This window comes from Electrona antarctica (genome assembly GCF_951216825.1).
Source record: "Electrona antarctica genome assembly, chromosome: 12".
NCBI lineage: Eukaryota > Metazoa > Chordata > Actinopteri > Myctophiformes > Myctophidae > Electrona > Electrona antarctica.
Window position 1 is genome coordinate 44,247,635 of NC_136793.1, and position 72,089 is coordinate 44,319,723.

The window sequence follows — 72,089 nt, forward strand, 5'->3', positions numbered from 1 at the left end:
TTTTTTCTAATTTAATAAAGTGGAGTACATCTCTAATCCAGTGAAGATGGGTTGGGGGAGCAGAGGACTTCCATTTCATCAGAATTAGACGCCTAGCTATAAGAGAGTGGTAAAGGCTACCAAATTAGCTTTGTATTTTGGTAGTAATAGAGTAGGGGGAGAAATTCCAAAAATAGCCGTCATTACATTTGGTTCTAACGGTATCCTAACACTCCTTGACATAGTGTCAAAGATCTCAGTCCAATATCTACGTAAAGAAGGGCATGACCAAAACATATGTATATACGTGGCAGGGGCCGAACGACACCTATCACACAGGGGATCCACATCACCATATATTTTGGATAACCTAACTTTAGTGAAATGTACACGATGGATAATTTTGCATTGGATTAGCCCATGCCTTCTCATCTGAGATTTCTTCTGGATCAGATTAATCTTGAAAATTAAAACATCACCTGCTGGAGGTCATCAATGTTGGTGTAACACTGATACTAGCTGTCACAGAAATAAAATAAATGGATTATATTATATATTTATAATGAGAGTCTCTGAACCTTATAGTGTTTTTTCCCTACATGATCATTGTCCTATTAAATCTAATGGCTTTTTAAGGTTTCCAATTATTTTTGCACAAGCAGCAATTGATAGGCATGATATTGCACAATTTTATAGGCTATAAAGTTTGTTCATATTTTGCTACTTTTTTGTGGCAAAACAGGCTACAATTTAAATTCTCAGGTTGATTCTATGCATGCTGGGTCTGCCTTCTAATTTCGTCTCCTTGGCCACTTTTCCAATATTGTAGGCTACACATGACTAAAATAGTTCCACACTTGTTGGGAAGGGAGACAAAAAACTATATAGCCTGGCTAATACACAGGTTTAGCCATATCATTGAGATTTTGGCCACCTTCTATACCCAATGCATTTTTGTTGCCATTTTGGTATGTTGTGTAATATGGCATTATACAGTACCTTCATATCATCATATGGGATATATATGTAAATTTGATTTAATGGTTTTGGTTAATGTTTTTGTTTTGTTTTAAAACCATGAAATTAAAATGGTTAAATCTATGTCCACTCAAATAATGAATATGCTATCATGGAATTCAGTGCCCAATACCGTTGGCTGACGTAGGCTACTATACTGCAAGCTAAATTGTTTCAAATCACTCCGTTTCCCCCGTTGTGCCGACGATGCCATGCGGATGTGCATGTGCATGTGCGCGAGCGCGTGTCAAGCGAAGCCAAGTCAATTGGCTATTATGTAATGCGTTTTCATTTACATCCCTTCTTGTCCGCTTAAGGTATCAGGTCGCTTTAAGAGGAATCTCAGACTGTATCGTTTGAATTTGATCTCGCAGGACACCTCCTACGTTCTCCTTGCAAAAACTCTGTTATGTCTGCACTGGATCATCACAGCATTGTTCGAAGTTCAAAGAGAGAGGAGAAGATTGATTCTGGTAAGTACAAATAAAATTACTATAGTGTGACAACTAACTAAAAGACATTTTTAAATAACTCGGGAATTTTCAGTGTGTGGAGACTGCCCACCTGCCACTGCCAGGGTGTTTTCTGTAGCCCCAGGTTTATTCATTTATTTCCATCACATTGAACCGTTCAGACAGCATATGCACGCCACGCAATGGTGCTCTTTTTTATGAAACGGACGGCAAAGATAACCTGCTAGAAATGTTAAGTGTTATTGTCGGGTGGGCTGTAGCCTATAGTATAGGACTATAGGAGCGCTCGCTTATAAGACCAAAAGAGCGTCTATTGGGTGCGAACCCACCTGTCAAGAAACTAGTCGCCAGTCGGGCATATTAAGTCAGGCTCGTTGTATGCAGAGAACAGCCCACTGATCATCATCACCGCACTGGCAGTTTGTCGAAGGATAACACTTTCCCACTTTATATACAGTCTCAGGTAGGCTGCGTGAATCTCTTGTGCCTTTTCCCCTGCAGTGCATGAGCGAATTTTGTGACGACTCTGTAGGATTGTTTCGTCAATGCTTATTTCCAATACCCATCTGATATTAAATGAAAACTAGCCTGCTCGCTTTTCCCCTCGGTGACTTTACAGTTGTTCTTGTCCTCTCAACTAACCTATAGGCTACAGACCTATTTGATGCACAGCCTATATTTCGGACAAATGCATATACTTATCCCTATGACGGATTGAGTTTGATCACGACCATAACTTAATAGCCTACATTTTTTAGCAGATGGCCAGAGAGGAGATTCTGCATGTGGTCATGTTGTATTTACCTCAAGTTCACAAGCTCAGCCGTAAATAATCATTAAGACTGCAGAATGATTGGCCAAAGTCTATAAAATCTTAAATTCACATCCTGAATGGTTCTGTTGTTGAGAAGTCTAGAGTAGGGCCTACACACTATTTGAGATTCATATCATATAAACATCAATAATGTAAAAAAAAAAAAAAAAAAAAAAAAAAGAAATCTACAAGCTCACAGCAGTTAGATGTGAAGTTTTGGATAGGCAAGATAGGCACGCCACCTTCGTAAGATGAAGTGTAAAATAGGGCATTAGTTAATTTGTAAAGCTTACAGTACATGCAATACATTAGATTATAGCATACATGAGCAATGAGCATAATGTGACAGTTGATGTCATGATGGTACATTTATGATGAGAAGCCTCATTTCAATGTGATGAATGCTTTCAATCATACGCAATGTTAGTGAACATTGTCTTTTAAACACAAACCTAATATAGTGTGAAGCCGCAGTGTAACACACAAGACCTGTCTTTTAAAGACAAACCTAATATAGTGTGAAGCCGCAGTGTAACACACAAGCATGTGTGGGTGAGAACGCTCATTGCTCACAGACTCGACTCATGCTTGCACCATCTTGGTTACTGTTCATGGTGTTATAGTGTAATGAAATGCCAATTATTTTTCCCAGCACATGCAGTACGCTAATAGGTGTTAATTGAACTCAACCCAGCACATGCAGTACGCTAATAGGTGTTAATTGAACTCAACCCAGCACATGCAGTACACCGCTACATAATATGGTGTTCATTGAACTCAATGTGAAATAGACCCCTAAAGGTCCATATAATTATGGGTCAATTTTTGTGTGACCCGTAAATGTCCATTTGGCAAAATCTTCGTGTCCTCTAAAGTTCTATTTGGATTCGGTTTACATTCTCAGACTCTAAATAAACATGCAGGTGCTTACTTTCACTTACTGTCTGAAGTGAAAATCATGAATATGCCACAGGAAAATCATTTTCACAGAGAAAGAAACCGTTAAATTGCCACTGTCGCATGACAGAAAACAATGAGGAAGAATAATTGGGAAGTATAGCAGTCATTAACACAGTTATTGTGATGGAAATACGAATGATCTCAGCTTTATAATGATAATGTCTTCATCTGGGTTGGCTTCTTGATGAAATGCCATAAACGCATCATTTGCTCTTATAGCTATAGCATTTATGGAGAGAGAGAGAGTTTCTCTTTTTCTGTCAGACTCATCATATTTGCATACTAGCACAATTATGGATTCATCATTCTGGGGTTTGCAATGTTAAATCTGTCTCCTGTGTTTACACAGCTGTAAATGTAACTTTCAAGGCCAAACAGATAATAATAGAATGCTATAGTCACAAGCTTTGTAAACTTGAAACTTGTCCTGTGGCAAGCAAACAGTTGTAAAACCTTCATATATTGTATGTCTCATTTAAAAGAATCACAGGACAATTTATCAAATTACTTTATATATTAAAAGGTTATAAGTTGACTGTTTCTTTCCCCACTCACTACAGTTGTCAGGGATCTTCTTTTAATGTTCTCCCTTTCTTTTCTGCTTTCAGGCAGCAAATGAAGACTGCAGTAAAAATGGCAAAAGTAAATGATGATGGACACCTGTGAGAAAATCCATTATTACTAGCCTTTTAAATAATTACATTAGGTGTGAAACATTAACAAAACAATTAGTAATTAATCTGACCATGGAGTTGCACCACAACACCAACCACAGCCAAACCTCATGGAGAGAGATGCCATGGTCTTTAACAGAGGAGTGTCCACCTTCAGTTATTGGCACTACTTTCCTGATCATCGCGTACAGCGTGGTAATAGCAGTGGGCCTCGTCGGTAACTCCTGCCTTGTGATCGTCATTACACGGCAGAAGGAGCTGCACAACGTCACCAACATCTTCATTGCCAACCTGTCCTGCTCTGATATCCTCATGTGCATTGTGTGCCTGCCCGTCACCATTATCTATACATTGATGGACCACTGGATTCTGGGGGAGGCCCTGTGTAAGCTCACCCCTTTTGTCCAGTGTATATCCGTTACCGTTTCCATTGCTTCCCTTGTCCTTATCGCCATGGAACGCTACCAACTTATCATCCACCCAACTGGATGGAAACCTGTGGTGGCCCAATCCTATGTGGCCGTAGTCATTACCTGGATGGTGGCCTGCTTCATTTCATCACCTTTTTTGAGATTCACTGTTCTCAAATCGCCTTTCCAAAACCTGAGCATCCCCTTTCCAGTCAACGACCACCTTGTTTGTATGGAACAATGGCCCTCGATTAACAACCGGCTGGTCTACACCACTTTCCTGCTGGTCTTTCAATACGTCCTACCTCTTGTTCTCATTATGTTCTTCTACTCACACATCTTCCTACGCCTCAGGAGGAGGAAGAATATGGTTGACCGTGCCAGGGACTCCAACCAAAAAAAGTCCAAGGAATCTAAGAGGATAACCGCCATGTTAGTCTCCATTGTGGTGGTGTTTGCCATCTGCTGGCTCCCCCTCACTGTCTTCAACACAGTGTTCGACTGGCACTACGAGGCCATCCCGTCCTGCCAGCATGACATCATCTTCTCAGCCTGCCACCTCTTGGCTATGGCCTCCACGTGCGTGAACCCCATAATCTACGGCTTCCTCAACAGCAACTTCCAGAAGCAACTCAAGTTGACCCTGCTGCGATGCCGCTGCTGGGGGTCGACAGAGAGGTACGAGAGCTTTCCCCTCTCGGTTGTCAGCACAGAGGTCACCAAGGGTTCAATTTTGAGCAAAGAATCCATTAGCCTGAACAACTAACCTTTAAATGTGAGACAAAAAAAAGGATTGGGCCTTTAATCCTCCATTGTTGTGGTCATCCATTGAGGCTTCTATCCCTGCTTTGTGTTGTGCCAAACAAGGCTGATATTGCTGGAGTTATAAATGTGGTTAGACTGTCCAGTTGGAGCAGAATGTAAACACTTAACTGCCATGATGGCACAGCACCCTCCATTCAGTTTGACTTCATCTGTAGGAGGAGGAAGTAGATAACCAAATGATGGTGCAAAGGTTGTACGTGTGTAAGTATTGTAGGACTATTGAAGCAGTCTTTCAATTACAATCTATTGTGCATTTCCCAGTGTTGTAATGTAACTGCCAACAATCTTCTAATCTGAAGATGCTGTACTGCATATCTGCAATGTTACTTTTCGTGTGTATTTTTCTGAATTTCGGAGATTAGACTGAATACTAACCATTATAATGTACTTTTTACATAAGCTGACAAGCAATGGAACCACATGGATTGTATTGACAAGTAGAAGTGGAGAGTGGAAATGTACTGTACCTTAAGGGAGCTGTAGAATTCACTGTGCTGTGTTAATAGTATTGATTAAAACTAACATAAGAAATTAAGGGATTGTTAACCAAAATGGGTTAATGATTATCCAGAGACACTAGCTTATTACACAACTGATGGAGAGCACATACAATGGCTCCTTAAAAGTTGCCCTAGGCGGTTTCTTTTAATATTTTCAAATTATTTACTTGCATCATGTTAATGCAGTTTTTAACAACTAAAATACGTGACCTATTTCAGAAAACTTTCAAATTGAATGAGTTTGAGAACTACATACATTTTATGCTGTCCACCAAGGTCTATGTCCAATATTATATTGCTGTATGAGGGAAGGTTTTTGAAATAAAATGTCACACAACAACCATAAATCCAGTGCCATAAAATAAAATATAAGAGGCAGAAAGGACTATGTCAATGCAGCGTTGCTCCACTCACTGTATATATCCATGATATGTTGATATATGTATGCACTGTAATAGATCTGACACAGTTATACGTCATGTTGTGATTGGCAATAAACAGCACTGTAGCACTGCTGGTATCTCTGCTATAAAACGTGTAGTTGGAAAGTAAACTTCTCGTTGTTATATTTAATTGAATTAAAACATGTAAAGTGTATGTAACCATTCAGTGTCTGTTGTAAAACACATTTGTATTGATACACAATCCTGCTCTTTGAAGGTCCATACTTTGTGTGTCCTTCACACAGGAAAGCAGTATACTGTATTTATTCATAACGGTACATAGAAAACGTGCCAAGATGAATCATGCTATGGCTACACCAATATGTCAAACTTCCTGTCTCATCTGAGTATACCCTATATTTCAAAATGGAAGTAGTCATAAGTCCTCCCTAGCCAACCAATCTGGTTGTTGACAAAAATATGATATATAATATTTTAGCTCACGGAAATTCACGTATAGGCCTACATGTAACACGATTACAGTATGAGAAATGCCCTCTCAGATGTTTGTCGCAAATATATCCAGAGCAGAATCACTATAATTGCCACATGCTGTAATAAACATATTGGAAGTATGTGGAAATCACCCACCAAAAGAAAAATAATGCATTTTTGTGCAGGTTTCATCTGTACTACATTGTTCATAGGAAATGAACTATGGCATATCACCTTCTCTTCCTCTCTGCATAGTCATTCCCCTGAGCCTGAGGCGAAAGCTTTTGATATGTTTAAACATGAGCTCTTCTAGTCTGCCTGAACAATTGCTCGACTGACACTAGTGGTCTCTGGTGTACAGTGGGGCAAATTTCAAAGTGATATGTGGGTGAGATCCAAGTGTGAAAAAAATAAATGTTAATTTAAGTGTCAAATATTTCTAAAATATTAACAAACAGGCGAGAGAAGTCGGACAGGTGGCAGGTTAAACAACTGAAATTTAAAGTGATGAGCCCAAAAATTTGAAATGGAACACTATCAAATTTGATAAATAGGTTGATACATCTGTGGGGTGCTCTTCTGATTGGATGAAATTGACATCTTAATCTTAAAATGTGATTACTATCAAAATATAGAGCTTTTTTACAAACATACAAACAAACTCTCTCTATTCTCTATTCTTGGTGTGCCTGGTCCTTTTGGTATTAAACTTCGAGAGGAAATGTGGACATTGGAAACTAGTCAGGCATGCAGAGGAAAATGCATGTTATATCCAGTAATTCTTTTTAACGTTATTTGCATTGTGATCCAGCCTGCTAATAAGGGTGATATGAACTAACAAAACAATAGTTGTCCTATTTCACTGTCCATTAAGCTTGATGATAACCCCATGAATGAATGTGTTCTCATCTTCCACGCAAACCCACATAGTTTGTCTGTGCATTTAGCTTCAACAAAATAATACAGCCCATAAAGTATGTCATTATGTATGGAGCCCCTAAGGGGACCGGTAACGCAGAACCTTCTATAACCTGGAACTTCTAGAATCTCCATTAACCAGAAAATCTGTGAAGAGAGAGTTATATGTCATTAAGGAAATTCAATAAAAACTCATCACGCACTCAGTGTCAGGTTATGTAGATCGGCTATTTTAATTGAAATCAAGTTGTAGTGTATGGAACCCAGATCCCAGGAAATGTTTCGGTTCGTGCAGTCAAAAAGAGCCAATCAATACTGCATTAGGGATTATGGCCTGGTCCTATAGATATTTCCTCTCTCTCTCTGTATAAACACTATTGTTTGTTGATAAAGATATACACAAAATTCTCATACATTTCAGACAAAAAGGTCCATCTAGAATTAGATTTTTTTTGTCACATACTGTTTGTCACATACTGTACAGTCAACAGGAAAAGCTATTGAACCTGATGCAGAACACTAACAGAATGCTTGGTCAAGAACTAGGCCCCTATTACTACATGAACAAGTTGGTCCAAAAGGTAGGAACAATATAACCAGGTGACATCACCTCACAACACAAAGTCAAGGTGAATTTTATGGATGTTGTGATAGGATATGGATATATTTATTTTATTGGCTTAGAGTTGTTAGTGCTTCTAAGAAATTAAACTCATTTGAGGGCAAAGGTAAATGCTAGATGCACCATGATCACAGGGATAGTGAGAGTTATGTTGTAGGGTGGAGAATAACTTTGATGAAGCTGTTGTTTGTGGTTATGGTTATATAGACGGTATGCAAGTATCACGAACCGAGCACCTCTCAATATATGAATAATAATAACAATTGACATTTAGAGCTGCATGAAACATGTACAGTATATTAAAAATGTTAACAAAATTCCACTTTATCATCCCCTGGTAGGCTAAATGACCCCAAGTCTCAATGGCCCTTTGCTACTTCATGCAAGTGAACTAATCTTTTCTGTCTTGGCAGATGAAAAGGTCGCAGGGAGTTACTATGCTGCCTCTACAATTCCAATTATTGTATTAGAAATGCAAACATCTATAGAGATTGAACATGCAATTAACTCACCTTGGGGTTAAACACGTTTATCGGCTCAATCAATATTGGCTGGCTCCCCCACCTTTTGCCCGAATTGTCTCCACCAGGCCGAAGGCATGGGGAGAGAGTATGTTTTGCACTCCGTCCGTCCGTCCGTGTGTGTGTCCGTCCGTCCGTCCGTCCGTCCTTCCATCTGTGAACAGCTAATCTCCGGCACCGTTAACCCGGTCGATGCCAAATTTTGCACACACACTCCCTGGATGTCAACGATGAACCTCTGCCCCAAAATTTTCAGAACGGTCTGTTATAGCGCCACCAGGAGGCCACTTTGTGCAAAACAAGTTTTTGGACAGTACACCTACAGATTTTGTCCAAACATCACGCAAATTGGTACACAGTCTCTCTAGAGCCATGCAACGAAACAGATCTTTCAGATTTCTCAGACTCCATCCTGATTGGCTAAGATTGGCTTCCAAAGTTCGCAGGAGTGCTCGGTTTCAAACAAAATACTGCAAATCATGAACACATCGTGTGATATCCATGAAATTGTGCACGCACATTCCCACTAGGCCGAGGAAGAAATGCCACATGAACATTTTCAACTCAGCCTCATGGTGGCGCTATAACTGGCCGAAAAGTGTTTTTACCTCTAACTGCACGGATCTGTGGATAACTTTGTATGTCAACTCCCTAGAGGCCAAGGAAAAACCTTTGCCTGGAATTTTTCACATCGGCTCTTTATAGCGCCACCAGGAGGCCGACATATGTAAAACAAATTTTCTAATATTACTCCTTGAGATTTTATCCAAATTTCACGTAAATCGGTACACATGCTCCCCATAGTCATATGATCAAGACGGGTTTGTTTGATTTCTCATAATCCACCCTCATTGGCTACAATTGGCTTCTAAACCTTTCAGGAGTAGCCCGCTTTGTACCCGTTTTGTACAAATTGCCACAACTACTCAACGCAGCGTCCGATTGTGGTGAAACTGTGCATGCATATTCCCACTAGGCTTTGGAAGAAATGCCACTTGACAGTTTTCAAATCAGCCTCATGGTTGCGCTACAACAGGCCAAGCCACGTCACACACACACACACACACACACACACACACACACACACACACACACACACACACACACACACACACACACACACACACGCATTTATATTGCTCATAAACATTTTGCCAAACATCACACACACACACTCCTATCCTCCTGGTGGAGACCTGTGCCCAGAAGGGCACTTTTTCTAGTTTACTGTGGAATCAACCACATCCCTGATATGATTCCTTTTTTTTCTAGCTGAGAGTATTTTGTGTAATCAATCTACTTTGACTTCATTAGGATATGGCTTGGTTGCTCCATTGGCCATCCTGGATAATGCACGTTATCTTTCAAAATTAAATGTAGAAGTATCTGTTCCACTGCTTTTTTTTTTTTTAAACAATATATTTATTGCATTTTTCTTTTTTTTGTACAAACAGACAATACAACAGAACAATACATAATACATCAGACAATACAATTACTTAAAAAACAAAAACAAAAAAACAAAACAAACATACAGTACATACATATAAATACAGTATATTAAAATAAAATAAGGGCACTTAGACTGGTAACAACAACAGAGTCCTTATGGCCACAAGACCAAATAGCTGCAGAGAATACAATTAAACATTTTCAGTTTCCACCATTAAATAAGATAAATCATTAACCGTAATATACTGGATAAACCGTCCCCATATCTTATCAAACATCTCTTGTTTATTTTTCAATGTATAAGTGATTCTTTCCAGAGGAAGACACAATGACAACTCCCTAAACCACTGAGCAATACTGGGTTTGCCTATCTTTTTCTGTTCCTGTTCCACTGCTTTTGAAATAAATCTAACTATCATCCTTTAATGTATGATGCATGTGTGGTATTGCATTCACACATGCACGCACGCACACACGTAAACATACACACACTTTTTTGGTCTTGCATGACACAAGTAGACTCGACAGCAGGGAGTAACAGAACCTGATTGGTGTCAGACAGTTTTCCCCCAGGATTGTATTAGGCAGCACAGCATGTTTGTGCTTTCATTTATGCTTCTGTTGTAGCAAAAATACATTTGGCACCAACATCTCAACCATACATGACTAATTAAACACACTGTATTAGATATATTGATATAATAGATAGATAGATTAGATTAGATAGATACCGTAGATGAAGAAGAAATCAAAGAATGTGAGATATAATTGTAATAGCGATAGTGTGTGCGTGGGGGGGGGGCACTAACATACAGTACTGCTGTGGACTCGTTACTCTATTACCATTATTTTGGACTATCATCGTGCAGAAATTGCATAATACATGCTACATTATACAATGTATAATCAACTATTGCGTACTTACTGTACCAATATTTTCACACCTCAGTTCACAAAAATACTAATGGATGTTAGGGGAAAGATGAATTGATCAGTATGGATCCAAAGAGGGTATAGGAATTAGATCAATGAGAAGAAGTGATTGGTATGCTAGGCATGAAGATCTTTCATGTCAGGCTCCCTGATTTAAAATACTGAAAATCTGTTTTAGATTCATTCCCACAAGTTCAAGCACACGCGTCTGCACGCGCTGCACATGTCATATTAATGTGGGAGGACTTAGACTCAATTGCTGGCCTGGGTCATCTCAGCAGGAGGTGGTGTTGTGGTTCCTATCTTCAACTACAGTTGGGTGCCACCGATATTGTCCTTTTCTTTTTGCTGAGGTTTGCGTGATCTGCGCAAAAGGACAGTTAACCCATTTTGGGCGGGAACCCCTTTTGGTGTTTTAAACATTATGTTATAATTTAGCTATTGAAAAATAGCAGATCTACAAGCTCATAGCGCGCCACCGAGTGGCGCGCTACGAGCTTGTAGGTCTGCTATTTTTGAAAAATCGTGAAAATATTTATTTCAGAAAACTGGAGGATTTAGAAGGATTTTTTTAAACTTTGAGGTCAGGCCTAAATGGGTCAAATGATAAGGGACAATATCGGTGGCACCCAACTGTACAGCATTGCATATGGGCTTTATTTCCCTCCCTGGTGTTCACTTCACTTCACCTGCTTCAAGAACATCTTGTGGAGACCAGTTTAGTTCTACTAAAGTATTTAGTACAGTTACCAACATGACCCATGCCTGGACCTCCAACAAGTGTTTTCTGGGTACAGTGTTAATTGATTTGTCATTATTTGATTTAAAATATAGTATTATTAAATATTTACTACAACACACACACTGAATGAGAATCACTGACTAAACGCTCTACTGTGAAATATGCCATACGTGTTTTAATTGCTATTAATATTGTTTTAAATCCAGGGAGTAACATCATCATTTCATTGTGATATTACTTTTCACATCATCAATGATAAGTTGTCTGATAAGGAAGTGGGGCAACTACACATTATTATAAGAGATGAGACAACTTTATTATCATCTTGCCACACTAATTGAAAGCCCTGCGCCCAAACGTTCGCCTTTGTTCGCCTTCTCCTACCAAACCACTCCATTTGCACACATGTCTCCATGCACAATACCTACTGCATGCCTGTCCACACATAAAGCACTATGTTGCATCCATGCAACTGTCATAATTACTGTACAGTTTGCATTTGACCTAACTCCCAGGCACAAGATATCCATGGTCTTCCGAGACTGCGATGCCGATGAGTACAGCACAGTATGGTACAGTACAGTATGGCACATTATGGTACAGTACGGTACAGTATTGTACGGTACAGTATGGTACAGTACAGTGCTGTACAGTACAGTACAGCACAGCACAATACAGTACAGTACAGTACAGTACAGTACAGTACAGTACAGTACAGTACAGTACAGTACAGTACAGTACAGTACAGTCTGGTACGGTCATAGTGTATGTGGTAGAATTGCTGCTCCTAACAAAATCAAGCTTGTGTAAATGTTTTTCTTCATTCACCTGTGATACTGTAGCTCACAGTATGTGTTATGTTTATTCCTTATCAACTTCAGGGCAATACTTCTTCCATATGTGAGTGAGTGTGAGTGTCCTCACTGGCAATGTTTGCGATTTCATAAACAAGATGCCTGTGGAAGTGATTATCTGTCTTGTGTGTTTGCTGAGTAGCAGAGCAGAGTGGCAGACAGATTGAAATACTTTGAAAATCACAGTCCATTTGAGATTTTATTTTAAGTCTGACCTATTCACTAATCAGCAGGATATTGCACATTGTGCTTTCACAGTCGAATGGTCATGATGAATGCCATTTTCAATGTTTGTTTAAATTCCATATGTGTACATGTTCCAACAATTTTTATGTTACTGGTCGAATGAATTGTCAGCTGGTCTTTTGTTATCCAGAAGAGATTGTGGTGTATATTTGGAGTAAGCCAGGCAAACAATGAGAATTGTCATTATCCTATCTGGTGCAGTGATGCACTATAATTGCAGGACTGCGTTTATCTTTAGATGCATGCATGTCTGAACCCAAAACGAATTCAATTAAATTAATATAAATTATAGTATTGACAAGATCAGATCCAAATTCTGGTTACACTTTTTATGTGTTGTGCACTAGAGGTGCCCAGCCCACATGGACTTATAGGACACAACATTTAAATCATTGCATCAATATTGCACTCTGTTTTTCAAACTCTTCAAGCAAACAGAACATTCTGCCTTTTTTCCCAAGCCTTGCATAAGAAATCTGCTAAAACAAAAATGCCTTAAACACAAAAGTTGTGTTATAACATAACATAACACAACTCAAGTTTTTCATAATCATCTAATAGCAAAAATTGTCATAAGCTTATGGACTAGGCATTATGATCAGGCATTTTACATCTGTCTCCCAGTAGAGAAATAGCCTCTGAACCTAAACTCTCCAATAACCAATTTGGGGTCCAGAAATCACACTTATTACAGTTATTTAACCCTTCACGGGGGACAATAATGTAGTCTACTACAGCTCTCCCTCTAGTGGAGACTGGGGTAAAATGATCAGTACCTGATATTCTCCCATTAACTACACAGCATTTTGCATCTCTCAAAAAAATCAATTAAAACCTCTCCATGTTTATTAACAGAAGTGTCTAGATTGTTTCTGGGGGATACATTATCAATGTCTGGTATATAATCATTAGGATTGCCAATACGTCCATTATAACCCCCACAAATATACATCATATATATATAATATACATCATCTACATCAGACAAACTATATATCTGAGCCAATAGATGGCTAAAAGATTAGAAGATATTGTTCTAGATCTAAAAGAACCCTCAGGTGGCAAGTAACAAGTAAAAAACATAACAATTCATATAAAACCTATTCTTAAAACGCATTCCCAATATTCCCTTCACGGTTTTATCAATTACACCAACTTCATGATGATTCCCCCCCCCCCGACCCCCCGTCAGCTGGGTTATCTTTTTTCCTCCCCCCACGCAGCTCATCCCACTGGAAGGTATGCGTAGGAGTAGAGCTTTTTTATGCCCAGGACCAAGCCCCCACCACCCACCCCCAGAAACGTGCCTGCACAGCCAATTAAGGAATACCATTCTTACTTGAAGTGTGACGTGGATGTCTTCTTACCCCCCCCCCCCCCCCCTCTATGCATCCCCCCCCTATCTCCCCACCTCTTCTTTGTTTTCTTTTTTCTGATGCAATGAAGCTGAGGGCAGCGCCGAAATATGGCTGCAGCTGTGTAGTTCTAATTGTTGTCTCTATCCCCCGTTACTGCAATGAATGTCACTGAAACAAATTCCAATCAACTCTGTTGACATGGCAATAAAGTATTGAATCTTGAATCTTGAAAATTAAAAAATAGGCTCCTCCCACCAACTTTGGAACACAATTATAGGCAAGCAGCATGTACAAATCTGTACATGCTCATCACATGACTCCAGAGATGTGTGGTATTGAGTTTTTGACAAAATCTGTAGGAGTAGTAGCAAAAAGTGTTTTGAAGAAAATGCTAAGTGACAGAAAATGTAGTTAGGCACAAATGGTCTATAATATGTTTGAGTAATATCATGATCCAAAAAGTACATTTTGATTGTATGACATACTGTTCAACAGTTATAGGTCAAAACATAAAGCGGGCTGTTAAAGCATCACCATGAGGCCAACTTGAAACATTTGGGGTCAAGTTGTAGTATTAGTAGCTACTGGTAGTCTGCACAAGAAGGCACAGATTGTGCAGGGCCTTTGGCTGACAGTGATAGCAACCACAAGATTATGCACGTACTGGTAGTTCTTACACTGTCCTGTGTGGGTTCTATCTGAAAGGTTCTCTGAATTCCTTTCCCTCTGGGCTCAGAGACCATATGGTCTATCTATGCTAAAATGAGCAGCACAGTACCAGGTTATTGCTTTCCATTCTAAAAAATGAGGCACTTTCACATTACAAATGGAAAATAGGTTAGCTTTGTTCTTTCAAATAAAATGGATCTTGTTCCAACACACAATGAAATATCTCAGTTCTGATCAATACAGAGCGGCATTGCTTATTTTGTCCAGCACAGGACTTCCTCTTACCTTTCCAGGCACATGCAGGACTGCCTCTCTCTTTGATTAGCTGTTATCTGTAGTTCTACATGAATGGAGCTGCACACTATTTTCTGAAGCTTTTATAGGTAGTTAACATCTAACCCTTCACTGGTGGGGGTCACAAAGTGGAATTTCATATCTTTAAAAGAACATCTACTGAAGCCCTGCCTGGCCTTTTAAAAGATTACACTTTGTGATATTTGCTCTTATATGGTCTGGGGAAAACAAATGACACACACGAGGCAAGCTGAGCATGGCTATAAAATGAATCATAGGTCAACTTACTTGCTTCTCATTTCAAATAATTACATTGTCATACATTGTCTGCAGTTAAGACAAACGTAATCTCTTGCAACTGATACATGCAGCTGATTATGTTGCAAAACACATGACAAACAGCACTTTATCATCTTTATAAGTTTATTTATAACAGTCATTTATGGAAAATATATTTCCACGGTCAAGTGCAATAATTATAGACAGGTGGGACTCTGCTACACTGTCTTTCAAAACGAATCAGTATTATGTATCAAAATAAATAACCATAACTCTTACACTGATCTTCACTCAAGGTGAAATTAATATACACATGATTGCCTTCATTGGTCATTCTCACAGGCAGGGTACCTATATATTGAGCTGGGTTAAACAGCACATTGCACATTCCATAAAGCTTAAGCTACTACACCTACAGTAACTTCGCCAAAGAGGAGTATAGCTCTTCAAACATGCAGGCGGACAGTTAAGAGTCCAGTAAAAACACAAGATTGTTCCTTGACAGACATAGTGCAGGACATGGTAACATTTGACTACTCTATGAACTTTGGGATGTTTTGGAAGTATTGGATTTGACTTTACATTTAGATTACAAGCACCATACATTTCTTTAGGTTAAAAGATACAACGCAAAAGGTTTTACATTTACAACATTGTGCAAAGCAGAAGAATGTTTACATAATAAGCTGCTGTTGATCACCTTTACGGTTAGCTGGCCTGTGTCCAGATCGACAACCACACTTCTCCTGATTAGGTGATACAACAGTGACGATTGGACATCAGAACATCATACACATTAACAATGACTTTCATTGAAGCACAAAATTGGACATTGTTCTCTCGTATTTGGCGATAGATATAATGAATAAGCAACGCCACAGTGAAACACATGCGATTACGGCACATTCATTCACAATGTAATAAAACAAACAGAGGTAGATCGACAGAGCACAAAACAAACGACAGCTTTTGTTGCAAAAGCCAATTTCTACTTCTTAAAAATCAATGTATTGAGTTTCTTAAGATATCATTTTGGCTTGGTTGAGAGTTGGGATGACATGCAGTAAAGAGCCTCAGGTTGCATTTTAACCTGGGCCAGCTGCACAAAGGACCTTACTTAGCCTTACTTATGTGGTATGCACTTACTCAGTGGGATACTGGAGCACTCCAAAAAAGTCACATTTTTGGAATATCATCCAATGAAGTATAAATTAGCTTTAAGCAATACTCAAAAGTAGGACGGGACAGGAACACTCACAGCTGTAAATGATGTATTGCATACTGAAGTTGGGTTGAAAAACAAATCCTGGCATAGTTTTATGTTGCAGTAACAGTACATTTAGTCAGTGCTACTGTATGGCTTTGGCTTGCATCAGCTCCTTTTATCATGCTGTGTCCAGCAAAGTAAACTATATACTTTGAGAAGACCGTACCGTTACACAGTCATAACTCAGCCCCATCGACTCCACCACTGCAGTAGATGAGGCTCTTTTTTTTTCTTTTGGACATGAAATCCTACTGTACACAGTCTGATACATTTCAACTTCCAGAACTGTGTCAAATTATACAAATAAAAATGATGTAAATCATAAACCTTAAAATTTAAACAGTTGAATCCAAATACAAGAAGAAATGCCTTTCTTTTGTTTTGGTGACAAAAGACGAGATAGTTGAACATCTAGATTTATCTAGAAGTATTCTGCCACAAAACAGAAATGAATAACCCTGGATAAACTCTAGTGCAAGGCATTTAAAGCTAACATAATATTCAGTGGAATGCCATAGATGTGCATATACTGTAACTACCTGCATTTCAAGCGCCCCTCTCCTGCATTACAAGTTTGATAACAGGAGAGGGGCAGGCTGACCAGGGAAAAGAGAGACAAAGCAATAACAGCCTAAGTGGAACTTGCAGACCATAAGTTGCTGCTAGAGTTATCTGACGCTCTGGGACATGTGCAGTGGAGTTAGCATCTCCTCAAAAATGGCTCCTTTCACATTAGACCCTCTCAGGTTGGCTTCTTGTAAATCACATCCGGACAGGTCACAGTTCTAAGAGAAGGAAATTAGACACAATAACAATAAGCCAGGACTCCCAAGTACTTACAACAACAAGGCAATCCTGTAGGCAATCCTGCAATCCTGTAGGCAATCCTGCATACTAAGACACTGATAATGTATGCATACATTACAGTGATACATATCATTGTCTATGCCTGGACTGTGGAAGTTTTAAATATGGAAAAAAGAAGACGAAAGAAAACACGTGTCATGTATCCCATTAATGCATGCAAGCAACAAGGCTTGATTGTATTATCCTTGAGAGGCATTACCCCAGGTGAAGGAGTTCAAGTATCTCGGTGTCTTGTTCACGAGTGAGGGGAGGACGGAGAAGGAGATCAGCCGGAGAATCGGAGCGGCACGGGCGGTATTGCAATCGATGTACCGCATTGTTGTGACGAAAAGAGAGTTGAGCCAGAAGGCAAAGCTCTCCGTCTACCGAGCAATCTTCGTTCCTACTCTCACCTATGGTCATGAAGTGTGGGTCATGACCGAAAGAATAAGGTCGCGAATACAAGCGGCCGAAATGAGTTTTCTTCGACGGACAGACCAAGGCGCAGTTGGAGGAAACACATCGACTCACTGGCCTTGGAACGTCTCGGAATCCCCCAGGAGGAAGTCACTAATGTTGCTCTGGAGAGGGAAGTCTGGAGCACTCTGGTGGAGCTGTTGCCCCCGCGACCCGACTACGGATAAGCGGTTGAAGTTGAAGATGTTCCACTCCAGATTAGCACACAAATTTACAAATAACACTATATAAATACTATACTAATAATGCTGTGTACTGTACTACTCATACTGTACTACTGGTACTGTGCTGTAGTGTACTGTACTACTCATACTGTGCTGTGTGTGTAGTGAAAAGGGGAGGGGCCGAATATGTGATGGCATTTGCATCACAGTAAAATGTTGTGCAAATAACATAGTATTTAATTGTGTGGTTTCCTATGGCATGTATTAGTGTTTGAGATTTGTGCAAACAGAGTGGTTTGGAAGAAGAACGGACAGATAAATGGGCATACTCTTTGCACCCCTTTTCAATTAGGGTAGTAGGATATTACGCAATATCCAACTTTGCAAATGTATACAAAATAAATCATAAAGGAGAATGTGTAAATTATTAAAAAAATATCACATAATATAAGAAACAGGAGAAAATTGTGAAAATAGCTGAACTACAAGCTCACCACATCTCGCGTTGTGAGCTTGTAGATCGGCTATATTCACAATATTTATCTGTGGAACCACTAGAATAGAGGGAGAGAAAAAGAGAGAGCAAACAGGAGAGTGAAATTACATTATGAAGTGAGTTTTGTAACTTTAGTTTAGTGTAATTTGTTTTGACTCACAACTTGAGCATACTCTACTTATTTGGAAAAATTAGTGATGGGAAATGCATCAGTACAGGAGCTTCTGTGACTGTAGTTTGCTACGTGAGTCCATCTTGTATTTTGTGAATTACACTATAAAACAGCATAGTGGAATGTGACTAGACCCAGTTGTCGTTGCAACACGCCACACACTGATTATGCAATGCAGGCAAGCTACTGTATGTAAATGCACACAATAGAGGCATTAATGACAGCTCTTCACTTCATTATTGTATGATCTCTGTATTCAAGTATACAGAGAGTCACCATCCACTTTTTTCACTTGAAAATAAAGAATGTCACAAGAGCGTAATGCACACAGAAGTAGAGGCACTGCAGCCAGGAATTGAACCCTGAGTGGTGGGCAGCTCTTTCAACTTTACTTACTTCGAGATCAGTCCCTGCTAAAGTGGCACCTCGCAGGTTACAGTTCTTCAGTTTCGCATTTTTGAGAGTGGCCACACGCAGATTTATTCCAGTCATCTGGCTTCCCTCAAAGTCAACTCCTTTGAGATTAGCACCTAAATACAATCATATTTTAGTTCAAGACAAGGTTATGGGCCATTCCTTTTACGATTATTATGTGGATTAAGAAATATGATGGATTACCCTCCAAATTGGCCTTCAGTCCAGATGGATCATCAAAATTGCATCCTTTCAGAGAAGCCCCTTCTGCATTGGAACAGAGCATCTTCACCCCTTGTAAGTTAGCACCCTTCAATAGATACACCAGACACCATGAGTATTTACAGTACATTTCAGTAGTAAAATATTAGAACTGATTCATGCTTCCCACTCCCAGCCAAGTACCCCCCAAAAAATAGCATTGTTCTGTAGTTCATCATTTTGTCCACTCTCTGGGGGATGAATTCATGTGCAGTTTGCAAAATGTGGACCTTGGGTAATCAAAATATACAATACCTGGAAAATGTGTACTGTATATATAAATGTGCATCTCATCTGTTATAGTTTTTTACTAAATTTGAAACTAATCCCTTGTGCTTTTTGGGGTTGCTGGCTTTCTGCCAGAAAAATATGTATATATGTCATTGTGGTGAACAAGAGGACACTTTATCTCACATACATTTTATTGAACTGGGTCCACAACATCTTCAGAAAGCAAAAAAAAATAAAAACATTTCTGGTGACCCAAAACCACTGCTCTGACGTGGAATTGATGTATTGTCAATTTAACTGAACAGAAAGGTTCACAGAGAGGAAGATGAGATATGAAGAAAAATACTGTCAAACAGATGACTGCACTGCCCAGACAGAGGACGTAGTGGTTGTGATTTGTGAACAAGGATTTTGTTTTTAGGCTTACATCCAGGTTGGCTCCAGAGAGATCAGCCCGTTCCAGATTTGCGCAGCATAAATTGGCATGTGTCAGGTTGCAGCGGCTGAGGTTAGCCATCTTAAAGTTGATGTAACGTAGGTCAAGCCGAGAGAGGTCAGCCCCACTGAAATTAAGACCCTAAAGGGGAAATAAAGGTTAAATATTAACTTGCTGTGATTTGATCATTGAATTGTTTAAATATACCATGTATTCAGTGTTAAAGTACAAATTTGGTTGTACCTGACAGCGGAGCTCTGATTTGGTGGGCGTGGCAAGCAGAAAACGAACAAATTCTTTACGAGAGATTGGAGAGTGGTCCTCTGGTGGCTGGGAATTCTGTTTAAAAGCAGAAATAGTATGTAAGTATACTCTCAAAAGAGTACATTTATCAAGTATGCATAATGTGCAAAATAGCATATATTATATGCTATTTTCCAGGCTTCTGGTGACCTTTATTGCTACTTCCAACTGCTCAGCAAGCTGCTCAATTCCAAAGAAGCGAGCCTCCTCTAGGACACCTTAAAAGACAATTTGGATAATACAACTAATAAAATAAATTACAGTTCTTCATGCATGTGTACAGTAAGCTTATTATGGGTCCATTTGAGTTCAATTAGCACCCATTTTACAGTGAATTCCCAGATGATTTCTATGAATCTATTCAGAAGGATCATGTAAACGTTTTACATCTTGAAAAACGGTAAGACTTACCCCGTATATTGATGCCTTCATTGATTATAAGCTGACCATGTCTCAGGTAATTAAGAATAGGCTCAAAGTATTCAGGGCTGCGGTCGATCAGATATGCCCCGTGTCCATCCTGTCTGTTCCCCCACACATCTAAAGCAAACACAGAGGTTCACAACACCCAGTCTGACAGATGACTCCTATTAAGGACATAAGGCCTTAATAGGAGCCAATAGGAGATCAGTTTTGGTGATAAGGTGGCCACCGAAAACTACAACATGACATCACGCTGTGGTGATAAACGACTCACCTTATACCTATAACTGGAGTATGAATAGGCCTTTAAGGATCCCTGTGGATCTCTGACCTCATATGGCCAGTCTATGGCATCAGTATATATCTCAGTCATATCTATGACTCCAAATTTGGACACGGTTTCAGACCGATCTAACCGCCATTGACTTCCATTATAAAATTCAAGTTAAATATTTCAAATGGAGGCAATTCTTTTGCCCAGTGGCGATCAGATAGCACATGAAAATTGGCACTGATCTGTCCAGTACAGACTCAAAGACAGACAGACACACCCATCTCTAGACAAATAGCCTCCTACAGAGCCACACCGTAAAAATATGTTCCATACTGTTACTGTTAACTTACCCTTCTCTCGAAACATGTGTGCAAGCATACTCTCTGGCTCCTTACTGACCAAAGTGCTCCTTTGTGCAAGACAGAAATGATCCAAATTGATGACAATTAAACTATCACTTTGTTGATTTGAGATTTTGCAATCCGTTTACTAAGCATATATGCGAACACTGCACAGCACAATAATATATTCTGCACCTACCGGGTAGTGGTAAAGAGACGCCCACCAATATTGAGGGTTAACCAATCAGTTTGCGCTCCTGGTAGCTCAGATGGAACTTTGACTTCATTCTGAGGATCTGAAAAGCATACAAGTAGACAGTAAAGTAATAAGGCAGGACATTTCCAAGGAGTCTGGAAAAAGACACATTGGTAAATATACTCACCAATAAATGGATCATCTCCCTCTGAGACATACAGAACATCATCATCCCTACAACAGTAAAAGTATGCAGCAACTTGATTATCACACATTCAGGCAGAACATATTTTGGTGTACAAGATATAGGCTTACTTTATTGATCCCTTAACAGGGGTCAGCCACTGGGGCAGCACCCTGCAGGGACTAGCAGTCTAGCACCAATTTAGGCCAGTGCCACTGTGGGATTATGTCCATATATAGGCACATATTTTATTTTTACCTTTCCAAAGTACATGAAAAAGGCAGGACAGCAATATTACCTGATCAGCGCAATGTCATCTATGAGACCACCTTTCCCATTGTATAAATTGGTGGCTTTGATTCCCAACTTATTGCTTGCTACAGATAAGAGGTCGGCCAAGGTTCCATAAACTGCTACAACCTATAGAAATGAAAGGGGAGGAAGCGTCGGCATTATTTTCTTCTGTCTGAATCTGACGAACTTGAGATATTATATGGTAGGCTATACTATATAAATCGCATGATTTCTCATAGTTGGAGCGAAATCTATGTGATCTTTAACATAGCCTAACACCCTGGACCAGAGAAGAGAAGAACATTTACAGCTGAACTTGTAACCTGCTGCCTAACGGGTAACATGTAACATTGTAATAAACAATGTATACGAAAATAAACAATGAAACACCTTAAGCTAAGGCCAGTCATTCTGCGGCCCGGCCATGGCTCGTTGAGTTGACTAGGAAGCTATACGCACCTTGCCATCTTTAGATGTCCCGTTAACAAATAAGTTGACTCTTCTCATTATTTTGGACGCTTTGGCTTGAGGGTATAGCTTGTACAGTTGCAAAGAAAACGTAATGTTTGCTTTCTAACTCTGTCTGGCTTTGCTATTAGCTGGTTATAACAAGACAACACGAGACTCACACGCATAGGGCAGAGCAGTAAGCAGTGAGCACAGCGTCAAGTGCGTCACCAAGGAAAAATATAAAGGCAAGACTTCCGATTTCAAAATACAAGCAGCGTTGACGAATAAATATTGTTTCCTTCTGACACCTATCCCTTTATTTATTTTACTAGGAAAAATTAACAACAATGAGTCCCTTCTGTATTTTAAATATACAGTTTATTTTTACAGAGGTACTGTAAATCCCTCGTGGATTTGACGATTTGTTTAATCGTAGCCCCCCCCTGTATAACTTAACATAAAATGTTTGGTATGATGAGCAGACAATATTTTAGACATTTATTTTGAAGGCAAAGCCGACCCACTTCCGACTCCGAGATTCAGTTGTGTGGAGTGGAATTTGCGGAACCCGAGTACTTACTGCAGTGCAGAGACCACGGAGGGGATGCTCGATTAATGCGACGGGCTGGGGCCTGCGAGGATTTGCTTTGAATACCTTGAATATTTGAATGTCGCCTCGAACATTAAAATAAAATTCCGGCTAAAGTACATGCTGCCATGTCACCCGACCATTTTAAAGGGATTTCACGTGTTTAAACACATCTTCAATCTGATTCTACCGTGGTAGGCTACAGAAGTAATCGCGTGAATGTATCACTGTTAATTTTAGGATGTGATCAAGACTGTGGGTCCTTCTGGGGATGGGCGTAGTTCTTCGGATACGCCAGTTGGTGGTGCCAATGCACCAAATATTTACCATCCGTATGTAGCCGAAGAAGGAGAAACCCGGAAGCCGGGCGTCACAGTGTTGTTGTTTATTTGTTTGTGTCAGAACAAACGTTTAACACGAATTGTGTTCTGCTTACTTCTTTCTCTTGATGTCGTCTGCTTCGGAACAATGTTCTTGTTGCACCCATACAGTTACGTCGCCCAGTGTCTACCAGACTCTGGATGAAATGGACTTCGAAAGAGGTTAAAAAATGTACTACTACTGAGTTACTGTAACTCTCCCCAGAATGGATGATGTTACGTCGCAGCTAAAGTATTCAGTGAATAAATATATAGCCTTGGATCAAGAGTCAAGACTATATACAGTGTAGATGTATTTTATCGAGTCTGACTTTAACTTTCGTATCATAGATCTGCAAGTGTTCTGTGGTTCTATGGAAATGGAATACCTGCAAATGTAATGAATGTATGGAATATCAGCTATTCTATGTCCTCAGAGTTACACCATAAATTATTCTCAGTCAGCCAAACGCATTAAAGACAAGTATAAGTCAAAATGAGTTCTTATTATATTGGCCCATTAGAGTTGAAATTGGGAGGATGGAAACTTAGCCTACCATGCAGTCAAATTATGGCAATGTGGTTTTGGCTAATCCTTTTGGCTATGCGCCACTTTGTAAAGTACCTATTCAGTTCACTTCCCTATTCAGTTCTAAACATTAGCTACTTGTTAAAATTGTGAAAGTGACTGGTGGTAAACATTGGGATCCTTTACTTTAAAAACTTAATTGCCCTGAAAAAGGTTGGTTTGAGATCACATAAAGTACCAGAAAAATGATCAATTGGATGTTACAGATCGGGTAGCTCGCCAGACCTGTAAGCTTTGTTGATAAATTCCACCACTTCATCATCTATGGGCATGTATTTTAAAACCTCCGTTGTCAGTCCATCCTCCCCACAGCTCGGTAGTCATGGCCCTCATCCATGGTGACTGGTTTGTTGGGAATGGGAAGGTCATGTAGCTATACCCCTGTCATTATATACACTACAGGTATCTGGACTGCAGCAATGGATGGAGACCTGCAGAGAGTCAGGAACTTTGTCCAGAAGGGCGCAGACCCCAACTTGAGAGACTCGTCGAAATACACTGCCCTGGTGAGGGTGACAGAAATATGTTCGATTGTTAGCAGTGTTAATGGATGTAAATTTCTCTGATATTTCCTTGCATGTTTCATTTTAGCACTATGCGAGTCGCAGTGGCCAGCTTGCTGTATGCAAGTTCCTTCTGGAGAGCGGAGCGTGTGCCTCGCCCCAGACACCAGGTGGTGCAACGCCGCTCCATCGAGCTGCATACTGTGGTCATGTGGAAGTGGTTCAGCTCCTGTTAGACCATAGAGCAGACCCCCGGCTAAGTGATGATGACGGAGCATCAGCTTTACACAAGGTAAGCTACAAAGTCGCTACTGAAATAGAAAGAATGCTGCTACACAGCTTTTGGTGTGATACAATACTACACCAGTGCAAAAAACTACAACCAAAAACTAAAGAGAGAGAGAGAGAGAGAGTAGTTTGTTGTTTTTAACTTCTACCATTATGTGTGTTGTTTTCTTAAATGGGTGTGTAGGCTGCGGAACGTGGCCAGGAGGAGGTATGCAAGCTGCTGCTCCAGCACTGTCCCTCCCTCCACATTCAGGTGAACAAGAAGGACCAGCTTCCTTACCAGCTAGTCAAAGAGGGTCATCTGCAGGACCTGCTAAAACCATCAGAGTGAAACAAGGATGATCTGTTCATCTGTGCTGAACCAAGACTACTCATGGGAAACGCCACCAAGAGGTACCCTACCAGTGAGCAATAAACTACATGAAGTTCATAAACTCCAAACTGAAGGAAGAATTGAACATGGTGGACCCTATTGGAAACAAGTGTAATGCTTAATTGAGTCGTCCACTCACAGTTAACAGCCTTTGTATTGAGTTTGTGCTTGAAATGTACTGTAATTCTGCAAACTGTTAATACATTTTTCAATCAATCAAAAAAAAAAGGGGATAAGTTGTGGTCCAGGATTTGGTCATTCATCACATCAGAGTGTCATCTGTGCTGTAGTGTGGTGGAATAGGATGTTTTTAAACATTAATACTATAAGCCAAAGAGATGATCATGAAAACATACCAATCATTACTTCCATCAGTTCAGTTTAGTAATGAATCTATTGGTAGCACAATGAGCTATTGTGAATATACTTTCATGAGGGAGGGGGTGCTTGGACTGTACTTTTTCAAGGGTGTTGTGTGGACTGGACACTGAAGGTGAGCTACTTGTTGAGTAGAATGTCTGAATGCCCAGATAACTTATGTTGTCTTGCTTGGCAAACTCAGTCCTTACCACATAGTTTTGGAGAAGTTCACATTAACCTAATTTACATTGTGTAATGTAAGTCTTCAGTAAAACTGGGGGTTCTGTTACTATGTGTATTAACTTTTTCTTAACCTTACAAGGTGTGTGACAAATGGCAGGCTCCCAGACTTATGTCATTTGTTCTGCAGATAGTTTCATTGTGCAGTGCACATTGTTTGCTCTTCTGCTGTATTCCTTTTGTCCGAACTGGCATGAATGGATATTGAGGATTGTTCCTTCTCTCTCTCTCTCTCTCTCTCTCTCTCTCTCTCTCGTCTCATGCATGCACGCACGCACGCACACACACACACACACACACACGTCACACTCACACTCTGGGGCAGTTGAGAGAGCAAGTTGTGTGTAACCACACAATATCACCAACCTTGAATGCACCCAAACGTCAGCCAATGTACTGTCCATGTCAAACAGTAGGGGGTGCTGTTGTATCAACAACAGCTTTAACCTGTCTGCAGTCTTCACCTAGATTTATGGTAATAGTCTATGTTGATGTGCAGAAGCTCCTTGGATTGACCTCATTCAATCCTCCTATCACTGTTGGAACACTAAAGCGAGTGGTTGTTAAAATGAGGCAAAGGTTTAACATAACTGTCTTGATTGTAATGCATCATGCTAAAGCAAGACCTGAGTGCAAAACTAAATTAGCCTAGTAAGCCTACATACAGCACTGGAATGGGCACTCAGGAACATTGTCACTGTTAAGTAATACCAAATAAAGTAGTAGACACAAAATCTAGTTATATCAATCTTATTAAATGTGTTTCTTTTCTGCTTAAAATGTTATACAACTTTGTTTACACCGAACTTTCAGTATAATTTAATATACTTTGTCCCATGACCCTTCCACAAAAAATAAATAAATAAATTCAACTGAACATTTTCACTTTTTCATTTGAAAATATGTATTTTTTGTCCAAAGACTTAAATATAATCTTAGCTTAAACACTGGTGAGGCCAGGGTAAAGTGCCATTCACACTGAGCACTAGAACTAGAAAGATAACTATAACTATATCGTTCACCATTGTATTTCTTTTATAGTTGGTGTGACCTCTGCCATCCACTTGATTTAAGTTAGAACCATTTTTAAAACTATTTTTATAGTTATTACAGTGCTCAGGGTGAATGCCCCCCCCCCTTTGGCATTCTTAGCCTGTATTGTTTTTATTGAACAGCAGAGGCTGAGACATATTAAAAATGACTAACCATTTTACTGGACATGCCTGCTAAAGTGACAACTTTACAAATGGCCAGTGAGAGAAGTGCCATCTGTTAGTACCTACTGTTTTAGGCAAAACACAGTCACTGTTTCTCAACTGGCAATCATGTTTGGCTCTGCCATTTAGGACAGTGACATGAATCTGATATCATTAAAGGTATTGTGGAAGCATCCATCTCAGTATTTGCAAACTGCTGTTTCACTTTCAGATCATTAATGAAGTTATGAGTGACTATATATTATTTTTCTTCTTTTTCTGATGTATATGATGGATGATTTGTTACGTGCATTTAAAAGCAGATGCCAACATCGATGGGGAAAAAGTGGTTCGTGGAAGTATTTCTTTCAAACAGATTGAGTATCAAACATTATCATATGTGTGCATGCATACTTACAGAGAAATCTATTTTCAGTCATCCCTACCCAGCTATACCAAGCCATGGTGCACTGCTTCTGTGTCTGCAGACTCACTGTAAATATGGAGTCGCGACAGAAACCACACACTGAAGTCTAAGGAACTTTCATTGGGTCGGCTGGTGGGTGGTGTTTCCATTGCAGTCCTTCTAACCACATCCAGTGCCGTGACTGGAGGGGTGCCAGGCCACATCTGGAGCTCATTGCAGCTGACGCCACACTGCACAAGGAGATGGGGTGGGGGGTGGATGTCAGCTTAGAAAACCAGGCCAAGAGAGCTGTTTACCCTCAGTGACAAGTATCCACACAGCAACGGGGGACTGTCAGTTGAGTCACCCAACTTGAATGCCTCATGTCAGTGATTTTAATTTACCCTGCCTTTTCCTCATTGATTAATGTGAGGATATTGGCATGGTGATATCACTATTCATTTCTGGTGGCATTATAACAAAGTATGTGTTATTTGAATTAGTTAATCCTTTTCAAATGGCACACAGACTGTTATACCCAGTCGTGGCAGGCATTGATTGTTCTACTGCCAGATTCCATGAAGGATAATCAAAGTTGATGTCTTGGATTTGCCAGCAGTCAGCAAGCTAATGAAAACCCTATGTGTCATCGGGGAAAAGTGGAGGAATGTTAAAAGGCCTCATTCTTTTTTGATATATTTTCATGGGCTGGTTTGAATTTGAGAGCTGCATGCCCCTTTATGTGGAAAACACTCTCAACTGGCCTGTGTTGGGCAAAAAGTTGCAGTTTTCTATAAAAGAAAAGGAAAAATACGACCTCCCTTTCGATTCTTGGCTTTTTGTTTAAACACCCATGTATACTTACGCAGTCTATTGTTAATCATTAATGCATATGCTTGAGTGAGTGATCTGGAGGATGTTTCATGCAAAATGTCTCTGAAGATCGCATGTGATCTCATGCCTGGTTTTCAAACGCAAGTAATGTGAGGACTTAGGGAGGACTCCACAAGATGAGGAATTTGGATTATAGCTCTGTTTAGTGAGATTTATTTGGAAAGCAATGAAACTTCCTGGCTGTAGAACCCACTTCCTCCATAATGAGCCCATGTTAAACCAGGACTGGGTGTTATTCCCTTCCAAAATAGAAGTGCCACTCTGGTGTGTAGGATTTGATGTTGGTGTTAGAAGGCTTTTTCGTCTGTTGGGTTTTAAAACGGTCCAAACTGTTTCTTGGGGAAATCCTTTCCTGTACAAAAACATCTCAAATAAGTTTAAATTCTGTTTAAATTTCAAAATTCCAATCAGTTGCAGAAAAGTGTGACTGGTAGCTTTTACCATTTTGTCTCAGTATATTTCATAATTATAATTCACCATTACACTCAATGTGATGTTAGAAATATAATACAGCCATTAGCTATTTGTCCATTTTATTATGCTATATGTTTCAATCAATTTATGCCCTAGCTCCGGCCCTGTCCCTTCCTGTTTGGCATGCAGACACCCCCCTCACCTCGTTTTTCTCGATTGAACTGGTTTCTCGATTTTATTGTAACATATATATGTACTGTATATGTAATTCTGGACAGAGCGATAGCAATCGAACATTGATGCTAGCCTACAGCACCCCCCCATGTTTTTGAGCTATCCTGAAATAATCAGGTAAATGGTGGGCAGATGGATATATTTTCAAATATATAAATAAATGGGCACATGCTAAAAGAGTGGTGCTCCAGACACACTGGCATGAAGCACCGCCCTGTATGATCTCATCTGCAATGCACTGAGGGGCTGGCATGCAGGATAGGTGGCAGTGGTGGGGGTTGGGAAGTTTGGGACTGCCATAATCAAATCTACGGGAGCTGCTCCTCAGAGATCCTACATAATCCAATTTAGGTCCACTCCCACTTCAAAGCAGCATGTTGTCTGATGATTGAAGTGATGTTGTAGATCTTACGCTCCCACTTTCCAGGTCAGCGGGTGATGGGAGGCATGCGTGCACAGGGCTTCTGCTTGTCTCTCCCAGGCAATCAGCACCATGACTGGCAGAGATGTCAGGCTTACCTCTTCATCATACCCAAAACAAGCAGTACCGTGTGATAGATATTCTTCAAGTCTTTGGAAACCGTTTTTCCTGTATCTTTTTCTCTTATATTTTGATCCAACAGGAAACGGACCAATCCTGCCACCTGGACTTGGCAATAGGATTAAATGGATATTTTGTGTTTCTGTAGCTACATGTAGGACCAAACCTCCCTCCCTCTTTTAAAAGTTAAAAATAAATATTGAGCTTGGGGCGCCCGCTGGCCTAGCGGTCCAGACGCATTATACCACATATATATGTGCATGCCTGACAGCGTGTCGCGGGTTCGAGTCCCGATACCCGGGAACCTTTGCTGCGTGTCATTCCCTATCTCTCTCTCCAGTCTCCACTATATCCTATCAATAAAGGCAGAGAAGCCCCAAAAATATCTTTAAAGAAAATAAATGGTGAGCTACCCCATGTCCCCTCCAAAAATGAATAATTCAGCAAGAGAAAAGTACTGCTTGTGTGATTATTTTATATATTCAAATTGGCTAATGGGAGGGTGGTCCGGCCTTGTTACTATGACTCAGACATAACCATAAGACATAACCATAAACAAACCTGATACTCCCATATATAGCCACGTTCAGACATAACCATAAACAAACTTGATACTCCATGATACTATATGGAGATCCGGTTGTCTATATGGAGATCCGACCGCTATGCCCATGACTGAGAAATATTGTCGGTGGTGCGACGTAGGTCTGAGGGCCGCAAACTCTAGTATTTCTGAAATTCAATAAACTAAGTGATAAAAAAAAAATCCAACGAGATGTTACTTTTATAAATAGACTATGTACAGTATTTGCATTTGGTCATGGATGGTTTCGTTATACTCTATTTACATTTCTAAATGTAGCCCCAATTCAGTTACTGCACTGAACTTCGATATTAGAACCTTCCCTGTCTTTTCAATATAGCGATATACTCTATTGTTGTTGTTTTGTTCTTTTCTTGTGTCATAGGATCGTAGTTTGTTTTTATTGATTATGGAGATGTAATATTTTCAAAAGCATGGTGAGACAAACAACCTCTAACAACGCATCAGTTAGAACTAGAGGACAGTTAATGAATCTTCCTGATCTAGTTCCATGTAAGAATATGATAAATATAAATGATGTATTACTTATCCACATCCACATCATTCTTAGAGACAGGGCAACAGATGCTGGAAATTCAAATAAAGTGGAAAAACAGGCTAACAATTGTATAACTTGGCAAATAAATAAACATGTTAAATTTAGGAAATCAATGTTAGAACAGCTATATCCGCCTGCCCAAAGATTCAGAAATTAGGTTGTGTGATGTCAGGAGTGGAAGAAGTCCACCCTGGTAACCTCGCCCAAGCTCTGCATAAACAATACAAGGATACTTATAATAGCAATAACATTTAATTTCACTGAGATAGGTTTCCAGAGCATTGTAAATAATCTGGTTTTGAACATTTACACAATTTATAGGCCAATATTATACCAAACACAATCAATACAGTATTTCTTCTTTTCTTTTTCTTTTTTAAAGCAACTGATATTGTTTTCTAGATCTGGACTAATTTGTATATATCTGAAGTTGTCCATTATACTGTTGCTCTACCTTTAAGCCTATATTAAACTTCATCACTCATAACTGATGAAATAACTGATTATTATTATACTGCTACTAGTGTCACCTTGAATATAATATATTCAACATATTATGTTGAGCACACTATCATGACGTGCAACAAGGTTCAAACTATAAAAGTGTGCTCCTTGGAGCCCAGATCTCCACCAGGCCTGCTCGCCTACCCTGGGCTGTGTCGAAGAAGAAGCTGCAGGGGATATTGAGTTTGTACAACAGACGGTGAAACACTTCATGAAAGCGGTTTTGGAGGTGTGCTCTCTCATGTGATTCCTATTTGGGTATGATTAGATGTTGCATTCATGATATATGCCGTTTTTTTTCTTTTGAAAGAAATCGAAATGCAGGAAAGGTATGGAGTATCAAACCCCTGTTTGATGGCCATTGTCACATGACTCCTGAGACAGGTTGTACCAAATTCGGTGGAAATTCTAATATGGGGTGATGGGCAGGTATACTTAACCCCTGCGCCACCCAAGCTCTATTTTAGCATTTCAACAGAGCTCCCCTAATTACGTCAACGAGTTTATGGAAGTGGCGACAAGCTACATACATAGCAACGGTGGTGGATGATGTTATACCCAAGATAAAGTTGTCGTCTTTTTTTGCAGGAAGTAATGATAGTCTGTAGGAACCTTTATCTATGAACAGATGTTTGCACGCTAGTGTTGTGCAACTTCTTATTTGAAAGACGGCATTTTATTAATTGTTTAACTAATATTTGAGCCACTTCAACTGAACTATCTTGTCCACTCTAGTCTAGATAGCACTTGTTAGGGCTTCTTTTGACCCATCAACGAGAAATAGAGTGTGTGTGTGTGCGTGCGTGTGTGTGTGTGTGTGTGTGTGTGTGTGTGTGTGTGTGTGTGTGTGTGTGTGTGTGTGTGTGTGTGTGTGTGTGTGTGTGTGTGTGTGTGTGTGTGTGTGTGTGTGTGTGTGTGTGTGTGTGTGTGTGTGTGTGTGTGTTGGTGACCCTGCGTGTTCTTTTTTAGTCCTGGTTGTGCTAATCTGTTCATGGGATATTCTGAATATCAACCCTTGGCTTATGGTATTCTGAAATTTCTGAATCTTCTCATGTAGACTAATGATTGGTGGAAAAGTAATATAGACAACATGTAAATGTTAAATATAGACATACCCATTAAATAAATTGCACTCTTAGTCTTGACACAAGGCGTCAAGAGGCCAGCATAGTCCAGTATATAGAAATAGAAAAAGCCTGCACACTGACAAAATTGTTGAGGCTCTTTTAGATTATTTATTTTCAGCTGCAATATTGGTGAGTTTAACATGGTTTAATACAGTCAGATATGACTTTTCTGTTTGGATGTATGGGCTGTCAATGGGAAATTGCAGCTAGTTACCACCTTGCTGGCAAGATGGCCGCGGTGTGCATATGGTCAATGGGAATGAGGCAAATGGGAGGAACAGAGTGCCACCAATAAGCTCATGAATACATGTATACAGTTTATTGTAATAGCCTATATAGTATATACAATGTTGTACAGCTTGCAAGTTCACACCCTACCTTTCTTTTTGTACCACTTTGAAGGATTCTGAACAGAGTCTTGGAAATGTGTTTTGGGTAGTCATTAGAAAACTACTATATTCTATTTCTATCTTTAGATCCTATCTGTAAAATATTGTTCTCTGATTCTCCTCTCTTTTCTCACTACAGAGCTAGGAATGTTTGTGGCTTTCTTGTATATGCTGATGTTGAAACCTCCATCCAATCTGTGTCTGTCTAGAGGCGTTTGGACAGGAGGTTCTTTGTTGCAACTGTACTGCATAGAACAAATGCTTTCACCCGTCATATCACTTCTCTCATACCTTATCAGCTTCTCCCATGTTGGCTGCAATATACAGTATAAGAAAGACTAACAGGCCTGTAAGACATGCCTCAACATGAAAAGTGTCTATTGGTAGACACTTCCATGAAGCCAGTCATCCTGTCTCTCTCAACACTCTTTTTTTGTTATTCAACAGATCCATTTAGAGGGGGTGATGTTAATTACTTGCATCTGAATGTAAATGGTTTTCTACATGACGACAATGCATCCAGACGGTCTTAATGAAGGGTTGTCTCAGTCTTGCTTTTTGTAACCTTTCTCTCATCAGGGCCTCCTTGTATTTATATTTAAGTTTATACTTGTACACCTGTACAATATCTTGTATATTGCAATATATTGCATATGTATATCTCCATTTGTATTAATGAGCTGATTGGTGGCTATGATGGTACAGTACACTGGGTGGCTTATTTAAAGCCAACATGGACAACATGGGAACTTGGGAAGTAGTGCTGATATGCTCTGAGGACCAAATTGTCACATTCACTACGTGTTGCTATTGTCTACTTTACTATATAAATAAATCATCTAAAAGATCCTCAACATTTTTGTCAGTGTGCAAGCTTTTCGTATTTATACTGGACTATAATGCTCTCACCTGGCTCAGTCTTTAGCCTTGTGTCAAATGTGCGCTTCTAGATTATTGGGTGTCTATATTTAACATTTACATGCTGTCTATATTACAAGCTCCTGTCTCTACCAGTCATTTTAAAAGATGCAGTTTACAGTATCATCAAGAGCTGCCACTGAACCTCTAAGGCTTTTTCATCACTATAGTCATTTGAAAGATTGGTTGCAGTTGGCATCTGTTAATTCCAACGTCATTGTGAATTCAAGTGCATCAGCCACATCCAGACAGGGTTTTTTGAAGACATTTATGTGGTAAAGTTGTCAAAAGCGATGTTTTTGTGCACTGGGATATGGGGGTTGAATTCTCTGATGATAACAAAACCAAATCCACTTGATGGTGAGTGAGCCACTAACATCGGCTGGCCTGTGATGTATGTTACTCACGGGACTTTAATATACTTTATTAGTCTGCATATCCCAGATCCCACACACAAACTACTAAATCCACACATGCTACTGATGCTAAAGCCAGAAAGTCAGAAAAAAGAACTTTGATGCTGAATACATTATGCACAAGGACATGTTCAAGGTTACCTGTTCTGATGTTGACATAAATGTGTTGGAAAATGCAGTACAGTGAAATATGTTTCTGACACCATAGTAGTGTAAGGACAGGACACATTCGTTCTTTCGTTCAACTACATAATATTGTCAGAAATGATAGGCAGTAAATAGACAAATTACATGTGTAGTCAATTATGCTGGATGTTAGGACTTGTTGAGCAAACCTTTCCCCCCCTGTTTCACCTTTAGAATCCACATGCAGGGAGATATGCACTACAATCCCCCTTCCCCTCTAATCATTCATGAGGCAATGTGGTTAGAATACAATAGAATGACAACAAAATAGCTGCATCTAGTCTGTTATTAATCATTCACTGGTAAAACAATGGAGCTGACTGGCTTTCTTTCCTGCCACGTCCACTGATAGTTGCTTCAAACTGTCACCGTGCAACATTGACAACAACAGAAACAACGGACCCTCTCATTCAGTGTAAATGACAGGGGGACACAGCGGCACGCTACACGTGTAATTGAACAAGATGATTACGCTGATGAACCGAGACTCATCGAGGCATACCGGCCCTCTATCAGCAGGTGCCCAGAACACACTAGCCCATTCATATGCGCATTCCTGTCTCTCCACTCTGAGCTCAGCAGGTTCCTCCAGGCCTCACAGGACTGGGGTCTGACGCACACAAAAGGGTCTTCAATCTGCCTCAGACAACAGCCAGCATAAAGGCCCGGAAAGCCACAACAGCGTTATGTCAAAGACTAGGGTGGGGGTAGTGATTGGAGCTGGGAGGCCTTGTGTATAGCCGTTAGTAGCAATGCTGATGGATGGATAAGGACGGGGGTTCAGTCATTGTAGTTTAGTGGAAGTTTTTTTTCTTCTTCTTTTTCCTGAATAAAGAAGGATATTTGTACTTGTCCACTAACAATGGAATGCAAACAGTGAGGGAAGGGACAATAAAACTCCACTTTTGGCTGTGAAGAAGCTGCTAGGGAAATGATCATGCAAAGCATGCCTGGGTCCTATATTGTTCCATCTCAGCATTGCATGACTCGCTGTTTGTCCCATGCTGATGTGTGGGTTTGTGTTCCTTCAGTTTGCTTTTGCATAAGGTAGCCCAGGCTTTAACAATGTCCGGCACATTTCCTTACATTGAAAGGAAGAGGAGTGATAAGAAATGCCCCACCTCAACTTAAAACTTTTGCTTTTGTCTCCTGTCCTATAGTGAAGGTTCAACTGATGTGGAAGAATAACCCTGTCACGAATCATGTAAATTTGTCCCTTTTGAACAAACTGTTCAAATAAATGTAATGCTTATTTCATTGTAGATTAAACATTTAGAAAAAGTAGCAGATCTACAAGCTCACAACATGCCATAATTGGGTAGTAGATCCTAACACCGCCGGTCAATTGCGTATCGCTGTTTAAGTGGTTAAAACATGTTCAACACATGTTCATTTATTGTGCCTGCATGGTAAATCTCCTTTTGGTGAAAAGTGAATCCCTAAGGAATTAGCCTGTATGCTTCTTGAATGACCATGGCATGTGGACATCACAGAGATTGATTAATGATTACTGTCTCTGCCAGCCAGGCTGAAGGCCATGGCCATAGACTATGTTTTTGCCTCTGTCTGTCCGTGCGTGTGTGCGTGCGCTAATCTCTGGCACCGTTGGACTGATCGGCATGAAACTTTGCACGCACACTCCTTGAAATGTTCACATCGCCCTGGTATAGTGCCACCAGAAGGCTGATTCTTGCAAAACCATCCTACAGATTTTGTCCAAACATCACGCTAATGGGTAGACAGTATCTCTATAGTCATGTGATCAAGACAGATCTGTCTGAGTTTTCATATCCTGATTTGCTAAGATTGGCTTCTAAAGTTTTCAGGAGGGGCCCGTTTTGTACAAAATGCCTCAAATCATGAACCTAGCGTATGATTGCTGTGAAACTTTGCACGCACCGCAATTTGGCCAAGGAATAAATGCCACTCCCGGTATACATTTAGAAATTTGACCTGTGTTCTGAGAGGAGCACACTTTTCTAGTTTACTGTATATTCTACTATATAGAAGAAGGGGGTGGGGGGGATCAATCAAGTTTTCACATTCATTTATTCTCATTAATTGTACATACATTTCTTAGTTTTGTTTTATTTCACACTTGCTTTGGCAATGAAAATATTTTTCCCAATCAAAGCCCCTTTGCTCAGTCTAGTTTCTTTTCTTCTTACCTCATCATTCTCATGTGCAAGCAAATGCACATGTGTCCCTTCTGTGTTGTTATAAATAGTCAAACTGAGACTATCGTTAAACATAGCAAGGCATACTCATTTTAATGTGGTGATAATGTCTCTAACTTTAAATATATCTGTGATCACATTGGAATGGAAGTTTACAGCATTTTAAGCACACGCTTTTTCAATTGGACTCAATACATCAATCATGTCCCCTCATCAGAAGACTTTAAAAATAAATCAAAGAAGAAGAAATATTATGAGCACATGTTATGAATAGCAGAATGTCTTTCATGTCCCTGTCACATAATTTAATAAATTTCCATATGGATTACTTCATATAGCTCCAGCAGCCTCTTTGTTGAGGAAACCAAAATAACTGGTAACACAAAACTCATCTATAAAATATGTGGTTTGACTGCATCAAAGATTACTGTATGTACTGATCCAGGTTTTGTTATGAAATGGTAAGATGTGGTATTCACTTTTAGCTGCCTATAGCAAAGACTCGTTTATTTTTGGTATACCTTCATCAAATTCACTGACTCTTACAATCTATTCTACAACTAAGTCAACATTTCTTTCATTCTGTTAACCGAAACAAATTCAGCAGGTAACCTTGTCTCAGTACCAGGGCTAGAAAAACTTGACACCTGTGCTTGCAGGCATGATATTAATCTAATCTGGATGTGGCAAAATCATCCTGTAAACTTGTAAAGACAAGCCAAGATCCAGTCTTGTTTTTATATTATGGCTAATATTATTGGGGCAGGAGAGCCATTGGGTCAATTCATCAGAAAATTATGTTCCATTTGCCTTGAGGTTAAACGCAATGCAACAGCTGTGAGATTGTTTGCTCTCTATAAAAGTGAATAATGGCCTGTTTGCCTGACATGGCTCTTTCCCTGCTCTTCTTAACTGCACTGTTTCCCAACACAGGTAAAGATGAGTTCATGGTGGAGCCAAGGTTGTAGTGGCTCTTGGTCCTCTCCTCTCTAGGCAGGGTACCCATTTTAGTTTATTTGTTTTTACTTGGGGGGGGGGGGTATTCATGATTAAACCAATAAGTAGCCACAAGAGGTGTGGGGTTACCGTGTATTTTATAATGGCTAAGAGGCGTGGTGAGATACGACGGGCAGCGGAGTGTTTTGACCTCGCTTCTCCTGGGAGATGCTAGCATGGCTACTTAGCTACATTACGAGGGTGGTCAGCTATTCACGGGGGAATAGGAGGCGCTTGCCGTCTTTACAAGCCTGCCCGGAGCCACTCAGTCCTATGAGTGCGGGCGGTACTTAGAAGCCTGCATGGCCAGGGTTTGTAACTTGTAAGGAAATCAAGCGCTTCCCTTCCCCAGTTCAGCTACAAATATGCTGGATCACTGTAATGTACCTGTGATTGATATAAACTGATTTATGGTGTAGATTATCGTGACATTTAGTGCGCGGTCTAATAAGAACCCAGCCAATCAGAATCAAGTATCGGGACTAACTGTTTTAGAATGCTGGTTTTATGTGACTAACTTGCGCTTTCTGCCAACTAAATAGTACCCACGTTTTCTTTCTCAATGTATGAGACTAATGAGAGTGGCAAATGCCAGAATTGCAGAATTGAGAGGGACCAACATTATGTTCCTAATAGTGTCAAATCTCTTGCACCTATTTGCATCTTTCCCATCGGCTTACTTTCCCATGCATGCTGGCATCCAACTAGGCCACAGTTGCAGAGGTGTCGCCTGGGCCAGGGGCTATTGCCACTTAATGTACTAATGTTGCTACAGTACCACTGTGGGGGTTCTTGCTGATGTGAGGAGGACGGTGTGCGTGGGCCTGCTGCAACTGCATAGTGCCACTGACTGGACGCTGAATGGGCCTGTTGCTGCTAAGGAGGGCCGATCTTCTCACAGAACTTGATATAGTCCGTGATGCACTGACAAAGGCAATGTCCTCACCATGGTCCCTAATGCAGTGGTTCCCAAGGGTCCAGGGACCCCTAGGGGTCCTTGGGGGAGTTCCAGGGGTCCCCAGCTAAATGATAGTTAGGAACCAAATGGACCCTTATGGGTCTGTAACTCAGAGTTAAACTAACTTTGATTTTACAATATAAATTGGGGTCTCAGAGATAGAAATGCCATTAAATGGGGGTCCGTAGACTAATGCATGTCAAACTGCGGGTCCTTGAAATTAAACGGGTTGAGAATCACTGCTAGAGCCGCAAAAATCTTCTTTTATGGGGTCCCTGGAATATCTTTTCAAATGGGGGTCCGTGGGCTAATTAGTGTCAATTTGGGGGTCCTTGATACGAAAACGTTTGGGAACCACTGCCCAAATGAACACGTTCCTTCTCCACTTCCCCAGGCCCAGTCCACTGTTGGACCTCCCTAGTGGTGAACCATTCTTTAGCCCCATGGTCACTGTCTTAACTAAATATTTGACCAAATTGGACGCCACAAGCTACTGTATAGGCACAAGCCACACAATATACAAATCAGGAGAAAATCATCTTTATTATCGACCTTTCTCTGTCCTAGCAACGCACTCTTGCGGGATCTAACACCAGTAAAAAATAAGACGTTTGCGAGATTTGCCGTCAGACACCAACACCCACTTACTGTCGGAGACCATTTTTTGTGTACCATTTCTTCTCCCAGATATATCTTTACTTCAGTGGTAACGTTTCGAGCCAAAGCTCTTCCTCAGACCTGAATAGGAACCATCTTTTCCAACAGTTTCTGAGAACCGAGAAAACATGGCGTGCCTCCTTCGACAGTTTTTTGCCTAACTACTTCCTAACTTAATAAGGGCTGGAGTCTGTTCTCACCAAGCGGGCTGAGTGGTCCGGCTTGCTTGGGATGAGTCAAATGGTGTTGAGTGTGTTTTGAGGCAACCTTTCCGGTTAACGTATCAGTAAGTCTTTGAGTGGCTAGGTTTTCCTGACCTCTAGCTTAAAGATGGAGTGCCATGATTTTTTTCCACCCTAAAACATGATCATCAGGTCTTATTGTTATATAAGGAGGAAGACGTTTTTCAAAGTGTACAGTAGTGTACAGTATTTGTTAAAATGTCGTTTTTATGTGGACACCCCCACCAGGCAGACAGGCACCAAGTATGCCTGGTTTGCCTGGTGGGTGGTGATGGGTGGTGATCCACCTGAACTTAAGCCGCACCCACAGCTGTAGTTGTATGATAAAGGGGGAGGGGTTAGGGGAGGGGCTGATAATGTGATGTCACTATATTACTGTTTTTTTCATTGGCACGTTTGACTGTCAAGGGTTCAGCCTCCAGGAAGAAACCCTAAATACAAAGGGAATACATCATTGCACATAAAAACGACTCAGGGTGTCTAATGAAGTACTGTCACCTCATAGACACATGAAAAATGGGAAAAATACAAAAATTGTGGCACTCCATCTTTAACTGATTGGCAGAGATTTGCATCACGTTTGTGCCACATAGTCAGAATAAATGGAACAACTTGCATTGTTATATATAAGTCTATATATAAGTAGCACGCACGCACACACATTAAATGTATCATTTGAGTCAAATTGTCGTAACCTATTTCTGAGGAATATCCATCCAGGCTTACTCTGAACATTATAATCGTAAGCAAAGATAAACAGATGTTGAAACATTAATGTCTAAAACATTAATGTATGAATTCCAACTTCTTTAATGATGGAGATGCCAAGCTGGGGTTCATGTGTGACTTTGCATCTTCACTCATCAATCATGTGTTAATGGTGACATTAAAGCAAAGACATATGAGTTCAGATACAAAGTAAACGATGTGTTTGATCAGACATAAGGTTCATGTTCATGCTGAGTTGGCAGATGCATTTTAAGTGATTACTCTTTGAAACATTGCCAGTTCATATCGCTGCTGTCGGATGGAAACCTTTTATATCCAAACCCGTTCCTATTTATTATTATTTTTAAAACATTTAAAAATAGTGAAAATAGCCGATCTACATGCTCACATTGCACCGCAACGCTTTGTGAGCTTGTAGATCTACTATTTTCACTAGTTTTGTGCAACATAGGGCATAGCAGTGGTCTGGCTCCACTGAAAAATTGGCCATTCATTTTTCCCGTAGAGATTTACAAAAATATTGATATAAATGATTTCAAGCCTAAGTTATATGATTTATTAAATAGGCCTACCCTTTGTTTTAATTTTATTCACAGAATTACAGGTTTTATGGGCATGATTCACCATAAAATAATTCATATAAATATCCTTTGTGAAATGGCTGATGTATGAAATATGGCACAAAAAAGTTGAAATTTGGAGATACAAGGCTTCTGCCTGACAGCAACAATATGATCTTAATCGTATCCAAATCAAAATGTAATGGACAAGACAAGAAGTTGATTCAAATGTATACTTTGTATTATGACTGAAATAATTTGATACATACACACTGTATGTTAATGTCATTGTGCAGAGATTGACCTCTTGAGCTAATTGAAACAGTCTTGGTGTTTACACTGATGTGGCTTCTAACATCTGACACCGACAACTGTTCTCCAGTGTCAACTGGGCCACAGATTGTGATAGGCCAGATTTGACACCATGCAATGTTGGTTTAGTCAGTGCACTTTTACTTGAGTAAAAGTACAAAAGTGTTGGCATCAAAATATAGGCTGCTTAAAGTACCTACAGTAAAAATACTCATTATGCAGAATGTCCCATTTCACAATTTCTATATGTACCGGTATACTAATCTTTTGAAAATAGCTGATCTACAAGCTCACAACACAGCGTCACAGCGTGTTGTGAGCTTGTAGATCAGCTATTTTCAAATAGCCAAAGTAGGACTATATATATAGGGCTTAAATACGGCTTAAATTGTATGTACCGTATGTTTTTTGTAATAATAATAAAAATCTACAAAGTAACTAACTAATGTTTTCAAATAATTGTAGTGGAGTAAAAGTACAATATCAGAGATTTAGTGTAGTAGCCTAGCCTACAAGTAAAAGTAGGCCTACTGAAAATTGGAAATGCTTTTTTTTCTTTTTTTTGTACAAAAATCAAAGATAATATCATATCCCATTTAAGGCCTACAATGTTTAGCCACACAAAAAAAAAGCCGAAAGCTTTTGCCCCAGAGAGATAAAGTCCCACACCCCTGCTGTTTGGCGTTTGCAAACAACTAAACTGTCTTTGCTCTTTGTCTTCGATGAACCCCTCCTTTGAGGCCATGAAGGAAATCTCATTTTCACTCAAGTTATCTATTTGACAATATTACAACTACAAGAGTCCTTTGTCCTTTGTCCTTTGTCTTAACATTGACATCTGCACTGAACTCTTTGTTTTAGACCTATCTGCAAAACTGTCAAAGGGCAGATAGCATGATGTTGCCATTACAAAACATGGGCTACATGGAAGAAATTAGTTTAATAAAACGAAATTAACTGCTAGAAGGTCCTAAATTAACTTAATTAAGCAGTCACCGTCTCTGTCTCATGTTATTCTTTCTTAATTTTACAGAGTATAGAGATCGACTACTATACAATCAAATAAATCTGTATACAAGATTATTTCAGATTTCAGAGAGGGAGGGAAATACTAAATGAACTGTTAACTACATTAACACATCTCGCGGGGGCGAGTCGTCTGGTCAGCCATGCCCAAATATGGAGTGTTGGGATGTCAGAACAGGCCAGTTTATGGAGTTCTGTGTCAGGCATGCCCAGATATAGTGTTGTGAGGTCAGAACAGGCCAGCTCCAAATATAGACCCTGGGCAGGGGCCCGGTCTAGAACCCGGGTAGAGGACTTTTTGGGGCGGTTCTGAACAACCGTTGTCCGACCGACTCGACACCAGGCACTGCACTCCCTGTAGTGGTGTGGAACGTCGAATTTAAAGTTGTGGGGCGAACGGTTCTCGAGTTACGTGGATTACAGACGTACACACAGAGACTTGGTGCATTTATATTTAGATGTAGCCAAATGTTTAATATATAATTTATTTTAGACACAATTTATAGTGTCTAAAATGAACAGATTGATACTGTCTTATACACCTATTGGCAATTTGGCAACTTTATGGCAAGCGACCCAAAGCATCGTGGGTTTTAGGCTTTACAGTCTATGGTTTTAGGCTACGCAGAACTAAACTACAAACCCCACAATGCAAAGCGGTCACTTTTCGGGACGGGTAGAGAGTAGAGAGGTGATGCGGATGGCAGGGGGAGCCAGGTTTCTTTCACACAGGGGAGGATGCGCGTATACCGACACTGAAAGCGGAGAGTCTGGAATCGCGTAGCGCTGCTGCACTGTTTTGCACCGGAATGACCAAAATAGTTTGGATTTGTAGATGTAATCTTCTTTCAGCCAAAGGAAGTCGCACCTATGTATCGGCGTTTTGTGTTAAGGGAAGTTGATCAACTTTAGTATATAGTTTTTCGGCGGCGAATGGACTTTTTCTACCGTGAGCGAAACGGTTTGGGATCAACAACCGCTACGGCTCCCCTCGCTTGACTCGCGGGGTAGTAGTAGTAATTACTTTGGATTTTTCCACGGGTTTTAACTAAGGCACGGATTCGATCTTAAAGGGAAAACAACGCGGTTCCATAAAACGCCACCATTTCATTTCAGAGCGCATATATCTTTACATTTCGTTTCACCCCCTCCGCTAAATCCTTGGGTTTTACGGAGCGTGGAGGAGCACACATTCTTTTGATGCGTGCGTTGTTTGTACTTCAAGAGAAGTTGGTAAAAACATGGTCAAACTTGCAAAAAGTTGCTGGTTTTGAGTAGTTGCGCTACTCTACGTTCACGGAACACGCGATCCAGTGTGGATATAGCAGTTGTTTTTCTTCTTGGAGGGGAAAGTTTTCAACATTAAATCTCAGTCTGCCAGTTGTCCCCCGGCTGGTCAACGTAGCTGTTCTACACTGGCTGTTCTACAGCCCCCCGCCAATAAGGTGAGTTTTTTTATCCACTTGATTGTGTTCATTTCATTAGTGTCTACCGTGTGTCTGTATAGTGGATGATCCTATTATTATAAACATTTCTATGTGTTTTACTTTTAGATAAGCTTCTGGTTCTCTTGAGAAAAAACGAAAGAATGTACAATTTTATTTTATTTAATAGAATAATTTATTAGATTTCAGCAACACCCCAACATACAATTGCAGTCCTCAAACTTGAGAGACTTGAAAACATTTGTTGTCATACTTTGTATTTATTTAAAAAGAAAATAGTCGGCTGTCTTGCTGTGCTGTTACTGCTGTATTAACACCTCAATCCCCACGCTGGGGGGCTGCATGCTAGGCCCAAACTGAGCACTCCTGAAAACACACAGGAAAGCCCTTTCTTTAGGTTAATAGTTTTATATTTCAAGTAATAGCAGTAGCCTACTAGAGAGGTTAGGTAAGCTACTGTAATGAATACTAGGCTACTCATCCCTTTTTGGATGGGCTGCATTATCATTAAAGAACACCCAAAGACGTCCCCCCCTTGCTCAAAGGAGAATGCACGTAACAGAGTTATAGTAGAATCACTTGTGTTTGAGTAGCTCTCAGTATGCATTGAGAGCAAACTGGAACAACAACCACCACCATAAACTATAGGTTTTAGGCCTAATTAATTGCCTGTAAATGCACACTCTGGAATTGCTCTTTTGACATCTTAAACTTTGTGAACCTCTTAGGGTCTTTGTCAAGTGATGCCAGTCATGTCAGTAGTAGACAGATGGTCTGACAAAACTCTGCTTCTTTGTTTCTTGAGCCTAGGTGATAGTGTGAAACTAAATTAACACAATATCATTTGATACAAGCAGGATACATTCAGGGAATTCAGTGTTGTTGCTTTTTTAGATGCTCAAATGGCACAAATCACTACAGGGACTCGGGGAAGACTGCATGTTGAAGCCTGGCTTCAGTGAAATGGTGTGTACTTCTGTTTTGTTTCAAATATTTTAAAATTGTATGGAGAAAATAGATAGTTGAGGAAAGGGCAGAAAAACCACAGGGAATTGAAGCAAAATATGTTTTCTGTTGAGCCACCATGGGGAAGTGTGGCATTCTTCTGCCCTTTAATTTACCTGCAGCTCAACTGGCACAGAAATGATTGTTTGTATAATCATACATCCAGTAAGTCCATGGAGAAAGACGTGGCTAAGGTATCCCATGCTTCATATCCGAGCCTGAATGCTGTTTGGTCGACCTATGATTAGGTTTGGACCGGTGGTTTTAAAGCTTTTTAGAGTTTTGCAACCCATCAAAGAAAGAAAAGTGTGCTAGTTATTATTCTAAACAGCTCTTTGGAATATGACGTTACAGTAACATTTGTACAGGGTGGTGTTAGGTTGTTTTTCAATTGATGTAAAGTTGATTTGGTGGTGTGAAAAAATGAGTTGATCACTGGTATACTATCAGCCAGGGTTTCAAGTTTCATTATCATTGGGACAGACACCCCATACCAAACATTTTCAAACTCTGGCAGTACTGACATGCAATGTCATTCAGTCAATACTGCCATTCAAGTTCATTAATGTGACGTCATATGATGCTATTGGAAACCTACAGACTCCGATGAGGAAAAACCTGGAGCTTTTTTTGTTTTCCTGAAAACAGTAGCCTGGGGGGAATAGTCAAATGGAGTTACGTGTGCTGAATTGCACCATCATGGCAAAAAAAGTATCTGTGCGCCAGCCGCCTGGCCTATTCCTGGGAATGAAGGATTGACTGGGGTTGGGCTACAGAATCGGAGAGCTGAGGAATTTTATGCATGGATGCCATTGAACAGTAATTATGGGGCTGGCCACACTTTGGCGTAAGCCAGTAACCGGTGTCATTGTATGATGACAGAAGCAAGATGTATCCGTCTTCCATGTAAATATCCACTAATCTAAGCCCTCTGATTTGGCTGACTTTCAGATATGATGTGATCCCTAAAGAACGTAGAAAAAAAACTAGGCTTTTCCCTGGTGTTTGATCTCTTTGGGTGTCTATGACATGGTCCGAAAATACTTTACATCACGTGGTCTCAGTGAAAACAGTCTGATACAGGGCGGGGTGTATGGACCGAATTGATTGGCATTTTCTCTGAGTTCGCACTCGCTACTAGGCTTAGTCGGCTAGCAGTTTGCATGGGATATTTGCAGTCGTAATGGCTAAATATGCATATGTTGACACTAAGGGTCCCAGGTAAATCAAACTTTGGGGCAGGTGGAGTTTGCTTTCAGGTTGCCCGACCGAGCAAGTGCTCGTTTGAGAGTGGACACAACCGTCTATAAATACATATATCTGTCTGAACACCTGAACCTGGCCAGAGTGCTCTGTCTTCTGGTCTGTTGAATGTAAAATAAGAGCACTGTTTACCTATAATATGCTGTTCACTGTTGCTACACTTAAACAATATAGTGTGTACCACCACACTCATATTCATATTTGGCATAAAAATGTAGGAATGTTTATCGCACACCCCCAGAAAGTGTTAAATTTAACAGTAATTCAAATTTTACATATAATTTTATAATGGCCGATTTAGTGGGCATGAACTTTAGGCAAGTAGAACATGACCAGTACTAACCCGATGGCAAGTGCCTCTGAGACCTTAGTGTCAACCCCTGCTAAATATGGCATTAAAAAAATATGAATTTCTATCGAATATCTTAGTTACAATTTTTTTTTTAAACAGTAACTGAGATGCTCTAATCCCCGGCCAAAAGTTCATGATGACAGACTGGGAGACCCAGAGCGCATAATAACGTAGCGATTTTTATAATTTAAATCGATAAGCATAAACAAACTACTTAAAGCTGCTATAAGCAATAATATGTCAAAATTCTAATGACCTTTAACATTTTGAAAAGGTCATTAAAAAATTGACATAATATTGCTTATAGCAGCTTTAATTATTGCTATCGATCTATATAGCCAATTCTCACACATTTAGGGAAGTTTTACCTTCACCATTACACTGACTGCAGCCTTACAGAACCACTCACTGCTTACTGACTCAAGCTTTACAAATCTGAATGCATTCAGGGCAGGCACTGTCCGGTTGCATCAATAATTGGTCTAACTCAAGTTGAACATTTTTTGCTTCCAATACAAATCAAAATCCCAAAGCATTTAGCTCTGATGTTTACAAGTGGTATAAATGTGAGCAAATGATTTTCCACTTTCCAATGTATACACATTAATTCAGTGATGCAAATAGCCTGCATCCTTAGACTCACTAAATTGAGAAAGGATGCAATCATGTCTCACCCTCTGAGGGTCCTGGGATGCAATACTGTACTCAGTACTGTACTCTAAAGTCATTGAAGTAGGACTCATAAAATGTCTCTGGGACCCATCTAAAAGACCACCCCTGGGTCCCGGGAGCCATTACATTGAAAACCTATTCACATCACTGGCATTTACTTTTGAAAGTGACCTAACCTGTGAGAACTGATGACCTGTTTCACTCCCCTGATGGGAGTGAAAAGTTGTCTTTGAATATATGACAGATTGGTATTAGGTCTTTGAATCCATTAACAAGCAAGACTTTTTGCCTTTTTCTGTCTGACGTTTAACAGCAAATATTGGAATTAAATTTTTAATGAAATATCAGCCGATATCCATATGCCACCGATAATATTGTGCATTACTAGACTAAACCAAATTATATAGGATGCGTTTTTGTGATGTTGCTTGTTCACGTTTGAAAAAATAATGCATTTGAATATTCGGAACATCTTCTGTTGTGAATGGAGCATACTACAGCTCCTCTCCATTTAGATAATGGGAATATTCCCTCCTTTGTGTATTCATCGTTAACAACAATGTTTGAACAACATTTAAGAAGAATGTGAGTGGTGGTATTAACCATAATCAAATCCACCTTTGTAGTCAATGGACATATTATTTTGAGCTAGTTTGGCTGATATATATCAAGTGAGAAGAATCTAAAATGATTGCACGTTCAAGAGAAGTTAGCAACAATGTCTGAGGAAGGTCTACACGGCCAAAGCATTGTTGATCTAAATAAACTTATCTTGAACGTGTGCAGAAGTCTGTCTTCACCAGGCTGTAAGACATCAGGAATTCAGGATCAGCAATTATGCAGCCATGGTGTCCTGATTTTTTATAATTTAGGGAAGGAAAAATAATTTGTCCCTTTTTTTTTTTTCTCCACAATTTATCGTTATGCCGATCAAATCCTCCACACACACATTTCTGTGTGTTGGCACTACTGTTGTACCCAAACAGACGCTCAATAAAGTTGGATACACCACCGTGGATTCAAACCCCTAGACTCCACAGTGGAGGGCAGGTACTTCAGTACACTAGTGATAGGGGAAAAAAACTTTAATTTCAGTGTTCAAATGATTTTGTCCATGTTCATGGCAATGATCCATTCAAATAATTTAATTCACATTCAATGTATCTCTTCTGGTCCCAGTGGAGCTCATGGGCTACTATATATGTCAAGGAACCAAGTATCTTGACTTAATTTCAATTTAAATTGCAATAAGCATGCATGTCTTGTCTAGTGAAAAACTCTACAGCACCGCTCTCTGTCTGTCGCGGGAAGACCAACGGGGACCGTGGACTCGTGGAGCATGAACGAAAGCCTGAACGTAACAGTTTCACGAAGTTAACTGGTGTGTTCACGTTCCCAAACTTCCCACCAAAGACCGAATAATTTAGAACGAATCAGTCGTGAACATCACTACACTACCGAGTGCCTTTTTTTAAACCTGGCATCTCTATTTTGGCCATAGGAGAATATTTTCAAAAGGGTTTATTTAATTTAAGTAAAATATTATTATTATTATTTTGCACTTTTTGACAAAACAACGGTAATAGGTGGTCTAGGACTCCAAAATCAGATCAGAAGTCACCGTGAGCACACAATGAGTGCATTCTATGTGACTCATGTATAGTAAGCCACAGGTTGAGCCAATGCTTCGATGTGAGCATAGCATGACAGAGCATTCTGTGTCCCACACTTGAAGACACTGTTTTCATCTCCCTCAATTATGGACTGTTGTCTTAGTGGTCATGTCGTGATGAGAGCCCAGGGAACGTGGTCGCCGGCTGCATGCTCTTTGGACTTCCTTCTGTCTGGCAGCAGAAGTGGATTCTTGGATCCTGCCCAAACACTGACTCACTGCTTACAGGGCTGGGATGACCAAGCTGCTTTATCCCCATGGACCCCATGATCCAACTCAGCTGCCGGAACACTGGCCCATTCTTGGAAAGCGAAATTGAATTGGTTTGTTAAGAGAACACAATAAGTGTTTTAATGAAGGACTCTCACAGAAACCACTAGCTCCTCAAAGAAATCAAAAAGCTTGCATTTCTTGATAGCGTAGACCCAAAGTTTATTTTAGGTGTCATACATTCTCACTGTCCTAAGTACATCAAAGTTTGTGTTTACTGAAGGAGCTTTCAAATGTTTTGGGGGTTTAGCCCGATTGATTGTGATGATGTTTTTTAGTTGATCTTAACCCATTCTGGGCGGGAACCCCTTTTGGTGTTTTTGGACCTTCTGGACGGGAACCCCTTTTGGGGTTCTGTACAGTATGTACAGTATTCAAATATATATATATATTTTGATGCTGCTTTATACATATTTTAAGTTTTTCAGAAAACTTACATCAGGATTTAGAAGGCCTCAGTCCAAAATGGGTTTTAAACCGCAAAATCCCAAATATGAATGTAAATTGTCAAAGTGTGAAAATGTACCTGTAATGGATTTGAGAGTGTACCTACACTTTTCAAGTTTGGCATGTCATCAAGAGTGTAGGAGCCTACAACCAGCATTTGTTTCACACAAGTTGACAAGCATGGCAGCAAATGGTGGTTGAGGGTCATGTTGGGTTTGGGACCAAAACCAACTGTTAGGTGATAGATCTTTGAGTGTGGAAATGATGGCTTGGCGGTCTCTCTACAGGGGTGTCATATAACAGACCGTAGTTTTTTTGGTCCTTCACAAATTCCTCAAGGGGGATTATGGGGGTTAGGGGCAAGTGTTAATCTCAATGGCCAGATGCTGCAGAGGTGATGATGCGAGCAGATGTGCATCTGAGGTTCACCCGCTTCTGCAGTATGCCAATTTAGACTGTCTGTCCTTAACCACAGTATGTTAATGACAGCAATGACATCATCAGACCAAGAATGGTTTGAGTAGCCATGGAATAGACCGAACTTTGGATTACGTTTTCTCATTCACTAGGCTTGTGGTGTTATTTATAAATGTGTAAGGCTCATTCACTATGCTTGTGGTGTTATTTATAAATGTGTAAGGCTCATTCACTATGCTTGTGGTGTTATTTTCTTATCACATAGTGTGTGTGCACAGTGTACAAGTAGGCCTAAATACTTCTAGTACTTTCCTTGAACTTTGTGAAATTACAAAACGTTTTTTGATGAAAGCAGAACTGTTTCTGTGCCAACAAAACAATTGCCGACTAGTGCTGAAGTTTAGTTTACTACAGCATATAACCTGGTCTTAATTGTTGAAATATTCAGTTGCCCCCCCCCCCCCCCCCCCCCCCGACACATTACCTCAAAGCTACATTTTTTTTTATTTTTATAACGGCATTAGGGACTTTTCTAACAAGGCTACATGCTCATACAACCATGTTTGTTTTATTCTTTTCAGCCTAGCACTGTGAGTGATCCAGTGCTGATGCACCAAAAGTCTGAATGGAGGTCCACTCGCAAAGAAGCCAGCAGCTATAGCTTCCTCAACAGGATGCTAGCGGGGCCAAGTATACTGCTGTTTCTGGCTTTGCTCGCCCAGATCTTACCGGCCCAATGCCGGCCGGCCAGTAATGATGAAGGTAAGATTCATTCCTCCAGTCTTTCTTGTACTACTCTTTGTAAAGTACATTTCTTCTGTTTACTTAACTTAAAGGTGCTGTAAGTGATAACTGTAACTGTTTTGTGATAGTAATCATAAGTGTTAGCTCAGCACGAAACCCACCCAAAAAGTCTCACGCGTCTTATTGGCGAGAACATTCGCACACCAACATGTGCGTGCAGCACATGTGTGACTGTTCTCGCCAATCCCGGCCAAACTGGAACGTTTGGTCACCCTAGTAATACATAGGCTCTGTGTATTTCTGAGCGGAGTGTGCGTGATCAGTGAGAATGGCTGAATTCATGGATGGGAATAAAGTCAGCTCGAAAATACATTTTCAGGTGGGTTACAGATTTCACCCAAACAGGAGAGAGAACCCCACAAAGAGCATTTTTTCAGCTTGTGTTCCTGTTAAAAATGTGTCTGCTCATTCCTTTGTTTCATCAATTTCACTTGTGTATCCTGTTCTCTCTCCTGTTCAGGGGGTTAGGAACACTGTGAATGTCCCAGTGCTGATGCACTAAACGTGTGAATGGAGTTCCACTTTAATTCGCTCTGGATAAAGAGCATCTGCTAAACGCATAAATTGTAAATTGAATGGTTAAAATCGGTATTCTGACCTGAAACTGTATTTTCTGTTTACTAAAGGATTGGAGAGACTCAGGTTGCTGAACAAATCCTGTAGCAATGATTGCTATAGGAATATAGAGCTATTTAATACTTACTTTCACTTAATGAATTGTTAACTCTAATTAATCCCCTTGTTTGTAAATGTATTCTTATTTTCTCATGATTAATTGAGCTTCGTTGATGGTATCGAAAGGTAGATGACGTACATATATTGTCATTTAGATCACTGTTTCATTAACAGTGGGTCGGTACCCATTTGTGGGTCACGGACCAATTTGTATGGGTCACGACTCGAGCTACTCAAGTCTGGAGTCTTCTCCTACATTTAAAAATGTATTTATTTCAAAAGATTTGTTTTTAAATAAATAAAAATGTAAATTAATTGTATAGATTTTAAAACAAACAAATCTAAGAAATGCTATATATAATCAAAATTAAGAACTAGTGAAAATGGGAATGAAAAGCGATCTATAAGCTCTCAACATGTGCACACAGTGCGAAGTGACGCATTGTGTGCTTGTAGATCTGCTATTTTCACTAGTTTTGGGTCCCGGGCAAACGTCTAATCTCTCTTTTGGGCCTCGACCTGAAATGTTTGGGAACCACTGATTTAGATGCTTATTGGCACGGTCCTCTGGGGATAAGTGCTTTAGTTTTAGGAATGTTATCTCATTGTGTCTCTGGTCTTCTGGTAAGATCTGCTTCTTTGTTGAGTAAGTGATCCCCCCCCCAACTCCATTTCAGTGGGCTTTACTGACTCTGGCTTAGCTAGTGAACTGTTGTTTGCAACTAGCGGCAATGTCCTTTTGTCCTAACTAAACCTAAACTAAACCAAATTCTTATCAGCTTGGCAAAAATATGTTGCCTCCAGACCTTCTGAAAATTGTGAAGCTGGTTTCAATTGTTATTTTGCTTTTATCGAAAAGGTAACTGAAAACTATAACTTAAAGTGTGCTTTAATAGGAAAAAGGTTACCCTGGCCGGGTGGTTGCACAAGTTCAGACCTCAAAAGGGGAAAGACACATTGAAATTGAATCCTTAAAAATGTGTCTCTTGGAAGCAGTCCAACAGTGTAATAGCTGCCTGGACTTGTGGGTAGATAGTTTTTGGATGTTTATCCTCAGCAGTCGGAAGTGGAGCCCAGCAAAAAGAATATGATAAAGCTCAGCATTATAATTAGAGTAATTATGCACGAGGGTCTCTCTTGGGCTGTGAGCCCTAAAATAAACTTGCCGTGGCTGTGTTTAAGCCAGCAGTGGGACAGGGAGGAGTAAATGACTCCCATCTGCAGCCCGAGGGCAACTGCCTGCCTGCTCCTCTGCTCCTTTTGTAATGAAAAGGTATTTGTTGTCACTGAGAGAGGAGTTAACTACCAGGAAAACTATAAATTAACTGTTAAAAAAAAGAGAAAAAAAAGAGGTAAGATGCTACATTGAGTCCTCATCTTAAAAGATAGGGTTTCTGAGAAGAATATTTTTTGTTTCTCTTCTCAGACGAGGCAATATAGCGGGGTGGGGGGGGGGGGGGTTTGTTTGGGGCAGTTTGATGCATTGACCCAGTTCTCAATCACCAAATGGCCAGGTACTATCTCCGACCAATCCAACTCCCCCCCCCCCCCCCCCCCCCCAGCCTTGCCTCCTGCTTACCCCACCAATTCCGCTTGGGAATGCACCCCCCCCCCCCTGCTGGGTGACGGATGGCTTCAGCTGTCGACAAACAATCACAGCAGAACCATTTGGTTGCATTCCTTTTGTCTCCAGTGGTGAAGCAAAATGGTTATATGGAAATGGTTGTGTTTATGCGTGCCCCTTTTGTTTGTTTTCTCTTGTTTTTTGGTTGTGTGTTGTTGACATAAGAAAAGGGCATTCTCTCAATCAATTCAGTTTAATCTGGTGTTCAGGCCCACCACCACGACTACCATTCTAATGGTCGGGACCCCCTCCTCCTCGGCCACAGTGCCTTCATTCAAGGCATATGTTTTTATCTTAAAGTGTGGCCTGAGATTAAAGCTGGTCGTGGTTAAATCATGAGACGGTGTGTGTCTAAAGGGAGGAACTCATTCATTTTAGGTAATTTGGGGATCCCAGCAGATTACTTTGAATGTGTCATATGCTGCCAATCAAAGTCACAAAAAGACGCTGACCTGGTGAAGAAAAAATCTACAGCTGTCATAGCCCTGAGGCAGACTTGTCTCAGACAGGAGGGCTCAGAGATGAACTTTACTATCGGAGATGGATGGAATGAAACTGATAGTGAATTTAGCTTAAAGGCTTGGTTTTCCAGTAAATAAGGCATATTGCAAATTGTAAATGCAGTGTAGCTCATTCATTGTAATGACACAAGAATAACGTTTAAGGTTCATGTCTTACACCACAGGGTACCCCCCCTGTAGAGTGCTAATTCATGGTGATTGTCAATGCCTCATTTAAGGGTGAAAACATCCTCAATTGGAGTGCTTTTAGAAGGACACTTTACTCAGAGAAGGTTTTGGGCTTGCTAATAGGCCTTGTGCTATTCTTTCACTTCCTGCCAGTCCTGCCTATTGTCACTTATCAACACCCCCACCCACTACTCCCCTTCACTCTGCTTGTGGTCAAATCAGCAGGGGAAAACTGGCCCTCCTAGTGAATGTTTGTCTTTATGCCATCACAGTGCTTCTACAAGCCGGTCTTTACTGCACTCAACCATCACTCCAGCAAGAGCAGGAAATCCCAACAGTCATTCACGCGGCATATTGCTTCCTATCTTGAAGCCGAGAAGGTTCCATAGACTGGCGCCAACTTGCTCTAGACCTTTTCATGTGGGTTTTAGTCAATCTTGGAACTTAAAGACTCACATTCCCCCGTAATTCAGAACCTTATGCTGCCCGTTTTCCTCCTTGACAAAACCCCTTTGTATAATTAGTATGATTTTAAAGCATGTCAATCAATTTTTCCAAATGGTTGGAAGAACCCATGAGAGCACTGTTCCAGCTGGGTTGCTTTTAGAAAATATGGCCCTAAAACCAGGTTAATCCGATCACAGGACCTGGTTCATTAATTCAGCTGAAACATCCGAACATTAAAAGAAGGATGTTACAAAACTAATATTCAACTCCATTTGAACAGATGCGATTACAAATGTTATGAATGACAGATAAATGGTGAAGTTACATACCCCTAGGTGTGTGGGCTAATACCTAAATGTAAAATAAAAACACTGTTTTCTAAAGATGGATGATGACTCACTCGTCTTGTTGTGACTGACTTTATTGAAAATTCCTCTAATTCAATAAAATATATTGTGGCATGGTTGTTGTAACCTGAAAGTAGACGATGAAGGTGAAAATGCAATCATTGTGTTGGCTCTGAATGTCCTTGAAACTGTGGTACCACAATGTGCTTTGTCTTACTGCACTTTTAAGTAGGTTGTCACAGAAGCACAAAGGATTCCAACTGTGCTGTACAATGAAGCCACAAGCAGAGAAGAATTATGGCTTTTATGGGCTCTTTATGATGTCTGTCACTAGATTAATAGCTGGAATGTTGACACAGCCTTATCAGTGGCATCAGCGATTTTAGAGGGCGAGGAGCAAAAACAAACTGGAAATGGGCCCCACGCACTACACAACGCATGGAGAACCAGCCGCATGGAGCTAGCTGGTGACGAGGTCGAGGTTAGATAGCTCTTCCTCCCATCACTAAATGCTTCCCCGTTTGCTTTGCTTTCCCCCTCTTTTAGTTTTGTTTTGGAGGAGAGAAAGTTGATCCTACCCCCTGGCCCCCTTTCCTGCTGGGATTAAGGGCCTGTCAGACATATGTGATCCAGGAAATACCTTTACTAGACCCAACTGGGGTCACCATAGCAACTGGCACTAGAACCTGCCGCTGCAGGCCCTCTCTCTCCCTCTCTCACTCACTCACTCGTGCACATGCTCTTGTGCCCTCTTCGCTCTCTTCACCCCCCTCCCCTCTTTTTATTGTTTAGAGTCCTTTGTTGTGATGGAGGGAGGGATTACCGTGATCGGGTTTGCCAGCGTTGTCCTGAGGTTATGCTATATGGGTGTGCTTCCTGTTTTGAGCAGGAACGTTTATGTTACAATCACACAGAGTCCTACGCACTGTGCAGTTTTTTCATTTTGTGTATTTCAGGGTTAGCGTGGTACTCAGAACGTCCCGTCTTGGGTTTGTTGTTGATCACTGTGTGGTGGCAGTTGATTGCAGTGGGTGTTCGTTTTTTTTGTTCTAGTGTAATGTACATTTGTGAAAAACGATCAACAGGAATGAATTGGATATTTGAATATGCCTCTTTTGACCATGGTATTCTCACAAAGCATGTTTTAGAAGCACGCTATTAATTGGCATTTAATGGGAGGGATGTTTTTTTTCTTCTTAGTATGTAAGTTCACACTGTTGGTTGTTTTGTAGAGTGAAGATCGTAAGCCAGTTTGCCGGGCGCCGGGCGGTCACCCACGATCTCTGCCTTTGTCACCGGACAAACAACACCATTGTGATGGACAATGTGTCAACATAATTGGGTTACACCCCCCTCCCTCTCTTCCACTGTGTAGTTACTGGGAACAGGGGGGCTCAGGTGTCGCACTCTGTGATACCCCCCTTCCCATCTGTATCCCTCTAATTGAATTTCACCATCCTTTCCCTGGTAGCTCATTGCCAGCCTGACGATTGGGCCTTGACTAATTTGGGATGCGATTTAATTTCAGCGAGAGGTTAGGCAGGCACCACAGTGACCACACTGCACTGAGAAGGAACCATGTCTCCCAGGGTTGCCATGTTGGCCTGTTTCCCGCCAAAGTTGGCTTGTTTTTTTTCCAGAGTTGCGTTTTTTCTCCGGGTCGCGGGTTGCGTTTTTTTGGGCTTGTTTTAAAAATCAAACAAGCCAACATTTCTTTGATGTATATGCTATAAATTCCCATAGGTTTGAGGGAGTGTGAATCACTCTGAGTGACAGAATCGGTCTGGTGTCTACTATGTTTGTAATAGTATAATAAATGACCAGCCTGGCAGAAGGTGTGTGTGTGTGTGTGTGTGTGTGTGTGTGTGTGTGTGTGTGTGTGTGTGTGTGTGTGTGTGTGTGTGTGTGTGTGTGTGTGTGTGTGTGTGTGTGTGTGTGTGTGTGTGTGTGTGTGTGTGTGTGTGTGTGTGTGTGTGTGTGTGTGTGTGTGTGTGTGTGTGTGTGTGTGTGTGTGAGATGAAAACAAGCCAATTTTGTGTTATCCTATTAGCATAACTTTTGACTACCTGTCCTACATCATGTACTGTTAACAATTTGTCATTGAAGTATTCAATTAATCAATCATTGAGAAGCAGCAAGGAAAGAGCTTCTCTGCTCTCTGCATTCTTTTTGGCATCACTTTTATGCAATACCTATAGGACAGGGTTCCCCAATTAATTTCCCTCAAGGGCCATATTTTGACTATAGTACGAGGCTGGGGGGCGAGTCCGTGCGCCACATTTTTTTATTTTTTCATGAATTAATTAAGCTTAGAATAGATGTAGAACAGTGTTTCTCAACCAGTGGTCCGGGGACCACCAGTGGTCCTTGAGGAGGTTCCAGGTGGTCCCCAGCTAAATGATGGAGAGGTGGTAACTAAATGGATCCTTATAGATATTTAACTCTTGAGAGTGTACAATTAATTCATTTTCAGGGCAAGACCCCATTTGAAATGATATGGCAGGGCTCTAGCAGTGATTCTCATAATTTTAATTTGAAGGATGCCCAGTTTGACATTCATAGGCCAAGGCTACTGACCCCCATTTAATGCCATTTATATCTGGGACTGCAATTTATTATAACTTTTATTTATTTTTATATTGTAAAATCATTGTCAACTTAACTCTGAGAGAGTACAAATGGGTCCATTTGGTTCCATTTGTACAGTCTCTGAGTGCCAAAAGCCCTTGAATATTATTAAGGATTACTGTCATTATGGTAATCTCACACTTCATATCGCACACACCACACCTTTCATTAGCCCTAAAACATTTTTCTTGTTGAAATTCTTCCAGGGTCCACGAGGGGGCGCCTCACGGGCTGCCAATTGGGGAACCCTGCTCTAGGATGCCTTTCATATACGTACATGATTGCACACAGATTAGACCTTAGTGCACATTAAACAATGAGTGCCACCTGGTGGTGCTTGGGTGTCACGTGATGAGAAGCAATTTTAGTATGACACGTGTCCGGCTTGTCGCCATCTTGGATGCTAATAGAAATAGCGCCAATGCTAGCGAGCAAAGGCGAGGTCCATCCTTGCTCCAGAAAACGGTCCAATCGCGATCACCGGAAAATCTGAAATGACGTGGCGTAGTTTCAGAGAAAATAGCGTGGAAAGGCCGTGGCTAATACATAAGCTAAATGGGAGTTGTGTGCGCAACTCCAGTGCAGGCGAGGTCCTAGCAACACGTGCCTACCAACCGGAGCGCTTCCAAAAAATTAAAATAGCGAGGCATTCTTATATCGATGTTAAACGTCTTAAGACGAGTATACTCATCTAGAGCACCTTGCGTATTTATTTAGTTGGACGAGTATACCCGTCCCGTCCTTAGCATCAAATGTGTTAGTCACATTCTTGTTTTTATGGTTTTGAGATCCACATTCTTAGTTCTAAGCGTTGTGTAATCCTATTGAGCCACTCCAACCTCACCGTCTCCCCCTGTTAACCTTTTTAGCCCCTGTGGAAAGTCAAGCCAAGCTGTACACCCTCTACCCCGGGGACCAGCTAGATCTGATCTGCACAAAGGACAAAGATGCCCTGCCGGCGGTCAACTGGACCAAAGACCATGTGGTGGTGGTGGATGGTGAGCACATGCGACTCCGCAGTGGCCAGCTGACGATAGAGAGTCTGGAACCGGCAGACTCTGGACTGTACGCATGTACCACCTTTGGAAACCACAGCGAGTACTTCAATGTCACAGGTATGGACTTTGTTTCCAGTCTAAATGTTCTAAAGTTGCCGTTTTCGTGGCATAGTTATATTGTCCAATGTGTCTATGGTCCAGAGGAAAACGGAACATTACCAGTTACATGAAACAAGACCTATATTTGTCTCTATTATGTTTAGCTATTACATAGTATAAAATATATAAATATAGTGTCAGTTTTGGGCAAAATCATATAGTATACTAACTTTAGTGTATACATATTACATACTAATAGAAATATGTTGATTTAATATTATTTATCCATGCATGAAACATATGAAAATGTTCCATACCTGTATATCATACCTCACTTGCATTTTGTTTGGATTAAGCTCCTTTCTCTGTAAATATAGCCTACCTTATGATTCTACTGAGCTTTATTCATTATTATTGAGCTTTATTGTGTTTTGAAATGTATTTGTATTGTATGTAATATGCAATACTGGTGCATTGAGAAGAGTGCGTGCACCACAATGGAAACAAGCCCCTGGGGCTTTTTCTGTTATCCTTTTGACCTGTGACAATAACCTATACTAGTAGTAGTAGTGACTATACTACCTGTACTGTTAATAATCATGCTAATATAAGTATTCAATCAATCAAACAAACTAGTCTGTTAATCTCCCTTCTTTCTTTTTTGTCCACAAGTTGATACCCTGGCATCATCTGAGGATGACGATGAGGAGGATGAGTCTTCCTCCGAAGAAACCAAACTCTTAGGCGGTCAGAAACTGCTGCGTAAGTGTTTATGACTAGCGTTGATGATTTGTCAGTGACTGGAGAGCGTTCTGATTCATCGGTATGCCCATAGTATATTTGTGGCTTGCACCCGTATGATTCAGATGGCTTTCGTTACCTTGGTGACTACATCAGGAATGTCCTGGTGGTGACCAGCCCTGGTTAACCTTGTGTCTCTCTGATTAAAGTTTGAGTCTAGAGAGCAGTTAAGTCAGTCAGGCATGATGAGCTGGCTGCTCCTGGCTGCTCGTGCTGTTTGTTCACAAGGAAAGCAGGAAGGCAGGCTCACTGACTCTGACCTTGTGCCTTGACTCCTACAGCCTTATCGAGCTCATGAGAGCTTACTATGTGCTCTCATGGTGGATGTTTTAAGACCACCGTGACTCATTTACGACTATCTTGACACTTTGGTCAAAACAACAATAAATGAAGTTAAAGGAAGGCCTTGTTTTGAACAAGCCTATCATTACGTAGAAAGGCATGGTGTGATTCAAGGATCTTTTTTTCCACCCTACTTTTGTTTTGGGCCATTGTGAGTTTGAAAATACATTTCAGCTGAGTGGAGATACCAAATCCCTGTATTCTATAGTTTCAGTAATAGAATTGGCATTGCCTCAGTCTAAAGCATCTATCAGGGCTACTTTAGAAACGGGTAATACTTTTGTTTTTGGCTATGGTTATTACAAATAAGCTACCTGTGGTAGCCTGGCTCCAGCCCGTGAATCGCTGGACCTAATAAACATAAATGATCATAAGTATTTAATGTACGCTATGGTCTGTTTACTATTCGGATGTACACGAAATTTGACTCTCCCTCACCCACATGTTAAAGGTTCAAGTTGCTTTAATGTCACATGCACATACTGTGTAAAGTTATACAGGGTAGCAACATTGCAGGACATTATTGTACATCAATCCAACTCTTCTAACCTTCTGCCTTCCCTGTTAGCGATGCCTCCCCAGTGGGCTCATCCAGAGAAGATGGAGAAGAAGCTCCATGCCGTTCCGGCTAGCAAGACTGTCAAGTTCCGATGTCAGGCCAGTGGAAACCCAGTACCCACGCTCAAATGGTTCAAGAACGGCAGGGAGTTCAAGAGAGATCAACGCATCGGAGGCTTCAAGGTACAGATAAGACATAGAAAGTGGTCCAATAAGCTCTGCCTCGGTTCCACCAGATAAATCACTACAACTGCTCAGGGAATCCTTATCAAATCACTCTCAGCCTATTGGCCGCGAGTGCAGATGTGTCGTGATCTCATTGCTACATTAGATCACTAGCAACCCCTGTAACGCCACACCCCACCCCTCCTTGAGCAAGGAAGGCTTTCCTGCACGTGGAAAGCAGGGGGCAAGTTTCACACCTGACCCAGGAAACAATGCAAGGTGAAATCCTATACCACAAAGGGATGGCTGTGCCACAATAACAATACCTCCAGGTGGGCAATCCTAGCCATCCGCTTCAGGGTAGGATACCGTTGGCTGTCCTCATTCTGTGTTTACTTTCAGTACCCGCTTTGAAAGTAATGGCGTCTTCACAGTCCTATGCGTATGTACACATTTTATTGATTCAATTCGGGACGAGATATGGTGACTTTTCGGCGTGCTTCGGTTAGTTTAAAGCTGTACTTATATTTCGATGCAAAGTGTTGACAAGCTGTGAGTCTATAACGGTCGATAAGTCTTTGGGTTACAGCCAGACGGCTCAGTGTCGCAGAGGAAATGGGAGTTGGATAAACAGTTCACTGTAAAGGGTGTGGACCAGAGTTGGTTTACTTTATGTTTCCCTCCATATAAAATTAAAATAGTGTCTGTGAAACTTTGGAATAAACATAATTATTCCCTCACTGAATTACTCACAGTACATTTTAACTGCATTTTTATGCCATTGATCTTGTTTTAATCTGATTTTAAACAATATTAATAATCATGGCAAAACATAATTTCCTGGGCTACTTAACTTCAGGAAATTCCTTTCTTGCCGAGTTCTTTTGTAAATTGAGCCCTTTCTCTGTTATGATTTCACACAAGACTCATTAATTTCCTCATTTTAGATCTGGTCTGATTGTTCCCACTTTAAAGTTTCCTTTTGCTGAGAGCATAGCATGAGGACGTCAGAATAATTAGCAGTTACATAAAGCTTCCGGTTGGAAAAATTTAATGGTACTCTGTAATTCTGTCCAGTCTGGATTTAATAAATAAACAATAGGTTGGCCGTTACAGTTACAGTTACATCCAAGACTTACTTGTTTTAGTGCTGTCCATAAGTTACTGTTAGTTGCTGCTGTGCATATATCTGTATAACAGTAGAATTACTGCATGAATACATTGTTTTCATGTTGTATTGTGATTATGGCCGCACACAATTTTACAATCAATCATTCCATTGGGTCATCAGTAAAATCATATAATTTAGGGCTGTAACAGTAAACTAATTGATTTAACTTATTATAATGACATTATTGGTGAGGGGATAATACATAGATACCGTAATATAAAAATATCTACAAGCTAGCTTACTTGCAGATCTACAAGCACTATTTGCGCATGATACCGTTGTGCGATAAGGATAAAGCCACGCTTGCGCTGTTAATTGATTCATTGATATATACAAAATATAAACAAACATACTTCTCGATTATTCGATTAATAGATGGAACAATCGTTAAGAAAATAATTTATCATTGTATTAAATCACTATGTAAAATGAGCCATCTCGGTGTCTCTGCATGATTTAACTTAGACTTTAATCTAAGTACTATTTATTCACTAGTAACAGCCTCACAGGTGTAGAATCTCCATGGATGTTCTTTTCATAAGCTCGGACCCCTATCACTGCATCTGCTCTTCCCATCAAGGTGCAGCTTAGTCCAGCCTTGTCCTTTGCACCCTCCCTACCCCCCCCCCCCCCCCCCCCCCCCCCCCCCCACTCTTCCCTCCCCAGCTGGGACACATTTAGGAGTTTCCTCTCAGCTGTCTGCCCCCCCATACCACCCCTCCCTTAGAGCAGCTAGGCTGCACACTTCACCATCTGGCTGCTGTTTTTGCAGTCAAGGTGCAAAGGTCTGCATCGGCGGCTGGGGACGTCTCTCATCCCTCCCACACTCTGCCTTTTATGACCAGGCCTCTATTGTTCATACAGTCTACATAGAGTGGAGCAGGAGGGAGGGAGTAATGTGCACCACATGTATGAAGCCGAGCGCAACACATCTGGCAACAGGCAGCTGTACACCCCCCCCCCCATCCCAATCCCCTATTACATTTTAGCTAAATGAGGGAAACCGTATGGCTGGGTCTTTGTGTGTATATGCATGTTTGATGTTGCCATTGCCTTAGAGGTTTGTTGGTTTAATCACACACTGCCGGTCTTGGCAGATTTATGGAAGAAAAATTATAACTTGTCTCGGAAAAGAGAGAGCCAGACGTTACCGGAGACAAGTCTTGATGCTAATAGGAGTGTGTGTGTGTGTGTGTGTGTGTGTGTGTGTGTGTGTGTGTGTGTGTCTGTGTGTGTGTGTGTGTGTGTGTGTGTGTGTGTGTGTGTGCGTGTGTGCGTGTGCGCGTGCGCCACCTTTATGTTCTTATGCTGTTGTCTGGTAGGACAAAAAAAATCATGCATGAGTGACATTGCTGACTAATGCAAAGTTTTTTACGTACAGTTATAAAGTTTGATTGAGAGTGGTGTTCCTGGAATGGCACAATAAGCCTCTGTTTCTTGTGAACCACACACAGCACATCACACACCATTGAGTCTGTGAGTGAATTGTACATACTGGTAAAACATTAACCAATATGACAAATGTGATATTGAGAGGTCAGGGTTTCGTAATCTTCATTGAGAGCAAGTGACAATCAGTGGAAAAAAACATCCAAGTAAAAAGCATGAGCTCTTAAGTGGTTGCTATTGTCAGTCTACCGGTAGTTTAAGTTTGCTTGCATAATTAAGCAGGATAATGAAATGATTATGAAAAAACTAAAATGGCATACAGTCCAGTTTTGAATTGGAACGTTAGTCAATCTGTCTATCTTTCCATTTAGAATGTAAATGCGTAGGATCCCAGTTGTTTTTTATTGTGATCTAATTGTTCTTTTGTTGTACACTAGAGACAAATGCACCTGTACTGTACGTTTTATTTTTCTCTCCTGTGTTTTTGGTTGAGTCAGATTGCTGAAGATTAATGCATTGTCCATTTAATTTTGTTTTTCTAGAAACTGGCACTATAATATTGTTTCTCTGTTCCTCTGTCTAGGTTCGAGACCATGTATGGACTATTATCATGGAGTCTGTAGTGCCCTCTGACAAGGGAAACTATACCTGTGTGGTTGAAAACCAACATGGCAGTATCAACCACACGTACCAGCTTGACGTAGTCGGTAAGTGTTGACTTATTTTTGTGTTTTCTTTGGTGGTCGGGCGTTGGTTGCTTGTGTATATATTGCTAATGGATGTTAATCATCTGCATTCTACACCCTGTTCCATTTTCTTGAGGATTTCTGTAAACCGATGGTTCAATACCACTGATGTGTCACAACGCTACTACGCTATAGACCAGATGAATCAACTAGAGCCCTAAGTCATCTAATACGCTATAGACCAGATGAATCAACTAGAGCCCTAAGTCATCTAATACGCTATAGACCAGATGAATCAACTAGAGCCCTAAGTCATCTAATACGCTATAGACCAGATGAATCAACTAGAGCCCTAAGTCATCTAATACGCTATAGACCAGATGAATCAACTAGAGCCCTAAGTCATCTAATACGCTATAGACCAGATGAATCAACTAGAGCCCTAAGTCATCTAATACGCTATAGACCAGATGAATCAACTAGAGCCCTAAGTCATCTTGCATGTGTTTGTTTGGAACCTGTGTGTTACGCCAGCAACTTTTGTTGAATTATGGATGCTTATTTGCAGAATAAAGAAGATATGTAGTGGCTATTTGGAAGAATGAAATGACTCACTTTAGCATGTGCCCTGTGACTCCCTCATGCACTCGTTGGATCTATAAATCACAGCCATGCTCCCTCTGTCATCGTTGTCCCCTGGGCTTAGCATGACTTCATTAGAGCCCCAGAGTAGACCCTGATCAACAGCGAGATGACTTCAATGAGGGATTGTATCATTAGCTGTGCATGCTAAGTTCCACACTAATGCCTGGCTCACATAAGCCTGAACATTTGTTACCCTCCCAAATGCTTTGCACATTAGTTTTCTTTTGTAGTGTTATCAGACGCCAAGATCATTTCATTGTACAGTAACTGCACTGGATCAGACCGTTAACTTCCATCTATTTCCACCTAATCTCAGCAATTATACAGGCGGCATATAGCTGTGGAACACAGTAATTTAATCCTCAGTCTCAGAAATTGCTGTCTATTGCTCTTAAAATTACATGGTATCAGATCTGATTAAATTGCCAACCCTGTCTGTAATCATATCCATTGACATAAATGGTTTGGTTTTATCTACTTAGAATCAGCCAGGCATGTATACTTTGGGATTATTTTTTACTTGTGCATTTTTGTCGATAACACATGTCGCTCAGTGTGTATACTATAGTATATAGGCTACACAATACTTGAAAACTAACTTGTACGTCTCGACTGTTGTCTTCCAGAGCGCTCTCCCCACAGGCCAATCCTACAGGCTGGCCTGCCAGCCAATCGTACGGTGGTGGTGGGAAGCGATGTGGAGTTTGAGTGTAAAGTGTTCAGCGACCCTCAGCCTCACATCCAGTGGCTGAAACACATTGAGGTCAATGGGAGCAGTGTTGGCCCTGATGGCTTACCGTATGTCCGTATACTCAAGGTAGGAACAATTTATTGGCATCTGTCAAAAACAAGACTTAATTGTGCCTGTTTAGTGAAAGTGACAAAATGGAAAGCTGTGTTTAAATTAATCTGAGCTGAAAAGTCTTTGTAATACCCAAAAGGGAAACACTGTCTGGCAACTTAAAAGTTTTTTAGCAACCAGGTGTGTGATCTCTATTGCTATCTCAGTATTGTCTGTTGTCTGCTAAAACGTTGACTCATAGTAACCCTCTTGAAGGACTTGATTTGATCATTTGATTTCTCCACTGGAATTGAAAGTTTCCTTTGTCTCTAATCACTGTAACTAAGGAAAATGGAAATCATATCCATACGAACACATGCTTCTCCTTTTACCGTGCTCAGTTTGGCTTGCCTTTCCCTTTATACATTTTCAGAATGTTTCTGTGTTTATTTGTTTATTTTTTGTCTGAGCTGCATATATGACCTGTTTTTATTTCCAGCATTCTGGGGTCAATAGCTCGGATACTCAGGTGCTGACCCTCTACAATGTCACTGAGGAGGAGAGCGGGGAGTATATATGTAAAGTGTCCAATTATATAGGAGAGGCCAATCAGTCGGCCTGGCTGGCTGTCACCAGGCCCCAAGGTAAACCACTGCAGTAGCACAGGACACTAAAGTACTATAAGGCCACACGGTTGAGGTGCTGCTAGGACCACCTGGAGAGCTAGGGTCATATACCTCTGCCGTTTCTCTCCTCCCTCCCTCGCTCCCTCCCTCTCGCTCCTGCCTCAGTGCTCCTGACTGTAAATGACGCTATGGAAAATTCCCAGCAGAACAGTTGAAAGTGTTTAGTCGCAGGTTTTTGTTGGACCTCTCTCACTCTCATTCCTGCCCCATGCCTCTGCTGTGCCCTCCTAATAAGGGCCTCTCTTGCCATCCTCTTTATTCCTCTCACTCCCTCGCACTTCAATGTCCTCTCTGCTCCTACCTCACACAGGTTCCCTCTATTAACTAATCTTTGGTTTGTTTACAACCATTTTCTTCCCCAGTTGTCTTGCTACCCCTCTTTCAATAACTCCCCCCTTTATTTGTCCAGCTAGGGTGTGTGTGTGTTTTTGTGTGTGAGTGTTTGTGTGTGTGTGCGTGCGTGCGTGCGCGCTGTTCTGCTGTGGAGGTTTCCATGTTACCCATCTCTTGCATGTAGAGATGTGACTGAGGTATAAAGTGTCTGGTGATGGGATGGATCCAATAGAGGGGTTTGGCATTGTGGCCATTCTCTCTCTCTCTAACCAGTTCCTCCACTAACAGCGACTGGAAGGCTCTCCCTGACAAAGTCCTCCGCAGGGTCTCTGGGTGATATCTTTTTGAGCAAGTTTGGTGTCGGACTGAGGAGGGGGAATGCTCCTCTCCTCTGATCCTGTTCTCTCTTTTACTATAAGGCTTTTCTCTTTTACAATCCCTCTTTTACTCATGGCTCCCTGTGTTTTCCTCTTGGGCCTTTTATTGGGTCTGCTTCCCTTTTTGTTATTTTCTAGACCGCTGGCCTTAACACCACGGACAAGGAAATGGAAGTCCTCCAACTGAGGAATGTGTCTTTTGATGACGCTGGGGAGTATACCTGCTTGGCGGGCAATTCTATCGGGTTCTCTCATCACTCTGCATGGTTGACCGTTCGCGAAGGTATCAGTGGTTCTGTCTCTCTACTGGTTGTTCTCCTCTTTTCTTCCTTCTGTCTCTCCTCCTGTCTTCAACCTGGCTATCTGACATCCACACATTGGCCAGAATGGAGTATTGCTTGACTCTACTTCTGTGAAAATAATGTGTGAGGGAAGCCAGGAGAGGTTTACTACTCTACTAAATCTCCCCTTCCTCCTGTACTGTGCTCAACATGGCCCCTGCTCCATCTAAACTCTCTGGATGGGAGCTCATGGGTCATGTTCTGCTCTGTCTGAAACAAAACCACAGAACGCCAAACAACCCATGAGGCTCAGCTTCATGGACTCTTATGACAATGTTCATGTTTACAGTTAAATCCAGAACAGCCAATGCTCGAATCACGGCCTATGTGTAAAGCATCGTCCTTGATTTTCTTACATAGACATTTACACATTTAGAGCGGGGTTGTTTGGCAGCTCTGATTGGGGTTTCACTCTAAACTGTGTCTCCCATTCTGCTATTTTTAATTGGTGTTTACATTTTGATTTGGTATAAAGCTGATGTTCTTTGACAAGCACCACAAATGGCATGTATCCCTGATGTCATTTCCTGCTGTGAGCACAGCTCCTGGCTTTGATAATTGGCCCAATGTAGTGGAGGTGTCTCATTCCTGAGCGCTGGAATGGGCATTTATCCAATTATCAAGCTGCTTGTCAGTCAGCTTCTTCACACAAGTTCAGCTCACTTGTGTTGCTGGTGTTGGTTAGGGGTGTAACGGACAACGATGCACATTCACACTAAACTAAACAACCCAAATCACATTTACTACCATTGTCTTGACCTGTTTGAGGTAGTCTCTGAATCTACAAAATAAAAAAAGCCTTCAGCATTATTTAGGTCTTCTGTTTGAGTGTTAAAACGTAAAGCATTTAGGATATTAGAGATGGACAAAGGCAACAACTATGTGGATGTCTTGAGATACATGAGTGGCATATATTGCCTTGGCAAGGAGGCAATGCTTAACATTGCCATATTATATTATCATATCTTATATATAAATATGTGTTACAGTACATGTGGGACATCAGTCAGATTGAGAAAGGAGCGCTTGTTTTCTGATGGGCGTGAGACGGAGCGAGCAGGAGGCTACGCAGCAGGAGTGCTCCTTTTTCAATCGGACTGATTTTCATTTTTCAATCGGACTGTAATACACACACACACACACACACACACACACACACACACACAGTGTATACACAGTGTATACAGTATATATATGATCCGTTGCACCCCTCGTTTTGGTATCGTTAAATGTTGGTGTTTTCTCTCAAGGGGAGGAAAAAAACTGAATTGGATCGTTGCACAAACTGATATACATATTCATTTCAGTATGTTTCACATTAACAGCAAAAGATACTTTTCCCACCAGCCATAGTGGGTAGTACCAACAACCAACACACAGTTATTGTCTTTACAAAAGAAGGAGAAAAAAAAAGTCTGCTATGCTACAGCGAGTCAGAATGGGACATATCCAATATATTAGATGAGTAATTATGTTGTTGAATTGTATTTTGTCTTGCTAGCTAGGCTGTATGAATGAGTATGTTTGAAATGGAAGTGATGTGCTCTGCGTTTACAAGTTAAAATTTGTTTTGTGTGTAAAGAAAAGGGGCATTTTACCAAAACATTCCATCTGGTTATGTGTAAACATTCTCACACATCTCCAAAATTGCCTCATACTAACTCATCGTCTTGAGTTGATAGAGTTTTTGATGTCATCAGAACTACATTCCATGTAATATTAAATAGGGTTGGGGGGGGGGGGTGGCTTGGCATAGCATCTGGGAGAGACTTCTGGGAACATACAGGTTTCCGATTACAAGTTGTTTTGACACACAGCACAGTAAGTTTGGCCTTTCAGGAATTGCAAGTATCTATTTCTCCTAGAGAATCGGATTCACTGAAAATACTATTCATATTATTTATTATGGGTAAAATGCCCCCTTTTTTATTTTGTACACAAAAATCAGAGCCTTTGTACACTATTGAGGCTTTGTGCACTATTGTCCAATGTCCATTAACTGCTATCTTACAGAGGATTAAGGTTTTTATATTTATCATTTAAACTAAACACGGCATAATCTTTAACGGTAGAAAATCCAAACTCAAGTGCCATTAGCTTGCGTAACACAGATATTTGAATCCTTTGGATTGGTCCATGCGCTTCCTCTGCACTGCTAGCATGCGCCTGTCAAGAACTTGGCTGCTCTCTGATTCTAGGGACTATGACCACTTCTCACACTGGCAAAGAATGTAGACTGAAACTCAATGCTTCAAAGAAGTGATTATAGTGCCACAATAGGAGTTTGTGCCTAGGCCTTCTGTACCCGTGTGTCTCTGTGTCAAAAGGCTCTGGTTTTTAGACATGGCAGGTTTGTGTGTGTGTCTGTATGCTGGTGTGTGTGATGGGGAGTGTTATCTGTTCTGCTTGAGTTAAGTGTACCACAACACGTGGGTATGTGTGGTGTGTTTGGGAATATGTACTCCCTCCGAGGTAGTTGGATTTCATTCACTTCATCCAACCTCCAATCACCCCCCCCCCCCCCTCCCCCTCTAGAAGTCCAACAGTATCCCCCAGCCAACCACACATACCTGGAGGTAGTGATCTACTGTGTGGGATTCTTTATTATCGTGGTGATGGTGGCCACGGCAGTCATCTTCAAGATGCGTACCTCATCTAAAAAGAGTGACTTCAACAGCCAGTTGGCTGTCCACAAGCTGGCTAAGAGCATCCCCCTACGCAGACAGGTAACAGAAAGTAGATAGGGGGTTTGGAATATTTATACCTTTCACCTTTTCTTAGTTTTCTTTAGTAACCCTATCCATTCTCCTCAGTGTTTTCAATAGTGTTTATATCCTTTGGGTTTACGTGACTGCATGCACTACCAAATGGTGTTTCTATTTGTTGGGTAAAATAAAAAGCGTTCATTCAGTGAGCGTCCAGGTTCCTAGAACATCCTTGAGGTCTACTAAATCAGGTAGGTTATGTGGTTAACGCACGGGTGAATGGAGCCTATTTCCATGGCTCAAAAATTACTGCTGTAAAAAGAGTGATCCCACACACTGTCTGAAACTTGCAAAATTACTTTATTAATGAAAAATCACACCCGTGTGAAGTGAGGGACGCTCTTATCATACATCATCTCATTATGGCCATTCACAATTTGCGTCCTCACTTTTGTCTTCAATGTTTGTGTTTACGTCATGTTTGTGTTTACACAAATGCCATTGAAAATGAATGGCCATTTTTGAGTGTTTAATGTGTAAACGGACTAAACACAAACATTACGTACATTAGCACAATGTTTGTTTGTGTTTACACACACCTTCAAAGCTGGACATAGGAGGGGCTAGCGCCCTTCAACAACATTTTGGTCAAAGCCCAATCCACACCAATGGTGGTTGCAGGTTGCGACTAGTTGCATTGCAAATCTTTGTTGTGGACTGGGCTTTAGACCTTCTAGCTGATACCACAGCTAGTGTGCGAGATCACTCTCATTTAACACTTAGATTTTTATATTATCCTATACACCTGTTGCTAAGATACATAATGTGTACACTGTTCTTAAGTAATTAATGTGTCCACTGTTCTTAAGTAATGTTTTAAAAATAAATAAAGACTACTACTATGCTTTTTATTATTTTTATTTTTTTCTGTCAATTTGCAATACCTTTACATTTGATCAGTTCTTGGTAGCCATGCTGTTTCCAGTACTAGGGGAGTAATGTCAGACTTCTATTCCTGCAGGTATCAGTTGACTCCAGCTCTTCCATCCATTCTGGGGTGATGCTGGTTCGTCCCTCCCGCCTCTCATCCAGTGGATCCCCCTTTCTGTCTGGGGTGTCTGAGTATGAGCTGCCTCAGGATCCCCGCTGGGAGCTTCACCGAGACAGGTATGGCCAGGGTACCATCAAATGAGCATTTTAACCCATTTAGGCCTGACCTCAAAATTAAAAAAAAAATCTTCTAAATCCTCCAGTTTTCTGAAATAAACATTTTCACGATTTTTCAAAAATAGCAGACCTACAAGCTCGTAGCGCGCCACTCGGTGGCGCGCTATGAGCTTGTAGATCTGCTATTTTCCAATAGCTAAATTATAACATAATGTTTAAAACACCAAAAGGGGTTCCCGCCCAAAATGGGCATGCACACGTTCAATTATGCACTAAAATCAAAAACATGCACATTTACCAAGAACCAGGGACGGCAGTGGCTCAGGATTTGCTTGGTAATAGAAAAGGTTCTTGGTTCGATACCTGGTTCCCTCTTGTGTTGGTCTCGAAGTGTTCTCAAGCTTGACGTTTAAGCCTTAACCCATTCTGGACGGGAACCCCTTTTGCTTGGCGTTTTAAACATTGTGTTATACTTTAGCTATTGAAAAATAATTTGTTTTAGATCACCATTACATCACCTAATCAACATGAGTTAGACTCTAATATATTAGCGCCCCTCACTTCACACGGGTGTGATTTTTAAAACCAAAAATATCACTTACCCTACCTTTGACTGCTTCTGATGAGCAGGTTGGTGCCTGTGAATATGTGATTGTACAGAGCTTCAGATGCATTAACCATGTAATAGGTACAGTAAGAGGACAGAAATAAATATAATCTGAAATGTTAGCACACTGCAATGTAGCTCCCAAAACAATTGTCTGTTGTTGCGTTTCAGCATACATTCCTTCCTCAAAATAATGAAGCACAACCAGAATACATACCAGAAACCACAATTTTTAATTTAACAACTGTGCTGGGATTGTCCGTCATCGCTTATGAGTGGTGAAGCTAACCACAGGTTGTTGGGGATATCATGGACACTCAAAATTCCACTGATGGGCCACAAAGAGCCTCATAGTCACAGAAATAAATGTGGATATTGGTTCCAGGCCACTTGATAGAGCTTAATAATTGTGATGAAATGTCTATAATACCATGCATTGATTTGTTGTTTCTTCTCTGTATTGTAGACTGGTCCTTGGGAAGCCCTTGGGCGAAGGTTGCTTCGGTCAGGTGGTGATGGGTGAGGCCATGGGTTTGGACAAGGACAAACCAAACCGTGAGACCAATGTTGCTGTGAAGATGCTTAAATGTAAGTTGTTAGTCGTTCAAATGGGTCTGCACTTAAAGCTGATGGGTACTGACTACTGAACCTATGGTTTTGAACTTAATAAAATCTAATGGACAGCAGCTAGAGTTTGTAAGCTCCAGGGAGGTTAATGTCTGAGCTTTGATTAAGTGATTTCTGTAATGGGCATGTGCCACTGGCTCCCAGCCGCCACGCAAATGTGTGACCAGTATAAGAATTTATAGAAACCCTTGACATCCCACATGATGGTGCCAATAAAACTGCAAGGAGTGGGGAAAAGCGTTTATTGTCTGGTACTTTTAAAGTGTCCTCCCACAGGGAATAGTCCCTTCAGCCATCCTTGATCATTCTCTCTACAGCCGTGATGTTATATGCCGACTCTGTTCTCCACCATTGGCCCCGTTTCTTCTAACGTTCCATCCTTCCTTCCTTCCCTCCAGCTGATGCCACAGAGAAGGACCTGTCAGACCTCATCTCAGAGATGGAGATGATGAAGATCATTGGAAAGCACAAGAACATCATTAACCTGCTCGGAGCATGCACCCAGGATGGTAGGACCCAGACAAGACGCACGCACACACGCACGCGCACACACACACACACACAAACACACTGCTCTCCCCCAAACACGGGATTACTAGAACCCCGCTATTAAATGGTAGCAGAGGACTATAACAAATCCAGCAGCAGATTGAGAGATGTGTATTCCAGCATGATTAAGCGATTCTGACATTGGCTTCCGAGCTCTCAGTTTGAAATGACCACAGCTGCTGCCAGGTTCGCTATATCTTTCACATCATCCCTGACAAGGCCTGGCACTGTTCACCAACGTCTGCTGTGGAAGGAAGCTAACCTCTCCTGACCCAGTGGTTTATTTAGCTCTGCTTCCTCTGTCCTAAAAGCACTGCATGCTTAACAAGCTCG

At 40.8% G+C, this 72,089-nt stretch overlaps 4 protein-coding genes and 1 long non-coding RNA gene across 10 annotated transcripts in view; 3 read left to right on the forward strand and 2 right to left on the reverse strand.

Moving 5' to 3' along the window:
- The first annotated feature begins 1,396 nt into the window (after positions 1-1,396).
- On the forward strand, positions 1,397-6,055 carry npy8br (neuropeptide Y receptor Y8b). The gene is made up of 2 exons (XM_079516530.1): positions 1,397-1,469; positions 3,852-6,055. The coding sequence occupies exon 2, from the start codon at positions 3,990-3,992 to the stop codon at positions 5,091-5,093; it is 1,104 nt and encodes a 367-aa protein (XP_079372656.1). The 5' UTR covers positions 1,397-1,469; positions 3,852-3,989; the 3' UTR covers positions 5,094-6,055.
- A 9,495-nt stretch (positions 6,056-15,550) lies between these two features.
- Positions 15,551-24,506, reverse strand: kctd9a (potassium channel tetramerization domain containing 9a). Of its 5 annotated transcripts, XM_079516527.1 has the most exons (13): positions 24,363-24,506; positions 23,673-23,767; positions 22,202-22,323; positions 21,907-21,953; positions 21,723-21,819; positions 21,533-21,591; positions 20,897-21,025; positions 20,636-20,703; positions 20,426-20,521; positions 20,174-20,323; positions 19,459-19,564; positions 19,237-19,370; positions 15,551-17,470 (listed from the first exon to the last, which is right to left on the reverse strand). In XM_079516527.1, exons 2-13 carry the CDS (start codon positions 23,721-23,723, stop codon positions 17,354-17,356), a joined length of 1,176 nt encoding a protein of 391 aa, XP_079372653.1. In that variant the 5' UTR covers positions 23,724-23,767; positions 24,363-24,506; the 3' UTR covers positions 15,551-17,353. The 5 variants fall into 5 exon arrangements, with proteins under 5 accessions (XP_079372653.1, XP_079372651.1, XP_079372654.1 ...); XM_079516525.1 differs by having other exon boundaries at positions 21,723-21,953; XM_079516528.1 differs by lacking the exons at positions 23,673-23,767; positions 24,363-24,506 and adding an exon at positions 22,657-22,836.
- Positions 23,606-25,518, forward strand: ankrd39 (ankyrin repeat domain 39). Its single transcript, XM_079516531.1, has 4 exons — positions 23,606-23,778; positions 24,587-24,690; positions 24,776-24,979; positions 25,160-25,518. The coding sequence occupies exons 1-4, from the start codon at positions 23,685-23,687 to the stop codon at positions 25,304-25,306; spliced, it is 549 nt and encodes a 182-aa protein (XP_079372657.1). The 5' UTR covers positions 23,606-23,684; the 3' UTR covers positions 25,307-25,518.
- A 137-nt stretch (positions 25,519-25,655) lies between these two features.
- Positions 25,656-27,259, reverse strand: LOC306934070. Its single transcript, XR_013791285.1, has 2 exons — positions 26,227-27,259; positions 25,656-26,186 (listed from the first exon to the last, which is right to left on the reverse strand). It is a non-coding gene; the product is annotated as an uncharacterized lncRNA (long non-coding RNA).
- Positions 27,260-42,659: 15,400 nt separating this feature from the next.
- Positions 42,660-72,089, forward strand: part of fgfr1a (fibroblast growth factor receptor 1a) — a 36,493-nt gene continuing 7,063 nt past the window's right edge. Inside the window, exons 1-12 of one of the 2 annotated variants that reach the window (XM_079516390.1) lie at positions 42,660-43,417; positions 50,097-50,277; positions 57,599-57,844; positions 58,499-58,588; positions 59,538-59,710; positions 62,836-62,959; positions 64,210-64,400; positions 65,899-66,043; positions 68,637-68,833; positions 69,828-69,973; positions 71,047-71,168; positions 71,606-71,716. In XM_079516390.1, the coding sequence (XP_079372516.1) occupies positions 50,124-50,277; positions 57,599-57,844; positions 58,499-58,588; positions 59,538-59,710; positions 62,836-62,959; positions 64,210-64,400; positions 65,899-66,043; positions 68,637-68,833; positions 69,828-69,973; positions 71,047-71,168; positions 71,606-71,716 (1,699 nt within the window). In that variant the 5' untranslated portion in view covers positions 42,660-43,417; positions 50,097-50,123. The remainder of the gene's footprint in view (positions 43,418-50,096; positions 50,278-57,598; positions 57,845-58,498; positions 58,589-59,537; positions 59,711-62,835; positions 62,960-64,209; positions 64,401-65,898; positions 66,044-68,636; positions 68,834-69,827; positions 69,974-71,046; positions 71,169-71,605; positions 71,717-72,089) is intronic. The other variant, XM_079516391.1, reaches the window with a different exon arrangement.

Bases quoted from the DNA above. Each gene is read 5' to 3' on its own strand.
- npy8br (XM_079516530.1), top strand. From the start codon at position 3,990: ATGGAGTTGCACCACAACACCAACCACAGCCAAACCTCATGGAGAGAG.
- ankrd39 (XM_079516531.1), top strand. From the start codon at position 23,685: ATGTCGTCTGCTTCGGAACAATGTTCTTGTTGCACCCATACAGTTACG. The intron at 24,691-24,775 runs GTGAGGGTGACA...GTTTCATTTTAG, and splicing joins CGTCGAAATACACTGCCCTG to CACTATGCGAGTCGCAGTGG. The intron at 24,980-25,159 runs GTAAGCTACAAA...ATGGGTGTGTAG, and splicing joins GAGCATCAGCTTTACACAAG to GCTGCGGAACGTGGCCAGGA.
- kctd9a (XM_079516525.1), bottom strand. From the start codon at position 23,723: ATGGGTGCAACAAGAACATTGTTCCGAAGCAGACGACATCAAGAGAAA. The intron at 20,522-20,635 runs GTCACCAGAAGC...GCTTTTAAACAG, and splicing joins AGTTGGAAGTAGCAATAAAG to AATTCCCAGCCACCAGAGGA. The intron at 19,565-20,173 runs GTAAGCCTAAAA...TATCTATTGAAG, and splicing joins TCTCTGGAGCCAACCTGGAT to GGTGCTAACTTACAAGGGGT.